Source organism: Oryza sativa, chromosome 5 (genome assembly GCF_034140825.1).
Source record: "Oryza sativa Japonica Group chromosome 5, ASM3414082v1".
In the NCBI taxonomy this organism is placed as follows: Eukaryota; Viridiplantae; Streptophyta; class Magnoliopsida; order Poales; family Poaceae; genus Oryza; species Oryza sativa.
The window spans coordinates 5,628,668-5,700,756 of NC_089039.1; the positions used below are offsets into that span (position 1 = coordinate 5,628,668).

At 42.5% G+C, this 72,089-nt stretch overlaps 1 protein-coding gene, 2 long non-coding RNA genes and 3 pseudogenes across 4 annotated transcripts; 3 read left to right on the plus strand and 3 right to left on the minus strand.

The window, feature by feature from the left end:
• Window positions 1-10,410: 10,410 nt before the first annotated feature.
• LOC136356715 (uncharacterized) lies at window positions 10,411-11,217 on the plus strand. The gene is made up of 2 exons (XR_010741641.1): window positions 10,411-10,984; window positions 11,059-11,217. It is a non-coding gene; the product is annotated as an uncharacterized lncRNA (long non-coding RNA).
• A 6,027-nt stretch (window positions 11,218-17,244) lies between these two features.
• Window positions 17,245-24,596, minus strand: LOC4338024 (acid phosphatase 1-like). 2 transcript variants are annotated; one of them, XM_066310490.1, is made up of 2 exons: window positions 23,921-24,455; window positions 17,245-17,679 (listed from the first exon to the last, which is right to left on the minus strand). In XM_066310490.1, the coding sequence occupies exons 1-2, from the start codon at window positions 24,376-24,378 to the stop codon at window positions 17,622-17,624; spliced, it is 516 nt and encodes a 171-aa protein (XP_066166587.1). In that variant the 5' UTR covers window positions 24,379-24,455; the 3' UTR covers window positions 17,245-17,621. The 2 variants fall into 2 exon arrangements, with proteins under 2 accessions (XP_066166587.1, XP_066166586.1); XM_066310489.1 differs by lacking the exon at window positions 17,245-17,679 and adding an exon at window positions 20,280-20,843 and having other exon boundaries at window positions 23,921-24,596.
• Window positions 24,597-30,331: 5,735 nt separating this feature from the next.
• LOC4338025 (acid phosphatase 1-like) lies at window positions 30,332-32,705 on the minus strand (annotated as a pseudogene).
• An 11,526-nt stretch (window positions 32,706-44,231) lies between these two features.
• On the minus strand, window positions 44,232-46,323 carry LOC4338026 (acid phosphatase 1-like; annotated as a pseudogene).
• Window positions 46,324-53,335: 7,012 nt separating this feature from the next.
• On the plus strand, window positions 53,336-56,666 carry LOC107281083 (uncharacterized; annotated as a pseudogene).
• A 5,662-nt stretch (window positions 56,667-62,328) lies between these two features.
• LOC136356493 (uncharacterized) lies at window positions 62,329-62,808 on the plus strand. Its single transcript, XR_010741354.1, has 3 exons — window positions 62,329-62,398; window positions 62,493-62,591; window positions 62,671-62,808. It is a non-coding gene; the product is annotated as an uncharacterized lncRNA (long non-coding RNA).
• The last annotated feature ends 9,281 nt before the right edge of the window (window positions 62,809-72,089 follow it).

Here is a 72,089-nt window from a genome sequence, read left to right on the forward strand (position 1 = left end):
GAAGTGATACATGTCGCACTAATTTCCCACTTTTGCTTTAGATTTTATATTTTGTATGATAATCCTGAAGTGGTAGGCGCAGCTGAATTTTGCATTAACAACCAAATGAAAGTTTATCACTTTTTGTTTAACACAACAAGGCATGCAAAGAAGGTGAAAAATCTATGACATTACAAATTATTTTTGCATTTTTTCATAATATGCATAACAAAGAGCTTGTGCTGACTATTCCAATTTTCTGAAATTAAGTAATCTGAACTTTTTTGTTTTGTACTCTTTCTGCCTTAAGAGTACTAAGCATTACTAAAAGAATTTATATTCTTTATTTCTGGTACAGTAAATTTGCAGTTCTAATGGATAATGTAAAAGTCACATGGTCATCATTGTCTAAATCTTTATCACCAAGGGGAGTGGTGGATACATATGTCCTCAACGCGTATGCCAAGAAGATTGCCAACGACCAGAATAACAAAGAAAATGAATACAGGAATTTTTACTTCTTCCATAGAATTAGTGTATGTGATTTTTTCATACTTTCTATCACATACATTTTTTTTCTCATCTCCAGTTGTATCACTTCAAAATTCTCTACCTTTTTTTCCATAGGTTTATTTCTTGAAGAATTGGGAAGGTGTTGGAAAAGAGGAAGACTATGAAAACTGCGCAAGACAAACTTTTACATTTGCTAGGAACAAGAAACCTCTGCACTACTATGACTTGGTTTGTACATTTTTCTTTTCAAACATAAAATTGATCGTTTTTTTGTGTGTGTGATTAACATAAAGTGATGCCCCTTTGGTTTTTATGTTATGTAGCTTATTTTCCCATGCCTGTATGACAATCATTGGTTTGTGTTTACTGTGGACATCAAGGGGCATCACTTTGTCTTCCTGGACTCCATTTATGATGAAAACAGCAAATATGATAAGAAAATTCAAGGTCTACTGGTGAGCTATACAAATTTTGTTCTTTTTTTCCATACAATTTATTTATAGACGCATCCACTGCCTTTTTTTTCTGGTTTTTTTTCATGCTCCTCTTGTTTATACACAGATACCAGGACTCATTGCAATGTGGGAAGAATTCTTAGATGTGGAGAAAGACTTTAGTAAATTTGATATCCAACATCCACCAATTACTCGCCAAAATAATGGGTAACTACCTATCAACCCCAACAAACATCCCCAAATTACATATCATTTTATTTTTGTGTCCAAAACTCCTCCTTTTTTACCCATGATTTTGTTTTTCTTAAATGATTTATTTTTGTTTTTGTCTCATCAAGGCATGATTGCGGAATCTACGCTATGAAGTGTATGGAATGGTGGAACCCAAGGATGCACTTGAAAGATATGATCAGACCAGAATATATCCCAAACATGAGGAAGCAAGTTGCAAATGACCTATTGTTCTCATAATACAATTCACAAGAAGAAGCAAAAATGCTAGCTAGAAGCTTCAATCCAACAAAGCATGGAAAATATGCAAGGCAACAGTGAAATAAACTCCTGTTTTTGTTTCTGTACCAACAGATTACACAATCCTGTTTTTTCTGTAAAGCCCATGAGATGGGGCCACACACTACCTGGTAGTAAGAGAGAGAGAGATGTCACATTTTCTGTTTTTTCAAGCCCATGCAGTTTTGGGTTTATATCACCCCTCAACCTGTTGAAAAAAAATACTATCCAGTAACATAGAGTTTCAATTTTGTTTTGGTGCACAAATGCAAGATACACTTATATATACAAACACTTTTGTGCTTGCTTGTGTTCTATGTGCTACAGCTGAGTTCTAAATTCTAGGACATGTTTAGCAAAATTGTGTGCTATGTGTTCTCTTATGTGGAGCTTAATTCCTGTACTAGATATGATAAATCCAATATCATAACACCCAAATATTAAAAAAGGACCTGGATTTTTTTAGGATTTTTCTTTATGTGTTTTACATGATACTGATCGTCTTACTGACGAGAGATATCTGATGAGAGATACTTTTTTCTCCTTTCAACTGTGTGCAGGTTCAATTGTTTTTTTGGGGTGGGGGGTAGGGAGTGGGGGGAGGACAGATATATGTTAAATACAACAGAAGGGAGTGAAGACAAACTACGGTATGCCATTTTTTACACAAGCAATTCTTTCTTTTTAATAATTAGTTATGCCTGCAAAGCCAACCATGTAACTGTATTTGCACCATCCAAAAAACACACAAACAAAAAGGGGGTAAAGACATAATGTGGAATGCCATTTTTTCTTGATGTTTCTACTCATAAGACATGGGCCAGTCATTTTTTTGCTACCCAAAAAGTTTTATGTCCCTAAAGTTCTCTAGATTTCCTCTCCTTCATCACTTCTGTTGCATTTGACTTCTCTTTTTTTTTGGGAGAAGTCCGAATGTTATGGTCATGGGATCCACAACCACTACATGTCACCGAACCCTTGCTTCTAATCACATCTATCAGCCTTTTTTTTCTTGGCTCACTCTTGTGCCTTTGCTATTAGAGCATTTTGGATCCAGCAAAACAGAAGTAGAAGCAATTCCAACCATATCTATTGTTTCAGTTTCATCAACCGCACCCTTTGTGCTCTCAGCATCAATACCAACACCACTAGGACCCATCAGTATACCAGTTTGAGCACCAACAGAAACTACACCACAAGTTGTCGTCGCCGCATCCTGAACATGAACAGTAACCTCATTAGGAGCCGTGTCACTCATTGCCTTTAACCCATCTTCAATCTTGTCACTTTCATTCATCACATATACAAACTTTTCTTTTGTTTTTGATGCATCTGAAGCCAACTTAATCATTTTCTGTGACAAGATGTTGAACCTGAGTAAAGGGTTGCTTTCAAGAACAGCAGCAGACATCTATGTGTTTGGTACAGATAATTCCTGGTTTTTGTCTTTCAGCCTCCATCTTTCAATAAAATATTTCTCAGGTAGTTTTGTTATGTTAAAGTGAATGAGTACTTTGAGCACATGAACACACAAAATACCATCCTTCTTAAATTTTGAACAGATACATTCATATTCTTCAGCTATAGTATCAACAACCACAATATACTTCCTTTTTCTGAAATCCTGCAGTGCATGAATCTCTGATTTGTACACCTCAAAAATAGAATCGCGCACTTTCACGGTCACATCATACTTGGTATAGCTTTACAAGATACGCTGAAATGCCCAAAATATCTTCCTAGTATACAGTTTTGCAGCTTGCTTCTCAAATTGACATTCTGACCAAGTATCTGGAACAGTATTCCTAGTCAGCGATTCCTGTTCTTTGAAGCACTCATAAATTGTTTCTGCAATCCTTTCATACTGTGCTAGGAATGCAGAAACACTATGAGATGAACAAATGTCAGCTTTGTGCCTTGAATTTGTCCCCTCACTCCTTGCTGTTGTCTGAATCAAAGGGCACCAATTGCTTTTGAAGTAAACTGGTGCCCATCTCTTTCTAGTGACCCACATAAGCTGAAAATACCTAACATTATACAGATTGTTTCTTCTTATGAAATCTTTCCACAAATATTCAAATTCAGCCTCTGTCTGGGATTTTGTAACAATATCATGGAAATCCTTGTAAACTTCTTCATCCTCTGAATTGAATGTCCTTCCTGTTTTGTCCCTTGCATTTGATAACATATGGAACATGCAATTCCTATGAACAGTGTCCGGAAAAACTATGACAATAGCAGCCTTCATTGCCAAGTCTTGATCAGTTATAATAGTAGCAGGAACCTTGCCACCCATACAATCAAGGACGTATTGAACAACCACTGAAAAGTCTTACTTGTTTCATCTTGTAGGAATGCATAACCAAATAGGCAATTGTCACCATGACTAGTTATCCCTACAAATGGAGCAAAGGGCAAATCATACCTATTTGTCTTGTACGTCGTGTCAAAACTAACTATGTCACCAAACATCTCATAAAATTTTCTGCTGTTCCTATCGGACCAAAACAGACTCTTCACAACATTATTCTCATCAGTTCTGAATCTGAAATAAAATAATGGATCCTCTGATATTTTCTTCTCAAAAAAATCCAAACACTGCATCATGTCATTTTTCCCACTTTCTCTTCTAACAAAATCTCTATAATTGCTCATAGCCTTTTTTGTGTAAGGAACTGCAAACAAGCCACCCCTAACATATGACAAAACAGACATAATCATTCTTGTGGGCACATTGATTTTGTTCAAAGTTCTTATCAAAAGTTTCTCCTGGTCTATCATATGTTTGTGAGACCATAGGAATTTTCTTTCTTCTGGTGGAGATAGTGGATGATTGTGCTCTAGATTAAGCCTTGTAATGTACCAAAAGCCCCTCTTCAATGTTATCACCATCTCAGCTTTGCAATTTGTATAAACCACTTTGTTCTGTTTTCTTCTTTTTACTAATGGACTTGTTGTGTTTGTTTGCAGACAACTCTCAACTTCATCAACCTCAGGTAGGCCCTTCTCCTTTGGATCACTTGGTTTCCTCCACCTGTTGCATTTGAACGTGTGCCTTGTCACAACATCGGTTTTTCTGCTATGGTAATTGCTAGCTTTGCATGTAGAGAAACCAACCATATAAGCATAACCATTGTAGAAGTCAAAAGCTTCATTCTCATCAGCAAAAACTTTGTTGATTGACGGCGCATGTGCACTGTTAGCTTCCTGACCACCTCTCTGAACAGCTGCTACACTTTCATTCTCCAGAAATATGTTTATATCTTCCTCACTAAAATTTTGATCTGGATTTTCTGCACTTTTATCTTGCTCTATTTCCTCAACTTGCTGAAATGTAACTATTGCATGATCAGACAATAAATCCTCTTCTGTTGCTTGCTCAAAGTGCCGGTCAAAACTGGCATCAGCCTCAATAGTTTGAGTCTGCATTTCATTATAAATCACTTCTACAGATGATGCCTTCAATTGTACTGTTGACCTGCACATCTCAGCTTGATTATCAACATCAGCGTTTGATTTCTGCATTTCATCATATAGCATGTCCAGTGATGCCACAGGAGGATGCACAGCTACACTTTGTGGCAAAGAGTTGCACATCTGAGAGGTGTCTGTTTGTGCATTTTGCAGGTCATTTTGTTGATAACCATTGTGAGGATCTAAACCCCAAAAGGTGTTGTCATACTCAAATCTATTGGATGTCAAATATAGAGCACTCTGCAATGGTAAAAAAACAATTCTAATAAAGAGATCTTTTTTATAATTCTATTTTGATTTGAACTTTTAACCTGATTAGCTATATCCACACCAATCATGAATATGTTTTTAATCAAATAATAGGATGGCACAGCACAAATCAAATAAACAAAAGGGAACACACCTCTGATTCAATAGGAGATTGCAATAGCTGCATGAAACTGCCATAAGTGCTTTGGAGCAGGGGAAGATTGCAATAGCTGCATGAAACTGCCATAAGTGCTTTGGAGCAGGGGAAGACCACCCTGTTTTGCAAAAAAAGACAGTGTGGGGTTATGACTGTGCACATAAAGTTTTAGTTAAATATTTCATTTAATATGTGTTTTATTTTCTACTCACTGCCACCTGAGCACCAGGAAGAATTGCATTAGGTGAGACAGAGACTTGCTGGATTAAATTTGTATAGGTGATGCCTCCCTCCTATGATAATCTGAATAACATCCCATAGTCTACATTTGATTCTGTCTCTGTGCCCTGCACATTTGGATAGATGACAAAAATGGCATTACATCCTTTCTGTATAATGTAATGGCATTGCATGAACTGAGAGATCCCATAATTCAAAGAATGACCACAAGAGAACAACTACTTGAACCAGAGTAGTTTTAACAGTTAGTGAATCAAGATATTTCTAAGTTGTGCACTGTTTAAAAATTCAGTCACCCTGTTGTGCATAAGGAAAAGCAGACACTCTGTATAAGATTTGCTATAGTTGAGTGCAGTTTTTTTTGCAGTATTGCATTACAACCACATGAAAAAATAGACCAGATTAATGTTGTGTTGCTTATGAGTTTTTATATAATAAAGTTTTGTGCAGGGAAGCAGCAGAAAATGCAGGGATAGTGGAAAGGGAAGAAAAGCAAAAAAAAAAGAGAGAAAGGAAGAAGAGGTTAAACTAGAGAGGGGGAACACAGAACAAAAAAAACCTCCATCAAGTAAATTTCCCCCAAGTTCTTCCTGTTCTTTCCTCAACACACGTTGTTCTTTAGAGGATGGGGGTGGTGGAAAGGGAAGAAAAGCAAAAAAAAAATCAAAAGATGGGAGGAAGAGGTGAAAAGGAGGGAGGTGGGAAAAAAGAGCAAAGAGAAAAACCTCCATTAAGTAAAAATTTCTCAGGTTCTTCCTGTCCCCCCAGCACACGTTCTATCTCCTTCTTCGTGTTCTTTCTCTCCTTTCTCCTATTTGCTTTTCCAATCTGAGTTTTGATCTCTCCTCTCATTTTTCTTTTGGATCTGAGTTTTGATCTGAGTTTCTATCTTGGAGCACAAGACATTTTTTTAAGGGACCCAGGGAGTGGACCATTTTTATGACAGAACCCAATTCGGAGCTAAAAAGCCCAAAACGGGTATCATGTGAGAGCTCATTTGTTTTGTTGAAAAAAGCCCAAATCACAGATAAAAAACTGAAAATCTAGACTCACTGAACTACAACCCAAAACAGACTCGGGCCCAACACCTTCGCTGGCCCATAACACAGCCCAAAAAACTGGGGCCCAAACATTGGGCTTTTGTTAGTTTTTTGGACCCAAAAGTGTGTTTTAACCAACTTTGGGCTTTGGGCTTTTTGTTAGTTTTTGGGCCCAAACATCTGCACCAGGTTGTGATTTTTTTTGCACGTCACATTTTGATTTCTTGAGCTTTACAGTTAGATACATATCTAATGGTGCATAAAGTTGACTGATCAAATGCAAAAATTGCAATCGAATAGGCGGTCCCAACAAAGTTTGTCGAGATTTTTCATAAACGGTGAATTGAACTGAATTGGGAAAGATACGGCCCGGTTTTTACGGAGTTAAGACACAAGTCCCGTTCACATGTGCACGTGACATATAAGGTTGCTAGGTTAGGTAGTAAAAGGAAAACAGGAAGCGAAAGTAAAGCTAATACTGCGTCACGCAATGCATCGCAATTAACTGATCGATTTATGGCCTATCTCCTACATCGTCGATATTGTTTTAGTTCTTTTCTGTTCTTTTTCACTAGTACGAAAACCATCTTTCGTGGTAGACATTTTAGGTTTTCGTTAGCAGTTTTTGGCACTGCCACAAAGCAAAGACCAGTGAAGATCAAGATCTTCGATAGCAGTTATCAGTCGCCAGCGATAATTGATTTTCGCCGGCGGTTGTGTTATACCGGCCGCCAGCGATAAACTATTTTCGCTCGCGGTTGTGTTATACCAGCCGCCTGTAAAAATAGTTGCCCAGGTTAAAAAAATGTCGGAGCAACTCCGCTCCGTTCGCCTCCGTCAACGCCAGTTCAAATTATTCCCAAATCCAATCCTCGATTCAAAAATTCACATAAATTTACAACAACAATTTACAATAAAAATATTTCCATTCACAGTCAAAAGTTTCCATTCACAATCCACATAAATCCACACAAATCAACATAAGTTTTCCATTTATAATCCACACAAATGCACACAAATCCACACAAATCCACAGAAATCCGAGCACCAGCTGAGCACCACCGCCCATGGCCCGGCGGAGTCGGCTTCACGCTCCCCGTGGCCTGGCGGCGTCGGTCGTGACGAGGTCAAGGGCGACGGTCGTGCTCCACCGCCCAAGGCCCCGCGGCTGTGCTCCCCGCGCCACCACCAGGGCGGATCCGTCCTCTCCACGCTCGTCCTCCCCGGCGGCGGCTTCCTCCCCTCAGACAGATCTGGGAGAGGGTAGAGGAGGGGATTCGTGGTCGCCATCGTCGCCGCTTCCATTGTGGTCACTGTCGTCGCTGTGCACATCCACGCCGTGCACCTCCCGCCCATCATGGTCGCCATCGTCGGCGTCGCGCCCATCCCGGCCACGCCCCTCCCAGATCTCGGTCGCCGACAGGAGGAGGCTGGGGGCGTAGGGAAGGAGGAGGGGAGAGAGGTGGGGGCAGAGGAGGAGAGGGAGGTGGGTGGGTGGAGAGGAGGAGAGAGAGACAGTGGGGTGGGTGGGTGAAGGGAAAATATCTCAGCGCGCGCGTGATTTTAAATGACGTCAATTTGTTTTTGCGGGCTCTGTTTTTTCGCTGGCAGAACTGTTTAGTAAACGCCAGCGAAAACGTCGGTTTTCGCAGGCGGACATTTAAAAGGTCCGCCTCGAAAAATAGAGTATTTTTTATGGCGGAGTCTTAATGTGGCCACCAGAGAAGATCGGTTTTCACTAGCGGTCCTATATTCCCCACCCCTCCTTATTTTTTTGTTGGTGGTTTTAGCATATGGTCAGTGAAAATTATAGTGTTGCCATGAAAAATTGTTTTTCTGTCAGTGTTTTCACTTTTGATCGATTGGGAACGGAGTATGTAAGGGGATCTGACGAGGAGACAGATAAATTGATTTCTCGGAGGGTTATGCTTCTCCGATATTTATTTTATTTAATTTGGGTTTTGCGTGTGATTCATGTTGTCTAATACTCCCTCTGTCTCATAATATAAGGGATTTTGAGTTTTTACTTGTAGTGTTTGACCACTTGTCTTATTAAAAAAAAAATTATGCAAATATAAAAACAAAAAGTTGTGCGTAAAGTACTTTGGATAATAAAGTAAGTCAAAAAAAGTAATAATAATTCCAAAATTTTTTTAATAAGACGAGTAGTCAAACCATGCAAGCAAAAACTCAAAATCCCTTATAATCCCTTATATTATAGAATGGAGGGAGTAGGTGAAAAGATTTCGTTGGCATTCAGACCTGTGTATGTGTTTCTTTTGATTTTTACTTATTTTTGGTTCGACTAGCAAAAGTGCCCGTGTGTTGCGCCGGGTGATTACGGTATGTGTACAGTGACAAAAAAAATTGCTGTTTGGTTTAGACAACTTATCAGCTCAAAAAAATTATTTGTTTTTAGATAAATAATCTGCTCTATATTTGTGAAATATATATGTTGTTTAGTTTGGATGATTTGTAGCATGGAAGAAAATGAATGGAAGAACAATGCGAATGTCTTTGTCCACAAGGCGACGGATGAAAAGTTATATGACGAACGGAAATATTTATTTTTTTATGTAGGTAAGTCTAATAAAATACGAGTGGAATTTTTGTACTCAATGTACTTTGAATTGTGAGAATATATATATTTTTTAGAAACACATAGTACAAACGCGCTCACAACACGAGCGTTGAGATTGACGAAGTCACCATGAATGCCTCGAGCACCCGTGTCAAATCAAATATTTGAATCCAGATTGACTGGTTCCACCACAAGAAGCTGTGGAAATATACATGTGTATTGTTACCTAAAGAAAATATGTGAAGTTTAACAAATCGTAAAAATCAAACTTAAAGCTAAGCGAGGCATAATTGAACGACATACCAAGAAAAGCAAAGAATACATAAGGAGTTGTATAAGAAATATTTTTAAAAATACTTGCATGCTAACTTGAGATGAAAGTTGGACTCCTAATTACAGATCATGAATTTCTTTAAAAAAAATATCCAAACGAATTTCTATAGTAATTTTCACCCTAACTAAACCGTATAACAATAATAGTAATAGTAAGATTAAAACTAGTAAGACTAAAATAGTTTTCACCCGTTGTAATGCACGAACATTTTTTCTAATCACCATCATTATGTGGGGTGTTGAGAAATGTTGGTACATTATCGAAAATATATGTTGGTACAATATTAGTTTTTTATAGCTGAATGGTTTGCACTTGACGAATCCTTCGCAGAGTGTCAGCCATCAAGTTTTGAGCGGAATCGTGGAGTTCACCGCCGGGAGCGTGACAGGGGCACGACCCATTTGATGTGGCACGGGCCATTTGATGTGTTGACACGTTTCGACCCACTAAGGAGGCATTGAGCTGATGCCGGAAGCCCAGATATTTGGGTCTGGACTTACCAGGCTATCCCGTTCCGGCCCAAATATATTGCGTCGTCCAAATGAGAGAACATCCGATACATTGGAGCGTCGCACAGAAGAGAAAAATTTCAGCATGGACCCCACCTCCTCTAGAACAGTGGAACCTTATCTCCTCGTGACTCTCCGCCTCTTGAATCCTCGACTTCCTTCCTGGCCCGCTTTTCTCTCCGTCGTTTCACCATCGCCATTCCTTCCTGGCTTCTCTCTTGTCACTTCGGGCCAGTTTTGGTTTGGTGTCATATCAAAATTTTAGTAGTATCAAAGTTTAGGCAACTTTTAGCACTACTAAATTTAGATGGCCAAAACTTTTCTATCTAAAGAGATGTGTTGTTAAAATTTAGCACCAATCCAAACAATTAGAAACACTATTGAAGATTGCCATTGAATTGATAGGGCATAATTTGGAACCAAACCAAACTAGCCCTTCGTCTATCTCGTGGCTCTATGGCTTCAATAGAAATCTCCGTTTCCCCATCTTTCCTTTGCCACACCCCATCGATAGCGGCACACCTTCTCCCACTCCACGGCTCACTACTCCCCGGCAGTGCCGGCGCACCTCTTCCAATACCCGACTCGCCACTCCCAGCGACGGCGGCGCACCATTAAGTCCCTCCTTCTTAGATCCGACCGGAGGAGGGGAGGGGAGGGCAGCGGCAGTGCCACAACAGCCGGCAACGCTCCCCTCCCCTTCCTTCCTTCCTCCCCGCTCCTAAATCAGGCCGGAAGAGAGGAGCAACAGCGGTGGCGGCCACCACAAGCAGCAGAGGTGGCGCACCTCCCTCCCTTGCTCCCAGATCCGGCCGGAGGAGGGAGCGACGGTGGCGGAGGCGGCACTCCCTGCCCTGCCTCCCTCCCTCCCAGATCTGGCCGGAGGAGGGGAGGGCGGTGGCAGCGTCGGCCCTAGCGACAGCGGCCGACACCGATGCCGAAGGTCAGTGTCCCCGTCGTTTTCTCCCTCCCCCAATCCTCTATCCCTCTGATCTCGTTGGCGGCGGTTGTCTGTAGGGCAGCAAGCGGCCGGAATTTTTCACTGGTGAACAACGAAAGCAAGTTGTCTTGATTTTCTAAATCCACGTGATAAATTCTGTAATATTGATTATGTGATGTGTGATTGATTGTTTATGTGTTTATTATCTGATTGGAATCATCGGCTTGATTTCTGAACTTGTGATTATTTTTCTCTTTTTGATTGGATTAGATGGATCCGGAATCCTGAAACATGGTAGAAAGAAAACCGGATGCGTAAATGTGGTAGAATCTGGCAAACTGGAGTACGAATCGGTGTGGGTTTTTTTTTTCGCGTGATACTTGTGCGCCGGATCAGATCGGATAACGCGGTGGTGACGGACGAAAAACGCACGGACGAAAAAACGTTGGTGAAAAGGATGTGACGAAAGGAAAAATCTAAATTTTTAATTAGTTAAGATTAAGATTTGTGTGTTGTTGTATTTTCTAATCCGTGAAAAGATGTTCGTCCGGCCATGCAATTTGTGGTGCCAATGCAAACGTTCTTTGCGGGCCTAGTGCGCTCATGGGCAAAGACACGCAGGGCACAACGTAGGATGAGAATCAGACTCACTGAGGACACGACGTGGTGAGTGGTGGAGCAGTGAGTTGGGTGGAAGTTTTGCTGAATTCCATTAAAAACGAGTTATTAGCTTTCAGATTTTTAAATTTGAAGTAAATCAAATTAATTGTGAAACCCTCTGTTCAGCCATTTTACCTTTTTGCCTCAATTATTTTTCCAAAGTGAAAACCTTTCTTTCACTGACAGGTTGGTCCCGCAGTATTTTATTTAGCAAGGCATTTATTTTTTTAAGCGAAAAGTCCTGAGACGTTCCCATGTGGGGCTGGGTCAAATCTTTTTTTTTCCGAGGGACAGGCAAGGAGCTCCTGCAATTTCACTATAGAAAAAGAGAGTTGATCCAGTTTATAAGGAAAACCGGACCCAAAAAGCTTACAACGGCAAGATTAATTTCAGGAAAATTGGCGAAAACCCGGCATTAACAAACGGAATACAAAGAACAACAGTCCAACACGGGAAGAAACTCCTAAAATGAAGCCTTCAAGAAGTTAACGCCGACAGAACGGCGACAACGCCCGATACTAGCCAATCTAAGGTTTTCACCCAGAGAATTCCCTTGAGGTGGAGTTGAAACGAGCGCTCCAAAAGCCACGCCACCTTCAAGAAGTTGAACGGCGCCCGAGGGCGTCGCCGTTGCTAGCACCGGAGCGGAACAAGGTTTTCACCTCGGAGACCCTGTAAACCAAAGCATCCACGGCGGAAGCTCCCAAATACCACCTGCACACCGAATGGTACCTGCATTATTCACACCACCTGCACGATGACTGGACTCCACACCACCAACCTCGACTGAGGATGCGCTAGATCTGGACCTAGGATCTCGATCCGGCCATCCTCCTTGCACCACCGTCGCCAGCCGACGCCACAAGGGCAACATCTGGCGATAGAGGCCGCCGGCGCTGCACGTTCCTTCCACCACCGGACGCGGCGCCATCGCCGGATCCGTGAACAACACCACCGACATCGCTATCCCCGCCGCCCTCACCATCCCCGCCGCCATCGGCTACCGCCGCCTAGAGCAGCGCGCCCCAATCATCACCAAACGCCGCGCCGTCAACTGGTCCGTGGAACTCCACCACCGCCGTCGCCATCCCCGCCGCCGTCGGCGTCGTTCTTATCCCCGCCAGATCCTGTCGGAGCGGCGCGGATCTTGCGGTTTTCAGTGCCACCTCCCTGGGTGACTCCCCAGGTCACCCGAGCGCGCGCGAGAGAGGGGCCCCGCCGCCGCCGTCCTTGTGGCTACGCGGCTTTGCCGGCGGCCACTCGGGCGGCCGCGAGGCGGAAGAGGGAGGTGAGGGAGAAGGGGCGGCCAGGTCGTCGCATCCTGTGCCGCCCCGGGAGAGGACGACACGAGAGCCGAGTAGTGTTTCAGATATGGTTAATTTTATGAGCGCCAGCTGGGTCAAATCTAGCTAGGTGAAACTCGACCAACAAATGGTTAGAGCCCACATGTCAGTGGCACATGCTTTAAACATGGCTTTAATTAGTTTTCATTAGCAGGGGTGGCCTATATGTCAGCTAGATTAACGTCTTAACCAAGTCATTAACTTAATTATTTAGAAAGAGCTACAAATCGGACGTCCGATGATGTAAAAAAAAATGAACGGTCAACATTTTCTATATGTTTAAGAGGTATAACTTAATGTTGCACCCAAAATCCTACAAAGAAACTACTGTCTATTATAGACTAGTGGTTCTATGTGATAGATCTCGATTTCAAAATAAATCTGAAAGTTGAACGGAGTCAAACGGAATATTACTAGAATATTTCTTTGTTGTGACGGCGAGAGAGAGATACAATGGACTTTATCTTGGGGTGAGCTTGGGCTTCAGCCCAGAGATGAAGGAGGCCGGTCAGGGATGTTAGTTACACTTTCTGGAGAGGAGCTTGGAATGTAGGGTGATGTCATCAAGACTTTTGATAGAGAGGGAGGCCTCTGGTGCACTTCGGCCCGAAAGAGAGAGACTATGGACTCATGAAGGGGATGGCTTCTTGGGCTAACAAGGAAGAGGGATATGATATGGACTTTGTTAAGATTTCAAGGTTGGGCTCTACATGTAAGTGACCGAGAATTGAAGTGGACATGGATCCCACTCCTTTTCTTTCTTTTCTTTTTCTTTTCTTTGGGCGTGGCTAATGGGCGTCACCCCCATCCCCCTAATACGCTCCTCTCCCCTTTCCTCCTTCCCTTCTTCTCAACCTACTACACCATAATTTTTTTAAAAAACTAGAGAAAATGCATGTGCGACGCAACGGGTGAAGGCTATTCTAATCTTTTTATTGTTATAAGGTTTAGTTCAGGTAAAACTCACCGTTAGAATTCGCTTGGATATATTTTTTTAGAAAATCATGAGTTATTATTAGGAGTCCGATCGTCTCGAGTTAGCATGCGAGTTTTTTTTAAGAGATTTCTATACGATTCCTCCGGTATTTCTAAAAGCAAACAAACTTAAAAACAAACTCAAATACGGATATGTATTTTCAAAAGCAAACGAACTTAAAAACCGACTCATACACAGATGACGTACCAAAGTTCTAGCAAAAACATTTTTAATTTTTATAATAGTAGGGATAAGATAACAAAGTTAGAAAAATTTATGTATAGAAATACTATATATAAAACATATTTGAATTCAAATTAAAATTTGAAACGGGTATGTAAACTTTTGACTTATAAACTTTGGGCCTATAAACTAATATTTGAATTCAAATTCAAATTTGAATCGGGTATGTAAATTTTTGACTTATAAATTTTGGGTCTGTAAACTTTAGGTGTATAAATTTTAGATGTATAGAAATACTATATATAAAAAATATTTGAATTCAAATTCAAATTTGAATCGGGTATATAAACTTTTGACTTATAAACTTTAGGTCTCTAAACTTTAGGTGTATAAACTTTAGATGTATATAAATACTATATATATATATATATATATATATATATATATATAAAATATTTGAATTCAAATTCAAATTTGAATCGGATATATAAACCTTTGACTTATAAACTTTGGGTCTCTAAACTTTAGGTGAATAAAATTTAGATGTGTAAACTTGACGCGTACAAACTTTAGGTGCATAAATTTACTAAAATAGGAAAGTAATGCGGTGCCATAAAAGAAAACCACATAGGAGGGGAGTAATCGCTGCCTCGCTTGGGGCGATCGATTGCCCGTTAGCCTTTTCGCTTTTCCTTTCCTCCTTTTTCTTTTCTCCCTTACGCCCTTCCTCTAGGTCTGTCCCTTTGTCCACTCGTGCGCGAGCCAGGGAATGAGGCGGCACGGCGCTTGACGTCGGCCGGCCTTGGGAGGCAGCGGGAGAGGAGCGAGATGCGGAGGATCCCGGCGAACCGGCGGTGTACACGGGGAGGCAGGTGGTAGGCATGGCGGTGGTTCCTTGCGCGGAACAGAGAGGGGATGAGAAGAAGTCGACGTTTTGGTGGTTTTTCGGGGAAGAAGAGGGCGCAGGGAGCATCACGTTGGCACGGCGAACCCGTTTTGGAGGTATTCTGGCGGCGTTTGAGCCCGGGTGTGCTTGGCCACGGTGGTCAGGGAGGGTGAGGAAGAAACGGGAGAGCCAGCAGTGGTCGAAGATGGCGAGATCAGTTGACGAGGTGGCATGGTAGGCGTCTAAGAACTCAGACGCCTCAGCTCCTCTCCGATGGCCGCCCCAACCGACCATCCTCCACGTACCCCTCTTCAATGCTAGGAAGAAAGCAACACAGAGAGGAACTGCCACCTCGTCAACCGATTTCGCCATCTTCGACCACTGCTGGCTCTCCCGTTTCTTCCTCACCCGGGTAGCCCTAATGGGCGATCGATCGCCCTGCAAATGGGGGTAGCAACCCGTTTCAAATTTGAATTTGAATTATATCTGATTCAAATTTGAATTTGAATTTGAATTCAAATATTTTCTATATATAGTATTTCTGTACACCTAAAGTTTATAGACCTAAAGTTTATAAGTCAAAAGTTTATATACCCGTTTCAAATTTGAATTTGAATTATATCCGATTCAAATTTGAATTTGAATTTGAATTCGAATATTTTCAATATATAGTATTTCTATGCATCTAAAGTTTATACATCTAAAGTTTATAAGTCAAAAGTTTACATATCCGATTCAAATTTGAATTCAAATTCAAATTTGAATCGGATATGTAAACTTTTGACTTATAAATTTTAGATGTATAAACTTTAGATGTGTAAACTTTACGTGTACTATATATAAAAAATATTTAAATTTAAATTCAAATTTGAATCGGGTATATAAACTTTTAACTTATAAACTTTGGGTCTATAAACTTTAGGTGTATAAACTTTATATGTGTAAACTTTAGATGTGTAAATTTAAGATGTACAAACTTTAGGTGCAAAAATTTACTAAAATAGGAAAGTAATGCGGTGCTAAAAAGGAAACCACGTGAAGAAACAGAAAAAAAAAGCGGTGGAAAAGACGAGAGCAGGTGCACGAACCTGGCAAAAAAAATGAACGAAAACTGATCGCCGCGCCGAGATTCCAGTGACCGATCGCTCATTAGAGATTTTGCCTACCATGTGCTCGATGGAATCCTTGTACCGGAATCACGGAGGTGAAGATGGGCGGGAGGCAGGGCTTTTGTAGGCGCGGTTGGCTCGGAGAGGAAGCCAAGGGCGAGAGAATTTGATGGGAAGAAAAAACCGAGACTGAGGACCGAGACCGAAAAAACCAAAACCGAACCTGAAGTACGTGAAGTTTCAGTCATCGGTCTATGCTTCGGTGTTCGGTCAGGTACTCAAGAAGATCGATTTTTTTTTTGGATAGTTCGGTCGTCCTCATCAGGTAACCGATCTGACCTAGATATATAAAAGGGTTGATTGGATCCATGCTATTGTAAGCGCATGGCCAGCAGATACTCTAACCGGCCATCCATCCTTCATTTGGCGTATAGAAGGGGAAAAACCAGCTCCAGATACGCTACCAGGCCCTCCAAAAGTGGAGGATGCGCCAAATTAGGAGAGAGAAGAGGCAAAAATGGAGTGTCTCTCTCCTCACGCCATTTTGCAACAGCCAACTCTCCTGCCCCCATCTGGACTTTCATGACCATCTCCCTCTGGCGCGACCTCCCCTCCATCGCCGTCGTCCCCAGCTAGCGAAGGAGAGCTCCCTTGCCGGTTTTTTCTTTTATTTTTTCAGCGAATCATGGAGTGAGGCATACCAGATCTGGACCGGCATCCGCCACGACGCCCCACGCGTGGCCGCCGCTTGCTGCCGGCGTGCGCGTGGTCCCTCGTCCGCCGCCGTCGCCCCGCGCGTGGCCGCCCTTCGCCTGCCGCTGCCGAGCCTCGCTTGCCGCCGTCGCCTGGTGCCCGCCGCCTTCCTCCTCGATCCGGCGTGTGCTTGGCCCCTCATCCACCGATTGCCGCCGCCCCGCATGTGGCCCATCATCTGGCGCCCCTCGCCAGCCGCCCCTCGCCAGCCGCCGCCACCCCTTGCCCGCTTCAACTTGCTTCCTCCCCGCTTCTCCTACGCTGCTTCGAGAGTTCGAGTGAATGGTGAAGGAGAAAGATAAAGCAAAGGTGAAAAAAGAAAAATATTATAAATGGATGGTAGTTGAAATATACTATTAAAATATAAGAGGATGAGATATAGAGGATGTAATATGGGTGATCTGTTGGAGTGGAGAGAAATATAAAGGAGGAATCCTTTTTGATGATAATCTAAATAGGCATATGGAGGATTGAATATGGATGAGCTGCTGGGATATGCTCTAAATACCCTATATAAAAACAGTGTTTGGCAGTCTGGCCGATCAGCCCATCTCTCATCTCATCAGCCTACTAGCCCAGGCGGTATCAAACGCCGCCACCATCAAGCGTTGCCCGTTTCTCTTCTATCTTCCCCCTGGCATGCTGCGCGCGCCGCCCGTGCCACCTTGTGTTGCTCGTCGCCGAGGCGTGCCGCCCCTCAGCACCGCACGTCGCCCCTCGCAGCCGCGGCCTACCGCCCGTCGCTGCCGCGGCTTGCCGCCTTGCGCCGCCCGTCATCGACGTCGACACTGCATCGAGGGAACAATCAATCGGCAGTCAACAAGAGATGAACGAAGGGGATCGGAGGGGTTGATGATGTACTCCCTCCGTATTTTATTTTAATGTATAACGCTGTTGACTTTTTAATCAATGTTTGACCATTCATCTTATTCAATTTTTTATGCAAATATAAAAATACTTATGTCATATTTAAAGAACATTTAATGAAAAAACAAGTCACACTAAAATAAATGATAATTACATAAATTTTTTTTAATACGACGAAAGGTCAAACGTCTATTAAAGAGTCAACGGCGTCCTATATTACAATACGCGGAGGGAGTACTACTATTCATTAGTGAGTTATTGCCTTATTGGGGCTTTTCTTTTGCAACGATAGTCTTTGATTGATTTTCTTGATTTTTTTTTCCCAATCGATGTTGGCTGCCTTCGGCACATAATACTTGGTCAGACCGAGACTGAACTTTCAGTTAACCGAACTGTCGCTTTGCAGACTTGTGAGGACAATTCGGTCGTCAACTCAGAAAGACTGAGGCCTTGTTTAGGTCTCAAAAAATTTTAGCTAAAAATATCACATCAAATATTTAGAAACACGTATAAAATACTAAATGTGGGAAAAAAAACCAATTACACAGTTTGCATGTAAATTGCGAGACAAATCTTTCGAGCCTAATTACGTCATGATTTGATAATGTGATGCTACAATAAACATTTGCTAATGACGGATTAATTAGGCTTAATAAATTCGTCTCGCAGTTTACAGGCGGAATCTATAATTTGTTTTATTATTAGTCTACATTTAATACTTTAATGTATGTCCGTATACTTTAAAAACTTTACACCCAAAAATAGTATTTGGCAAATGGGAAAGGAAAATAATTTCCCACCCATCTTTAAATCGTACCCATTTATTCTCCCTCTTCTATTTAATCCTAACCCTTTATTCATCTCTCGATCCCAATCCCACTCCCCATTTCCAATTATCCAAAACACACCCTAAGAACTAAACACATGGAGAAGACTCCGCGTCGGACGTCCGATATTCCACCAAATATCGGACACCGCGTGTCATCACACCACCTATGTATGCAGCATGCAAAAAAAAATCAGTCAGTCAAATGTTTCAGTTAACTAACAAGTGAAACATCAAGTTATTTAGCGTGAAACAAAAAAATCAGCAACTGAAACATTTAAAAAGTTTACCAAACATAATGAAGATACACGTTGAAACATATCGCTATCACATATGAAACAACCAATGTTAATGGATTGAAACATATGTTTTTCTTTTATCAAAATATAACCATGTGATATCTTGTTGTAAAGATTTAATTACAAAGAATACAACGGTGTGATCGGATCGTAGATTGGATAATTAGTTTAGGAGAAAAAACATTTTGAAACTTGTTAAAATGCATGCATGCATGTATGGATGAGGTGGAGAGAGAGTAGTGCACTTGGTTTTGGAAATTTTGTGAAACATGTTGAAGACAAACATTGAAACATATCACTATTACGTACGAAACAAAGAATGTTAACAGATTGAAACATATGACTATTTTTATTAGAATATAATCATGTGACATTTTGTTGTAAAGATTTAATCACAACGAATACAATGGTGTGATCGGATTGTAGATTGAAAAAGTAATTTAGGAGAACAATCGTTTTGAATATTATTAAATGAATACATGCAAGCATGGAGTGGAGAGAGAAAAGAGAGAGAGAGTAGCAATAGATATGCAGTAGCAAGTCACTGGCAAAGGTGGCATGCCGCGCATGTGCTGATGTGTGGTCACGAGTGTCAGAGAAGGCAGTCAAGAGCCATCCGATTTTTATGTTTGGATCGGACGACCAATTAGAAGTATTTTTGCTAAACACACCCTGAACTTTTTTAAAACCGAAAAATTCGGACCAAATTCTCCGTCAAGACCGAATGCCCACCCCTAGAAATCATCATCCTCGCGCTCCAGCGTTTGTCTCTAGCGAAGACAAGGGTGAGGCCGGGGAAGCTGAGTGATAGGGCACGTGGCAGCGGCGGATTTGGTGGACGGTGGTCCAACGCTGTGCAGGGGATAGCTGACGCACGCACGAGTACGGCCAGGGCGGGGCCGAGGGAGGACGGGCCGGTCACCAACTTGCGCGGGAATCCGGGCGAGGACGCTGTGAGGAGGGAGGAGCGCGACGCGGCACGGCATGCGACCGAGCGAACCGACGCCGCATGCGGTCGAATGCCCCGGCTCACACGTACTCCCTCGGTCAAAAAAACAAATGTAGAACAAGATGTGGTATATTGTATATCTTAGTACTACAAATCTATACATATAATATTAAAATATATCACATTTGGTATTAGGTTGGTTTTTATGGGAGGAGGGGTACTCCCTCAGTTAAAAAATTGGAGGTTGGGTTTTTGAGATGGAGGGAGTAAGCTAACAGCTAACAACACCGGACGAAAGAATAAAAATAAATCTAATTATTATTAGGGAACAAGCATATCCAATGCAAGAAATTGTATTAATTTAATAATTCCTTCATAAATTAAACGGAGATAAACAGAACAAGTTTGCTCACATAGATAAATTCTTGTACTGCTCTGGAACCATGATACTCCAACACACGTTTTATTAGAAATATCATCTACCAACAGCTAGTAGATGGCGATTATTAGAAGCAGTTCATCACAAGCAACATCATGAAGTGAACGTGACTAGATTTATGGCGCGCAAGCTTATTAGAACTAGCAATGGCCGCCGGCGCGAGCGCGGCAACCTATCCAATGTAGTATAAGGGGTCAGGCAGCTTGAAGGTGCGGGCGCCCTCCGGCGCGCCGAGGATGTCACTCCACTGGTCACCGATGTTCCCGACGATGATGAAGCCAGCGTCCTGCAGCTTCTGCCGCTCGCCGGACTTGTATTCAACGGCGGACCCTTGGAGCTCACCGGTGGCGTGCACCGCTGGCTTGAGCAGCAGTTTCTCCCACCCGGAGAATCCCTGTCGGTGGAGGTTCGTGACGGTGATGGTCCTTTGGTCTTCGGTGCGGCCTGTTAGGAACACCGGCTTGACGCCGAGCTCAAGCAGCCGGTAGTACAGTCACCTCGTCTCTGGCAGCGCCGGTGCGCTCCCCTCTGCCACGTACTCACGAAAGCTTGTCGCGTTGTATGGCGTTGCTCTGCGTGGGGTTGTAAAAATAGTTAATAAAAATGTTCATGCACTACTACAACTACTACAGAAAGCTGGATTGGTGCTAGTTAGAAAATCCCCTTAAATTCTGGTTTTCCCAACCGGCGCCAAGATAATTGCACTGATGATTTCGGCCATCGATACCGGCTTTTAGCTTAGAACCGGCGCCTATAATATCATATAGGTGCTGGTTCTAATCTAAAGAGCCACGTGGTTATTCTAATAAGTGTCGGTTCTTTAGAATAACCGGCACCTTTTAGTATCATATAGGTGTCAGTTATATCATTTTATATCATTTTTGACACCTATAGTGCCAATCTGAATGTCCATTTATGTAGTGGTGATATACATTCGAAATTAGTATAAAAGTTATAGGAGTTGCCACCAAAAAATTCCAAGTGTTCTGGAAATTTGACAGATTTAACGATTACTATAGTACTGAAGATCTGATGTGACCATCAAGTATATGCATACAACCAAGCATGAAAAATATGAAACATTGCCAAATAATACATCGGTTGAATGGAGGATCTACAATATATTAAAATCCAATGAGTTTCGGAATCCAGTTCAGCCTCCAGAGACAACGCTAGCTTTAAACGGACCTAGCGCCTTCATGCCAACTCCGATTGGGGTGTTTTTGGACTTAATGGAAATATTTTCTCCCTACCTTTCAAACGTATCCGGTCTCATATCTAAATTCATCTCGAGTCAATGGGAATCGTCAAAATAAAACAGTATTGTTGCTGAAACCAAACTTGGGTCTTGGACCTTATAATAGACTAGGTATATCTCGGAATTGTCTCCCTCCACCTCCACGAATTAGCACTTAACCCTAGTTGTATTTCCTCTATAAATATCTATGTACACCCTCTAAACAATTGAGTTTTGTTTAGTTGAATTTTGCCATGTGCGATTCACCTTGTCTCTAGTCCTCGCTTGATTAGTCAGCAACTATAGATTCAGAGTCCCTAATAGTTGGTGTGTTGATTTGCCAAGTCGATTAGATCTACCACTTCAATCACAACTATTTCTTTATGCATAATTAACTATTCGAAATATTTAGATTACATCTTATCTTGTTCTTCATGTGTTCTCTCGTTTGTATTGCAGTGATCAACAACCACGTGTCATGGGTTTGTGGTGTAGCGATTGCATGACATCTTGAATGTTCTGGTTGGTACCCACGTCGCAAACGTCGCACTCGATCAAAGCGAGATTTATCCCTCCACCAGAAGATCGGGCCACGAGAGATAGCATCATCAAAACCATGCAGTTGGTCCACATATAGCTCCATAATTGTGTACAATGTACTAAATTTTGGATATCAATATAGCTCCATAATTGTGTACAATGTACTAAATTTTGGATATGATATCGTAACCACTGCTACAATGACACTGCTGGACAATATGTATCCGACAAAATGTGTTATCTAACTGGACGTGAATGTTGCCAAAAAAATGCGTTGGGAGCCGTGCTCTCTCTCTTTACTAGTAAAATAGTAAAACTTTATCATGCATTTAAATACCAACTAGCAAAACTTTATTATACATTTAAACACCAACTAGCAAAACTTCAATACTAAATCTTTTGCCACCAACACTTTTACCAAAAAAAATTTGCCACAGCAAATTGATCTAAACAAGTCCTAACATGTATAACTTCATATTCACCGTTTAGTAACACGTATGATTTTTGTACTAACACCTATGCACATCCACCGTTCAATAAAACGTATAACTTGTGTATCTATCGTTTATTGTTTAGAGAGTTTATTAATGACATGTATAACTTATGTATCTATTAATGTTTTTTTATAAACTAGGTGCTACGTAACTATTATGTATCTATTAATGTTTTTTTATAAACTAGGTGCTATGTATCTATTAATGTGACAGTACGTGTGCCATGTGTATGCATGTCTCTTCCTTAATGATAAAACATATCACAAGAAAATAAATACTATTTATATATTTTTTTAACAATATGAATGGTTAAACTTCGTGACAAAAGTCAACATAGTTCATCATAATTTTGACATTTAATTAATTATCAGACATCAACTAGATTTGTAGATACTCCCTCCGTCCGACTCTGTAAGACGTACATGTATTTTAAGGTTCAACTCTTTAAATATTTGACGAATAAATAGTATATTACAAACTAAATTTGATTTGATGAAAGTAATATCATTGGATTGTCATTTAAATTTATTTTATATGATTATAATTTTGTTGCTACAAATATTATACTAGGATATGAGAAATTTAAAGTCAAAGATTAGTTTTAAAATCTATGTCAATTTTGATCGCGTCTTAGTAAGTACTCCATCCATCCAAAAGTTCCATTCTTTGGTTTTTTTTTCAAAAATCTAAGTACTATTTATAGTCACTATGTGCTATATTAAATTTTTGAGCGAAGCCCAAAAAGTCATTTTTAGTATTTATTAGTTACATGTTTATTGATTTTATCACATGATGAATGAATTAATTACTTATTAATCTTGGTAAAAAAGAAATAGGTTTTAAACTTTTGGATTTGGATGGAGAGAGTATTAATGGACTCTGTTGCCGTTCGTATATAGCAGTATTGTCTTGTGAGCCCGTTGTCGTATATACTTCCTCCGTATTGCCGTTCGTTATTATCTTGTCAGCCAGTTATCATATATACTTCTTCCGTATTGCCGTTTGTATAACCTCTGTTTTAGGTTATAAGACATTTTAACTTTGGTGAAAGTCAAACTGCTTCAAGTTTAACTAAGATTAACTAAGATTGTAGAAATAAATAATAACATTTTCGACCCAAGACAAATTCATTGTGAAAATATATTCAATTATTGATTTAATAAAACTAATTTGGTATTATAAATATTACTATATTTGTCTATGAATTTAGTCAAACTTAAGGGAGTTTGACTTTGACCAAAAATCAAAATATCTTATAACATGAAACGGCATGAAACGGAGGGAGTATATAGCAAGGTCAGCGGGAGCCCCGATGAAAATGAAGTGTATATACTGGTAGAAATACGTGTATATTATATAACTATATACGTATACGTACCCGAAGCCGTGCTTGGCGTAGTAGGGGAGGTTGGAGAGAGAGGTCTCGTCGATGTCGAACACCCAGATCTCCTTGCCATTGCCGGCGAGCTTGAGGGTCTCGGCGTAGGCGACGGCCTCGTCGACGACGACGGCGAAGTCGCGGCGGTAGTGTTCGCCTAGCATGTAGTGGCCGATGTAGCCCTCGCACTCGGCTGGCACCGTCCTCCAGTCGATCACGTTGTGCGCCTCCACGCCCAGCCTCCAGCTGTCGCAGGCCACGCCGGCGCGCGCCGCCAGCTGCCGGCCGGAGCCCAGCAGCGGCCGTAGCGCGTGTATGATCGGCGCCACCACAGCCTCGCCGCCGCCGTAGGCCAGTCTCTCCGTCGGCAACCGGATGTTCATCTCCCACGCGCTGCAGCCCACGGCCACCGCAGTGAGGAAGAGGATTAGGGGGAGTAGCCTCGCCGCCGTCACCATTGCTGCTGTTTGACTGTCCTAAGCTAAACGTGCCGCGTCCTTGAGCTGCGTAGGGGAGTGTGAGGAAGCAAGTGAAGTTTTATAGCGGAAACGCATGTATACGGACGTCCAGTGAGGATAAAAGTTTAATGGTATAGCCAACTATAAACTACAAATCATATATAATCAATTTAATAGTTAATTTATACAATAGGTAACTATAAATATATACTATATTGTTAATAATTGATCTTATATGTCATACGCATATAACATCTTATAGTCTGTGTAGTAGTTGGCTATAAATATATAGCCCGTTTCTCTTCCTCGTCGAGTGAGGATAAATGAATAAGACACCACACGCAACTAACCACTCATTTCTTATCCTCGTTTTTCACGCGAGGCGAAGGAGACAGGCAGCCACCCCGCACCCTACGAAGAAGACAGCCGCCGTCACCCTCACAGTACTTGATCCTTCCTCCTCATTGTTCCTCCGACTGCTAGCTACAGCGTGCTGGGCGAAGGCGGATGCTAGCTAAGGCCACCTGATCCCCTCATGTTTCCCATCTGTTCATGCATATCTGGTTTGTTTGGATAGGGTCCATATATCGATCTCGTCGGATCCATCCGTTAAGTTGGAGCGTGCTTCTTCATCTGCCCAAAATAACACAAGGTTCGATTCGATACGAGCAGGCCAGGGCAAACCCCTGCTGTGACAGATCACAGAAACAAAGAAAAACAAGGAATTACTATCAATGGGAACAACGCATGTACTAGATTAATTACTAGATTGGCGAAGAGATAAGCTAGCTTCTTCAGAATAACCGTATTCCCTAGCTTGCACCTTTGCATCAAGGAGATAGCACTATACACTGTTGGCGCTTTTTTAGGCCAACACAAGATCACCTAACGATTTACGGTATAATCAACAGAGTTGCCAAAATCGTTAGATCAAAACTAGCTAGCAAAGCCGATTTCAAGATTAATTCACTTTCACGGAATCAAGCGACTAATTTACAAGCAAATTAGCAAAGAGGATAAATATCGTACTTACGTGACGACGAACGACTAGTTTCCAAGCAAACTAGCAAAGGATAATCTTCTCGCTTTCGTGTAGAAGCACGACCGTTTTTCAGCGCAAAACGGTAAAGATCAACTAAATTCTAGAGTCGCTAGAACTCAGCCATAAAAACAAAATAGAAAAGAACTAAAAAAGTAAAATAGATGGATAGTAGATTGAAATTGAGTTCGGGGTTCTTCTCCTAACCGTACACTCGCATATATATACATGTGACATGGTCAAACACAAAAATAGTAAGGTTCAATCGAAAAGGAAATAAATTGATAAACTAGAAAATTATGTGTAGCCGCACGCGCTAATCACTCCAACTAAACCATCCCCCGCGTACGTCTGCCTCGGTCATGCATGCGGCTTAGCACCAGATCGATCAATCAGATCAGCGTCCATCCTGCAGAACCAAGGAGCAGCCAGCGGCACAGATGCATCAAGTCTCCATCTCAAATCAAGGCAAGTGAAGCACTGCAGCTTCCGATCGACAGCCTACACATATTTTATTTTCTCGTTGTACACTCCATGCACCATGCAATCATCGCCAGAGTGCCAACGTAAATGCAGTAGCCTAGCTCCCTTGAACCAAATAATCATCCACAACGGCTACAAGTGAATTAATCCATCGTCATCTTCATAATAGTATGACCTGCACTCAAATCCAGATTCTAGCTCGAATTATTAAATAACCCTGCTAGCTATCATCCGTAGTAATCTGGCCGATCACATTCATCACATGGCCAAATTACACAATAAACATACACCACTTGCAAGGGGGATTTAATCAAAATATTTTCAAAGAGCCAATAATTCCGCGAGCTAATTAACCAAGTGGCCCAGCACACAGCTGCACCGACGAAGCTGCCTTGGCCAGCACTAGCAGCTGCACGGTGTCGTTAATTGTTGTTCTCGCCGCTGAGTGAGGAGGTCAAACCGTCAAAGGGGTTTGCGGTTGAGGGCTGATACAGTGACGCACAGTACTTTCATCCCTGTAGCTACAGTAAATCATCACTGTAGCGGTACTGTTCCGTGCATTGGAATACTGTGCCCCTCACGTATCTCTGTAGCTACAGTACCTCTCTGCAGTAATGCAGACGATCCGAATCCATCGTCCGAGCTTGCCGCCGACGCCGAGCTGCTCCTGAGCACAACCACCGAGGTTGTCACCCCTTCCAATGATAGAAAAGAATTAGTAGTGAAGGAAGTAGACGGTCACATGACGGCGAAGGGGCGGCTCGCCGGCGCATGCATGGGAGGACAGGGCCTCGCCGGTGGATGGGAGGGATAGAGGAGAGCACCTCGTGTCGAGCTGGAAGAGGATAGAGGTGGAGAAAAGGCTGCTACCGTCGAGCTCGTCCTTGTGAGCCGCCCCACCGAGGTATTGTTCGTGACTTGAGCCACGCCATCCAAAGCAGTTGCCACCGCCAGAGAGGGGAAGAGGGGAAGATGAGAAGAGGGGCTCCTGCCATGGGAGGAGAGGAAGGTGCGGGAGGGAGGGCGAGTGGCGGCGAGCTCACGTGATGTGCATCCGCTGTTACTGCTCCCTATCACTAGCCTGTGTTGCTCACGGCCGCGGACAAACTCCACACTATCCCCATGCGGACTCAAGGGCAGTGTTTGAAATTTCGGTTTGAAATTTTGGTAATTTCAACCCCTGCTGGCCAGCACAAATCTCCCCGAAACTTTTGGTTTTTTCTCAAAAATTTATAAATTTGGTCAAAATTTATTCAAATTCAGTCAAAATATATTAAAAGTTCAAAAAATATTGGCTTAAAAGATACCGAAATTTCAGTGATTTCAGGTCTTTCGACCCCTATTAGCAAAAACCAAGGTTTCAAAATTGTAAACCCTACTTGAGGCCCACGAGCTCCTCCGCGACACCGACCACCTTCACGCCTCATTGTTGAGGTCCACGATCCACCTCCCTCGATCTGTGGGAAGTGGGGACGGTGGTAAGAGACATGACTGAGGAAGAGTGGGTGGCGGGAAGCGAGGATGGGGAAGCACCGGCGCATGGCAATCCCGCGCCGGAGTGGGGTGAGGGATGCTCAACGGTGGCACTTACACCCATTGTCCCCCTGGTCAGCAAGCCCACCGCTAGACTCCTCCCCTTGGAGCAGTTGCTGCTGGATCCAGACAGGGAAAAGGCAGCACCGATGTCCAGGACGAGGAGGTCGCAAGCTCCAGGGGTTGAGGGAGCGATGGCGGCTGGGGGAGACACAGCCGGATGGTGAATGTGAGGAAGGCGGAGGGGGGGGTGTTGCGCGTAGGGATGGGTACGGTAGACGCCAAATAGGAGGTGTGATAGGATTGATGTTGGATTTCGATGTATTTCTATGAGAAAATCGTCATATTTTTAATGTTTAGAGCAATATCCTTAGAAACGGAAATTCCGTTTCTTCCTATTATATTTCACTCATGGTCAAATGTTTTGAAATAAAAAAGCACAACGAGGTATCAGTGATAGGACTTTTTCGCTATTTTTCGAAGTATCAGTAGTCCAACAATCTACGTGCCTCGTATATACACAGGCCAACTGGACATAGTCGCTTAAACGCACCAACACAAGAGCAAGCGCGCACATAGCCACAACAGTGCTTTGACCGGAGCACAACGAAACGGGCTTCGCTAGCTCCACCGCACAAGGAGGGCAACTGCATATGAAAAATACATGTCGCCATCTCTGGAAGCCCAAAAAAAATTTAAAAAGAAGAGGGAAAAAGTGATTGATTCAACTGTTATTATCTGTCGATTTGTTTTACTTTGGTTTACGGTATCTGTAAGTTGAAAACTCATTGGATTTTGGGGACCTCTTTTGATAAACTGTCGATCCCAGTATTTGTTTTCTATTGGTTTTTAGTCTATGCTTTGTTTCTTTGTAAAAGACTCTGTTTCTTCTGTTTTTGGATCTCTCAAAAGCCAGGTAATAGCACTTACCTTTTTTTTTAAAAAAAAATCTTCATACACATTCGATAGTACAAGAGTCACAGGAATTCCACTATAAACTTCCAACTTTTTGTGGAAATTTGATCACGGATTCACTGGTGAAAGATCTAATGCCCCCTGATCATGCAGTGACCCATAGCTCCATAATTGTGTACGACTATTAAATTTTGGATCTGACTTGGTACATATGACAGCTGGACAACATATATCCACAAAATGCACCATCTGCGAGCATGTGAAATGTTTGCATCACTTATTGCCTGATGTGGTGCAATTGCAATGCGTTTTTTTTCTTTAAAAGGTATTTTAAAAGGTAGGTCTCACATCTGACAGGACACTTATAATGAAATCTTGATTAAATAAATCTAATAGAGGATGTTCTCAAAAAAAAAAAATTCTAATAGAGGATTGTAGTGATGTTTCTAAAAATGTACAGCACGTGCTCTCGATCGATCATATGATTGAACGTATGATCTTTTCCATCCTCATACTCCATGCATATGTGCTCTGTCCCAAAAAAAAAATTAACCTAAATTAAGTGAAGATATAAGAGAGTTGTTCAGATTTATTATAATATGATGGATCATATCACCACCTAGGTTAAATTTTTTTTAAAGAATGGAGTATGTTATATATATATATATATATTTAAAGTTAATTATCTCGTTCTTCGTAAGGTCTGGAATATCGGTGTGAATCTCACGGACTTTCTTGCATATATGTGTACACTTCATCATGTGTCGATAAAGTTTTACTATCTTAATATTCATTAATTGGATGACCTTTTCAAGTTAGACTCCACATTTTGTAATATCCGAGTACTTCTTGTATTATTTATATATATGCCCTGGGCCTGCCGGTTTCATTTTAAATTATACGTTCACATTGTATATTGTATGCACGTTCATCCTAGCTTTGGCATTAGTAATAATTAATTAATTATCACATCAGCTAGCTGTATTTTTAGATAATGTACTCATCGAGATCTGCCTTTCATATATATTGTCATGTGCCCGTATAAAAACTCATGGACGACTAATCGTGATCGTCACCCATATTTGCTAGGCTTGATTACACGTACGATAGTAGCATCCCCCACTTAGGGTGGCCAGTATGGAATTGGGCGACGGTAGTCACGAGTCTTCCGTGGCAGCTGGTTTTTCAACAAATTCAAATGAGAAAGATGACTTCAGTTTCAGTGCGACCCTGTTGTTTTGAGAAGATATGTTTGGGGTCATGTCTATCAAGAGACGTACTAAGTCATATATATAGCACTTGCAAAAGAAAGAAAAAAATAGGGCGTAAACTACATCTATTGGGGTCAAACTAAGGTAAATTAATAGGTAAAAGGACGGGTATTTAGAATAAATCGTCTTATGTATATAGGTGAATCATAAACTAAGGATGATATATATTTGGTGTGATATTTTGCAATTTTCCTTAATTATTAGACAAAGGTACGCACGACAAGCTTGCTCAATGGTATATTGCTAGATAGATTTACTGCTCCTACACGTACGTGCTATTATAAATCTCATCAACCTCATAAGGAAAAGTACAGATAGGCACGCGCCGAAAATTATTGTAACTTAGAAGCATTTCAAGACAAAACAAGATGAAACGCATGTGACGTGGAGTCCGGGCCTCCTCGGCCAAGCTTGTTACTTAGCAACCTAGCCGATGTAGTACAGGGGGTCAGGCAACTTGAAGGTGCGGGCGCCCTCCGGCGCACCGAGGATGTCGCTCCACTGGTCACCGATGTTACCGACGATGGTGAAACCGGCATCCTCCAGCTTCTGCCGCTCGCCGGACTTGAATGCAACGACAGACCCTAGGAGTTCGCCGGCGGTGTGCACTGCTGGCTTAAATCGTCTTATGTATATAGGCGAATCATAAACTAAGGATGATATATATTTGGTGTGATATTTTGCAATTTTCCTTAATTATTAGACAAAGGTATGCACGACAAGCTTGCTCAATGGTACATTGCTAGATAGATTTACTGCTCCTACACGTACGTGCTATTATAAATCTCATCAACCTCATAAGGAAAAGTACAGATAGGCACGCGCCAAAAATTATTGTAACTTAGAAGCATTTCAAGACAAAACAAGATGAAACGCATGTGACATGGAGTCCGGGCCTCCTCGGCCAAGCTTGTTACTTAGCAACCTAGCCGATGTAGTACAGGGGGTCAGGCAACTTGAAGGTGCGGGCGCCCTCCGGCGCACCGAGGATGTCGCTCCACTGGTCACCGATGTTACCGACAATGGTGAAACCGGCATCCTCCAGCTTCTGCCGCTCGCCGGACTTGAATGCAACGACAGACCCCAGGAGTTCGCCGGCGGTGTGCACTGCTGGCTTGAGCAACAGCTTCATCCACCCGGAGTATCCCTGCCGGCGAAGGTTTGTGACGGTGATGTTCCTTTCGTCCTCGGTGCGGCTTGTCAAGAACACCGGCTTGACGCCGAGCTGGAGCAGCCGCCGGTACAACCGCCTCGTCTCCGGCAGCGCCAGCCCGCTCCCCTCCACCACGTATTCACGGAAGCATGTGTCGTCGTACAGTGTAGTTCTGCCGGGGGTTAGTAAAAAAATCATTAATGAAACTCTCTTCATTTATTTAAGACTTATAGGAATATGAAATAGAGTTCCAACTTTTGAGGATATTTGAAAATTTTAACAATTAGTGAAAGATCTAACTAACGCCCTCATCATGCAGTGGTCCGTAGATCCATACATAATTGTATAACGATTGAATTTTGGATCTGACTTATTTGACAGCTGGACAATATAAGCACGACAAAATGTACTGTCTGCCAGCCTGTGCATGTTTTTGCATCGCACTCATTACCTGATCTACAGGTGCAATTGATCCCTTTTTTTCCAGTATGAAGGGTAGTTCTAACTTCCGACGTTAGTAATAGATTATTGATTGAAGAATCTAATAAAGGTTTTAGTGATTTGCCTAAAAATAGCCACATGGACAAGTGCAGAGTGTTCTTCTTATCCTCTCAATTACTCCCTCATTTCCTAAATGTTTGACGCCGTTGACTTTTTTAAACATGTTTAACCATTCGTCTTATTCAAAAACTTTTGTGAAATATATAAAACTATATGTATACACAAAAGTATATTTAACAATAAATCAAATGATAGAAAGATAATTAATAATTACTTAAATTTTTTAAATAAGATGAACGGTTAAACATATTTAAAAAAGTCAATGGCGTTAATATTTAGGGATGGAGGGAGTAATCAATATAATGCTTAAAGCTATCTCGTTCTTTGCGAGGTCTTGGACGAATGTCCGGTGGAATCTAGCTAAGCATATATAGATGCGCACATGTCCTCCATGCTATTTTTTACGATTTTGAGAATGTTTTACTGTGTTATATTCATTAATTGGATGATATATGTTTTTCATCTTTAACTTCACATTTTGTAATATCCCAATATTTACTCTATTTAAGAACTAGGCAGGCCGGTCACAATTTAATTATACGTTCACATACTGTATATTTGTATGCACATTAAATAGTTCATCATAATTTTGACACTTAATTAATTATGTCACATCAGCTAGATTTTTAGATAATTTTCCATATATATAGTAGTATACTAGTATTATCTTGCCAGCAAGTTGCCACAGTAGATAAATGTATAACCAAGTCAGCGCGCAGTGTAAGTCCCAACTGAAATGAAGCGTATATACCTGCAGCAATACACGTATAATACAAGATATATATGTATAAGTTATACATAAATAATGACTATACTATACTGCAAGGAAAGTGGTGTGTGTACGTGTACGTATAGTATACGTACCCGAATCCGTGCTTGGCGAAGTAGGGGAGGTTGGAGAGGGAGGTCTCGTCGATGTCGAACACCCAGATCTCCTTGCCGTTGCCGGCGAGCTTGAGGCTGTCCACGTAGGCGATGGCCTCGTCGACGACGACGGTGAGTCGCGGCGGTAGTGGCCGCCGAGCATGTAGTGGCCGACGTAGCCCTCGCAGCTGGCCGGCACCGTCTTCCACCGGATCACGTTGTGCGCCTCCACCGCCAGCCTCCAGCTGTCGCACGCCACGCCGGCGCGCGCCGCCAGCTGGCCGCCGGAGCCCAGCAGCGGCCGCAGCGCGTGGATGAGCGGCGCCACCACGGCCTCGCCGCCGCCGTAGGCCAGTCTCTCCATCGGCAACCGGATGTTCATCTCCCACGCGCTAGCCGCCGCCGTGAGGAAGAGGAGGAGGAGCAGCCTCGCCGCCGTCGCCATTATATTGCTGCTTTGTGAATGTGCTGCTGCTAATTAAGCTAAACAAGCTGCGGGGGGAAGTGTGAGGAGGCCGTGGGATTTTATAGCGGTGAAGATCGAAGAGGATAGCTGGGTAGTTGGTGGGACCCACTTGTCAGCACGTGGAACACGATTGTTTATTCTCTACTTTTATAAAAATTGAAGATACTTTTGCCAGTATTTTGATACGTCATTCGTGTATGAGTCGGTTTTAAGTTCACGCACTTTTGAAAATACGTATCCGTGTTTGAGTTGGTTTTTAAGTTTGTTTGCTTTTGAAAATAAAAAAAGAGTCATATAAGAAATCACATTAAAAAAACTCGTATGCTAGCTTAAAACGAACAGACTTCAAACTGCAGCTCATGATTTTCTAAAAATATATATATCCAAGCGAATACCCATAGTAAATTTCATCTTAACTAAGAAATAAAATAATAATAAGATTAAAATAGCCTTCACCCGTTGAGCGCACGGGTATTTTTGCCAGTTTATTACTAATTTATAAATAGTTTGATGAAGGGAATACACTGTGATGAACTGATCATAGAATTAGGTAGTGTTTACATATAGGACTAAATTTTAGTGCTTGTCATATCATATGTTTGGACACTAATTATAACTACTTATAATAAAACTAATTATATAAATGAGAGCTAATTCGTGAGACAAATTTTTCAAGCCTAATTAATCCATAATTAGCACCTGTTTAATGTGGCATCACATAGGCTAATCATGGATTAATTAGGCTCAATAGATTCGTCTCACGAATTAGTCCAGTGTTATGAAATATGTTTTGTCATTAGTCTATGTTTAGTATTTCTAATTAGTGTCAAATATCTGATGTGACAGGGTAAAATTTATTCTCTGTATCCAAAGAGGGCCTTAGCTAGACGACAAGCAAAAATGTCATCATGCATTCATGCAAGGAAAATCGGAGATGCTCCAATAATTCATGGCTAGTTTAGCTACATATAGCTATTTCCTACTCGGTCACCTATATAGTCATATACGGATCTTATCCGATTTATAATTCTCGTAGTTTTTAACAAGGTTGAGATCAAATGATTAAATCTTTAACTATCAATAATATTTAATATAGTTAGTTTGAAGATATTATTTTAGACCACAATGTATAGATAAGCCTTAAAGAATATTTAATAAACTTGAATATTTACTTATTTATTTTGTATATTATAATTTAAAATCACATTCTAATATTTGTTTTGGAGAGCGTATCATTGTTCGGAACTGGGATGTACTTATATATTTACTAGAAAAAATACCCGCGTTACAACGGGTAAAGGCTATTTCATTCTTCTTATTATTATTATACGGTTTAGTTAATTCGAAATTTACTGTGATAATTCATTTGGATATACACTTTTCAAGAAAATCATATGCTGCAATTAGACTTGAGTCTAGTTATCTCAAGTTGCATACGAGTTTTTTTTAAAGGGATTTCTTATACGATTTCTTTTGTACTTTTCCAAAAGCAAATTAACTTAAAACCCAACTCAAATACGGATACATATTTCTAAAAGCAAACGAATTTAAAAACTGATTCATATACGGGTGACGTACCAAAGTACCGATAAAAATATCTTCAAATTTTATAATAGTGGAGATAGAGATTGCACCATATGGTTGACCTTTTGGCAGTAGTACAGGCCTGAAGAGAACAACGAAACTATCATATTGAATGAAAAATAGAAAAGTATTGTGCAGATGCATGACATGCAAGATGCAACCACTAATTGCAACGGCCGATTTGCATGCATCACGACATTTTTTTAAGAGGTAATTGTGTTGTTACTCTTACTTTTAATTGCAATTGTGATTTCCCTCCTACAGGAATGATTTTCCTGAACGCCAGTCCCGTTTGTTTCTATGCAGGCCGTAAGTGGCGCCGCCTGGAAAAATCGGCGGACAGGCGCCAGGCTGTCGCCTGCATGGGAAGATGCATTATCCCGTGCGGGCGTCTTATGCCAACCTTCACGGGATAATGAGACTATCCCATGCGGTTGGGTTAACACGATCGCATGGGATAATGCATCTTCTTGTGCAGGCGTCTTAATACGACCACACGCGATGATGCGTGCCTATATACAACTCAGCTCGACTGTTGCCCATTTATTCCGGCGTTTTCTCTCTCCTAAACTTACAAAAATTATGGGGATAAGGTTTTCGACCTCAAATCTTTGATTTTCATCCTTATAAAAGGTGTAATGCTCGTTGTCCTCCTTTATTTGCTTCTATTTTTATCAGTTTTTATTAGTGCAATGCGAAGATATTTGCACTTTTATAAATGTAGTGTAGGCACCTTTTCTTTTTTCTTTTTCATTTTTTGTTATTTCTTGTGATTTTTGAGCTAATATTTGTTGTTTGTATTACATGATTTACAAAGTATTTAGTAGTCTGATTTCTTTTTAATTTTCCCTCCATTAATTTAATTTGTTTCTGGATAAAAATAAGAATATTTACATTTTTGGAAATGGACAATTTTGTATTGATGATTAAAAATTTTGTATGATTGTTTAAATTTTCCGTAGAACTTTAATTTATTTTTTTGCTTAGTTACCTCCGTTTATTTCAAATTTTTTCAGCGGAATTCGACGAATATATAATAGGTTTGAAAGTCTAGTAATTCTAATTTAATTTTAAGTTATTAATTTAATATTATTGGAACCACTAGACCATGAATACTAATATAATTTCCATTTTCGGTAGAGTGGCTACCGGCGTTCTTGAAGAAAGCATCCAATTTTGTTGATCTGGCAAAGGCATGTGTTTGAGGGAGAACAGAAGGGAGATTTTTTATCCATGCCTTGATTGCAGGAATGAAAAGATGATGCACGAACCGAATGATATTTTGGGGCACATTGTAGAGCGTGGATTTATGGATGATTACAAGATATGGACTTTTCATGGGGAAGTCATAGGTCGTAATGAAGAGGATGATGATTTTTGCTTTGATGAGGCAGAAAATTTTGTAATTGAAGACATGTCACAAGGAACGATCCCGGAATGTGGTGGCTCTGGTATAGATGATGCAGAATTTTTGATCTGGAGGATATGTTGCGGCACGTTGAATCAGAGGTTCTCACTAGTACGAGACAAGGGTTCAACAATTGGGAAGCGTTGGAAAAAGCATCGAAGGAACCTCTTTACGACGAATCGAAAGGATGTGACAAGGAATATACGGTGTTGCGCTATGTGCTTGAACTTCTCAGGTTGAAGGCCAGACATGGATGGTCGGACACTAGATTCAATGATTTGATGGATCTTCTGAGAGTTATGCTTCCTAAGCCTAACCTCCTGCCGAGGAACACATATCAAGCGAAGAAATTGATATGTCCATTATCTCTAGGTGTTCAAAAGATTCATGCATGTGAAAATCATTGCATACTGTACCACAAGGAATACGCGGATTTAGACTGTTGCCCAACATGTGGGATGAGTCGGTACAAGACTGGGAACTTAGCCTCCGACGAAGAGGTGGTCGACCAGGATGCATCGGTGGATGAAAAGGAAAAGATTCCTAGAATGGTGATGTGGTACCTGCCAGTGAAAGATCGCCTGAAGCGGCTATTTTCAAACCATAACGTACGATGCCGAGTTGATGAGATGGCATCAGGAGGGTCAGAAAATTGATGGTGTGATTTGACACCCCACCGATGCTCAACAGTGGAAAAATTTTGATGCACTAAACCTGGAATTTGCAAAGGACCCGAGAAATGTAAGGTTTGCCTTGAGCATAGACGGAATGAACCCGTTCGGTGATCTAAACAGCAAACACAGCATGTGGCCAATGCTGCTCACCATATATAACTTGCCTACATGGATTTGCTAGAAGCGAAAATACATTTTGTTGTCTATCCTTATACAAGGGCCAAAACAACATGGGATTGACATAGATGTGTTTCTGGAACCATTGATGGAGGACATGGAAGAAATGTGGAAAGAAGGGTTACAAGTGTGGGACGAGTACTGTCGGGAATATTTTACTCCGCGTGCCATCATATTCGTTACCATCAACGACCTGTCGATGAACTTTTCGTTATCAGGTCAACTTAAGGGGAAGTTCGGATGTCTTATATGTATCGACAACACATCGTCCAGGTACCTTGCCTCCTCGAGGAAGACAGTGTACATGCGTCACCGTCGATTCTTGCCATAGAGGCACAACTGGTGTAAGATTTGGTGTAAGATGGCCAGCCTATTTGACAAGTCAATAGAGAACGATCTTCCTCCAGAAGCACGAACTGGTGCACAAGTCTTCGACATGACAAAGAAGATTAAGGTCGTGTTCGGGAAGGTAAAGAAGAAGGCAGTCAAGATGAAGAAAGCAAAGGATAAGGATGATACAGATGCGACGGATCAGGAAAATACATTGCCTTTCAAGAAGCACTCAATATTTTTTAGGTATCTGGATTGCTGGAAAGACCTGGAGGTTCTTCATGCCATTGACGTGATGAATCTTGAGAAGAATGTGTTCGATAGCACCATTGGCACTTTACTAGACATCCCAAGTAAGACAAAAGATGGGCTCAACTCATGTACAGACCTAGTCAATATGGACATAAGGCATGATCTTCACCCAAAAGAGCTGGCCAATGGGAAGATTGATATTCCTCCGGCATGCTACTCACTGACACCAAAAGAGAAAAAAGCTTTCTGTACATGCTTGCGTAGTTTGAAAGTCTCGACTGGTTTCTCATCGAACATTAGAAAACTTGTATCTATGAAAGATTTGACCATCTCTGGGTACAATGCTCACGACTGTCACAAGATGTTAACTGTCTTCCTACCTATTGCTATAAGAGCGGTCAAGCCAGTTCACACTAAGTTGGTGATAACAAAGTTGTGCTATTTTTTCAATCGAGTATCACATAAGGTTTTTGATCCTGAAGAGTTAGGCCCCCTTCATAAATTCGCAATCGAGACAGCTTGCCAGCTTGAGATGTTTTTCCCTCCATCTTACTTCAATATGATAGAGCATCTGATTGTCCACATCGTCCCTCAGATTATCGAAATTGGTCCCCTATATCTACATCATATGTGGGCGTATGAGAGGTACATGTCAGTTCTGAAATGGTATGTCTGTAACCAAGCTCATCTGGGGGGATCAATGATAGACGGGTACATAACTGAGGAGGTGGTTGAATGCTGTATAGATTATATGAAGGACGCCACACTCATTGGTATGCCCCCTCCTGTACACGAGGGCCGGTTAGCTGGGAAGGGGACCGTAAGCAAGAAATGGTTCTATGATGAGGCCTATAAAGTTGTAGCGGAAGCACATAGCAGCATGCTGCAACAGCGCGCCATCCTCGAGCCGTACATTGAGGAACACATGAACGAGATCAGAGCTTGCAACCCAAGAAGACCGGCATCTTGGGTCTCGAAGGAACAGAAGCACAAATTTCCTGAATGGTTGAAGGAAAAAGATCTACCGTTCGGTGAAACGATCGAGGAAAAAACATTAAATAGGCTGGCAACTGGCCCAAGTAGCCTTGTGACCTCATGGCAAGGGTACGGCATCGGCAGATATACGTTTTACACGATAGGCAAGGTGGACTAAAACTTTTTAGTCCCTGCCACATTGAATGTTTGGACACTAATTAGAAGTATTAAACGTAGACTATTGACAAAACCCATTCCATAACCCTGGACTAATTCGGGAGACGAATCTATTGAGCCTAATTAATCCATGACTAGCCTATGTGATGCTATAGTAAATATGTGAGGCTATGTGACGCTACAGTAAACATGTGACTTCTAGCTATAGCATGCTGGGCCACCTGATCCCCTCATGTTTCCCATATGTTCATGCATATCTGGTTTGTTTGGATAGGGTCCATCGATCTCGTCACATCCATCCTTAAGTTCGAGCGCGTACTTGTTCATACGCCCAATATAACATGGTTTGATATGTGCATGCTAGGGAAACCCCCTGCTGTGAAGGAATTTAAAAAAAAGAAAGAGGAAAACAACCGCATCACACATGGTACACTAGGGTGTTGCAGTTCTCCAAGACAGTTCGGCTACATCCAAACCCATAAGAAAAATTACTAGATATATATGCGAATGTTGGAGTGCAGGCTAGTTAGGTCGCATATAGAATTATCTGGCAGGAACATGATATATCTGGGACTTGACAAGAGGTTGGGATATATGGAGTTAGTCCATAACTGAAGAAAAGTCTCGGGAAACAGTGGGTGAAAATCGTTGAGGACATAAACAGGTTGTTTGGCAATACAGGATATATCTAGGATTTGCGGGTTTGCATGATGGGGATATATGAAATCTGCGTCACTGAAGAGGAAGAGCGAAGGCTGTCATGATAATTCTTCAAGTGATTCAGGCGTACGGTGAATTTTCTTAGGTTATCATGGAGCGCAGTCAAAGGATGCGAAAAGCGTGGATGTTGGATTTATTAGCTCGGTTCATAAGACTACAATGAAGAAATGGTTTCTTCATTAGTCTAGTGAGTTTGATTTATCTATTTGGTGATGACGCGGGTTATAAACCATGGATTAGATTAAATAAAATCAAAGATGGAAGATGAGGTGAACATGGTCTTCAAGGAGTCTATGATAAGAAAGCTAAGGAGGAGTTCAATTTCGCTTGGTAAGACGACTGTGATGATAAGAGAGAAGGTGGAGCACTGTTATAGGTGAAGTCCAGAGGAAGAAGTTGCAGGGATAGCGGAGTCTCTTGATGGCAGTGAGTCTGGTGCAGACTTGTCGGGTGGCTTGTGATGAAGCTACGAAAAGGAAACAACTCAAGTCTAGAAGACAGGTGGGTCGGCATGGTGATTCTACTACTTCTAGGTGGAGTTTGTTAGAATAGACGTCAAATATACTAGTTCTATTTGGTTACAGTTCGACTTGGAATTGTGATATAGGTGTTAGGGGTGGAATTAGAGTCAAACTCTGTAACCCGGCAACTCTCTTAAATAGAGAAGGGGGCACCCACAATGTAACCATGGCGACTACAATGCAGTGTAGACACGTAGGGAGAGGATGGCGGTGAGGCCATGGACTCGTAGCGGCTAGGAGCTATATTGGTTGGGGAGGAGCGCCCATAATCAGAGCCCCGAGGATGTAGGCTTCGGCTGAACCTCGTTAACAAATATTGTGTGTTCTTGTGTCGTCATCTGGCATGTCTTGGGTGATCAATGACTGAAGCGATCAGGAAGGTTAGTCGTCGTTCCGCTATATCGACTAACTTTTATATCAACGAAGATAAGGTAAGGTTCTTCAAAATAGAAATAACCCTTTGCACCTTTGCATCAAGGAGAAAGCACTATACTGTACACCACCTAGGATTTATTCAAAACATTTTTAAAGAGCCAATAATTCCGCGAGTTAACCAAATGGCCCAGCACACAGCCGCACCCACGAAAGCCGCCTTGGCCAGCAGCTCCAGCTGCACTGGGTCGTCGTTGTTGTCGCCGCTGAGGAGTGGGGAGGTCAAAAGGGTTTGCAGTCGCCACACTCGCCGCTGAGCTTGATGGAAACAGGCCGCCGAGTTGCTCCCCAATTCCCGCGCACTACCACTGAGGTTCTCACCCCACCCAATGATAGGAAAGAAGTACATGGTCACACAACGGTGAAGGGTGCGGCTCGCCAGCGGATGGGAGGGATAGAGGAGAGCGCCTCATGTCGAGCTAGAGGAGGATAGCGGTGGAGAAAAGGATGTTGCCTTCAAGCTCGTCCTTGTGAGCCGCCCCATTGAGGTCTGAGGTATTGTTATCGTCTCTAGCCACGCCATCCAAAGCAGTTGCCTCCGCTAGAAAGTGGAAGAGGAGAAGAGGAGACGAAGGTGCTGGAGGGAGGACGAGTGGCGGCGCCAGAGCCCACGCATGGTGCATCCACTGTTCCTGCTCCCCTCCGATGGCCTTGCTCGTCATCACCGACAAACTCCACATTGTCCCCATGCCGACTCGAGGGCCACGAGGTCCTCCGCGACGCTGACGTCCACCTCCACGCCTCCTTGCTGAGGTCTACCGTCCACCTTCCTCGATTTGCAGGAGGCGGGGACGGTGGTAGGAGGCGTGACCGAGGAAGAGTGGGTGGCGGGAGGCGAGGATCTGGGAGCACCGGTGTAGGATAATCCCGCGCCAGCGTGGGGTGAGGGTGGCTCAGCGGTAATGCTTACACCCATCGTCTCCCTTGTCAGCAAGTCCACCGCTAGACTCCTCCCCTTAGAATAGCCATGGCTGGATCAAGAAGGGGAAAAGGCAGCATGGATGCCAGGACGAGGAGGGCGTGAGCTTAAGGGGTTGAGAGAGCAACAATGGCTGGTCAGCTAGGGGAGGCATAGGCGGATGGTGTATGGGAGGAAGGCAGGGAGGTGTTGGGTGTAGGGATGGGTACGGTAGGCGCTAAACAAGAGGTGGGATAGGATTGATGTTGGATTTTGATGTATTTTTATGAGAATGTCCTGATACTTTTAAGATTTAGTGCGATATAATTAGAAACGGAACTTCCGTTTCTTCGCATTATATTTCACTCAAGGTCAAAATGTTTTACCATAAAAAAGCACAACGAGGTATTGGTGATAGGAGGATTTCTTCGCAATTTTCTAGAGTATCAGTAGTCTTTATGTAAAAATATGAACATCTACTTGCCCCTTATATACGGGCAAACCGGGCATGGTCGCTTAAATGCATTAACACGAGAGCAAGCGCGCACACAACCACAATAGCGCTTTGACCAGAGCACTGCGAATCGCCCGTTTCGCTCTGCCATACAAGGAGGCAACTGCATATGAAAATAATACATGCCGCTGTAAAAGAAAAGAGAAAAAGGGATAGATTCAGCTGTAATTATCTGACGATTTGTTTTGCTTTGGCTTAGGGTATCTATAAGTTGCTAACTCATATGAATTTTGGGGACCTCTTTTGATAATTAAGTTGTCGATCCTAGTATTGGAATTCCCCCAGTATTTGTTTTGGAAAAAGTATTTTGACTCCCTCAACTATCGCCTGAGTATGATTCATCTCCTCCAACCACAAAACCGGGTATCGACTCCTCCAACTATCAAAACCGGTGCAAACAATGTCCCTAGGTGGTTTTAGAGGTGGTTTTGGCTGACGTGACGCCTACGTGGCGGTCTTGACCGAGTCTTTGTCCAACGTGGCACTTACGTGGCGCTAGAATAAAAAAAAAGTAATGTGGGACCCACATGTCATCCTCCCTCTCCTCCCCTTCTTCCTCCCCCTCTCTCTCCCTTATCTCTCTCTTATCCGCGACTGACATGGGGACGATGGCGGCGGGGAGTGACGGCGGCGGTGGCGGTGGCGGTGGGGACGAGGCGGCCGAGATGTAGATGGTGGCCGAGATGCCCATCGAGTCGGCGACGGCGAACACCGTGGTGCTCCCTGTCGCGGAGCCAGATCCTAACTCGAGTGACGATGCCGCTGTCGCGGCCGCTGAGGAGCCGGTCCATGGCGAGGCCGAGGAGGAAGACGAGGATGAGATGGCGAGGTTCCACCACGGCCGCCGCTCCCACCACCACCATCGCCACCATCATCAACAGGACGAGCACGAGGAGGACGACCACGAGTAGGCCAACGAGGCTTCGCCCGCCATGGAGCGGTTCAGCTCCCGACTGCCGCTACCGCCGCTCCCCACCGCCACAGCCGCCACCGCTCCCCGCCGCCATCGTCCCCACCGCCACCGCTCCCCACCGCCGCCGCCGCCACTCTGGTGAAGAGAAAGGCCAGGGGGAGAGAGTGGGATAAGGGAGAAAGAAGGGGAGGAAGAAGGAAAGGAGAGGGAGGATGACATGTGGGTCCCATATGTTAGTGGGTCCCACAATACTTTTTTTTTTGTGTGAATGACATATGGGTTCTACATATTTTTTTTATTCTAATGCCATGCAAGTCCACGTATAGGACAAAGACTCAGTCAAAACCGCCACGTAGGCGCCACATCAGTCAAAACCACCTAGGGATATTGTTTGCACCAGTTTTAATAGTTAAAGGAGTCGATATACCCGGTTTTATGGTTGGAGGATATGAATCATACTTGAGCGATAGTTCAGGGAGTCAAAGTATACTTTTTCCATTTGTTTTCTATCGGTTGTTAGTATATGCTCTGTTTCTTTGTAAAAGACTCTGTTTCTTCTGTTTTTTTTTCTCAAGACCACGATTATTAAATTTTGGATATGACTTGCTACATATGACAGCTGGACAACATCTAGCCTACAAAATGTACCATCTGCGAGCATGTGAAATGTTTGCATCACTTATTGCCTGATGTGGTGCAATGCGTTTTTTCTTTAAAAGGTATTTTAAAAGGTAGGTCTGACATCTGACAGGCCACTTATAATTAAATCTTGATTATTACTCCCTCCGTCCCATTTTAAGTGCAATCATAAGTTTCTGTGTCTAACTTTAATCGTCCATCTTATTTAATTTTTTTTTATAATTAGCATTTTTATTGTTATGGGATGATAAAACATAAATAGTACTTCGTGCTTGACTTATGTTTTTAAATTTTTTTTAATAAGACGAACGATCCAAATTAGACACGGAACATTATGACTGCACTTAAAATGGGACGGAGGGAGCAGTGATCTTTCTAAAAATGTACTGCACGTGCTCTCGATCGATAATATGAATGAACCTATGATCTTTTCCTTCCTCATACACCATGCATTTGTGATCCCCCTCAAAAAAAAAAACTTAACCTAAATTAAGTGAAGATATGAGAGATTAGTTCACATTTATTGTAATAGGATGGATCATATTACCATCTAGGTTATTTTTTTTTAAGAATGGAGTATGTTTTATCAATATATTTAAAGTTAATTATCTCGTTCTTCGTGAGGTCCTGGAATTATCTCGTTCTTAATAATATTCATTAATTGGACGACCTTTTCAAGTTAGACTCCACATTTTGCAATATCAGAGTACTTCTTGTATTATTTCTATATATGCACTGGGCCTGCCGGTTTCATTTTAATTATACGTTCACATATATTGTATATTGTATGCACGTTCATCCTAGCTAGCTTTGGCAATAATTAATTAATTATCACATCAGCTGTATTTTTAGATAATGTATACTCCTCGATCTGCCCGTTCCCTTTCATATATATTATCATGTGCCCGTATAAATACTCATAGACGATGAACCATGATCGTCACCCATATTTGCTAGGCTTATTACACGATCGTAGCATCCCCACTTAGGGTGGCCAGTATGCCATTGGGCGACGGTAGTCACGAGTACTCTTCCGTGGCAGCTGGTTTTTCGACAAATTCAAAATGAGAAAGATGAGTTCAATGCGACTGTTGTTTTGAAAAGAATGTTTGGGGTCATGTCTATCAAGAGATGTGCTAAGTCATATAACACTTGCAAAAGAAAGAAAAAAAAATAGGGCGTGAACTACATCTAATGGGCCGGGGTCAATCTAAGGTAAATAAGTAGGAAAAAGGACAGGTATTCGGAATAAATCGTTTTATATATATAGGAAAATCTTAAACTAAGGATGATATTTGGTGAGATATCTTGCAATTTTTCTTAATTATTAGACAAAGATACGCACGCGACAAGCTTGCTCAATAGTACATAGCTAGATAGATTTACCGCTCTTACACGTACATGCTATTACAAATCTCATCAATCTCACAAGGAAAAGTACAGATAGACGCGCGTCGAAAATTATTGTAACTTAGAAGCATTTCAAGACAAAACAAAGATGAAACGCACGTGACACGGAGTCTGGGCCTCATTGGACTTGTTACTCAGCAACCTAGCCGATGTAGTACATGGGGTCCGGCAGCTTGAAGGTGCGGGCGCCCTCCGGTGTACCGAGGATGTCACTCCATTGGTCACCAATGTTACCGAGGATGGTGAAACCGGCATCCTCCAGCTTTTGCCGCTCGCCGGACTTGTATGCAACGGCGGACCCCTGGAGCTCGCCGGCGGCGTGCACTGCTGGCTTGAGCAACAACTCCATCCACCCGGAGTATCCCTGCCGGCGGAGGTTTGTGACGGTGATGTTCCTTTGGTCCTCGGTGCGGCCCGTCAGGAACACCGGCTTGACGCCGAGCTGGAGCAGCCGCCGGTACAACCGCCTCGTCTCCGGCAGCGCCGGCGCGCTCCCTTCCGCCACGTATTCGCGGAAGCTCGTATCATTGTACAGTGTAGCTCTGCCGGGTGTTAGTAAAAAATCATTAATGAAACTCTTCATTAATTTAGAACTTACAGGAATTCAAAATAAAGTTCCAACTTTTGTGCATATTTGAAAAAATTAACAATTAGTGAAAGATCTAACTAACGCCCTCATCATGCAGTGGTCCATAAATCCACCCATAATTTGTATAACGATTAAATTTTGGATCTTTTTTTTGAAAGAACGAATTTTGGATCTGACTTATATGACTGCTGGACAATATAAGCCCGACAAAATGTACTGTCTGCCAGCCTGTGCATGTTTGCATCACTCATTACCTGATCTGCTGGTCCAATCTGTTTTTTTAGGGTTCTGACTTCCTACAGGCTAGTAATAAATTATTGATTGAAGAATCTAATAAAGGTTTCAGTGGTTTGCCTAAAAATAGCCACATGGACAAGTGCATAGTGTTCTTTTTATCCTCTTAATCAATATAATGCTTAAAGTTATCTAGTTCTTTGCGAGGTCTTGGAATGTCCGGTGGAATCTTGCTAAGCATATATAGATGCGCATCTCCTTGCTATTTTTTACTATTTTGAGAATGTTTTACTGTGTTATATTCATTAATTGGATGATATATACTTTTCATCTTTGACTTCACATTTTGTAATACCCCAGTATTTCCTATATTAATTTGTGAACTAGGCAGGCCGGTCTCAATTTAATAATACGTTCACATACTGTATATTTGTATGCACATTAAATAGTTCATCATAATTTTGACACTTAATTAATTATGTCACATCAGCTAGATTTTTAGATATTTTTTTCATATATAGTAGTATTATCTTGCCAGCAAGTTGCCAGTAGATAAATGTATAACCAAGTCAGCGCGCGGTGTAAGTCCCAACTGAAATGAGGCGTATATACCTGCAGCAATACACGTATAATACAAGATATATATGTATAGGTAATACTGCAAGGAAAGTGGTGTGTACGTGTACGTGTACGTATAGTATACGTACCCGAATCCGTGCTTGGCGTAGTAGGGGAGGTTGGAGAGGGAGGTCTCGTCGATGTCGAACACCCAGATCTCCTTGCCGTTGCCGGAGAGCTGGAGGCTCTCGGCGTAGGCGATGGCCTCGTCGATGACGACGGCGGAGTCACGGCGGTAGTGGCCACCCGAGCATGTAGTGGCCGACGTAGCCCTCGCACCTGGCCGGCACCGTCTTCCACCCGATCACGTTGTGTGCCTCCACGCCTAGCCTCCAGCTGTCGCACGCCACGCCGGCGCGCGCCGCCAGCTGCCCGCCGGAGCCCAGCAGCGGCCGCAGCGCGTGGATGATCGGCGCCACCACGGCCTCGCCGCCGTTCAGCATCTCCGTCGGCAACCGGATGTTCATCTCCCACGCGCTGGCTGCCGCCGTGAGGAAGAGGAGGAGGAGCAGCCTCGCCGCCGTCGCCATTATATTGCTGCTTTGTGCTACTGCTAATTAAGCTAAACAAGCTGCGGGGGGAAGTGTGAGGAGGCCATGGGGTTTTATAGCGGTGAAGAAGAGGATAACTGGGTGGTTGGTGCGACCTACTTGTCAGCACGTGGATCACGATTGTTTAATTTAATAATTTATTATAAATAGTTTGATGAAGGGAATACACTGGTGATGATAGAATTAGGGGCTGTTTAGATTCAGGGGTGTAAAGTTTTGACGTGTCACATCGGTTATTACATAGGGTGTCGCATGGAGTGTTCGGGCATTTATAAGAAAACTAATTACAGAATCCGTTGGTAAACCGCGAGACGAATTTATTAAGCCTAATTAATATTTGCTGTAGCACGACATTGTCAAATCATGGAGCAATTAGGCTTAAAAGATTCGTCTCGCAAATTAGTCGCAATTTATACAATTAGTTTTTTTAGTCTATATTTAATACTTCATGTAGATGTTCAAATGTTCGATGTGATAGGATGAAAAATTTTAGGGTGGGAACTAAAATTATTTTTAGCTAGAGGACAAGCAAGAATGTCGTCATGCATTCATGCATGGAAAATCGGAGATGCTCCAATAATTCAGGGTTTTTTTTATCTATAGCTAGTACTTCCTAATCCTACGTAAACAAATTAATGCTCCAACAAATTAAATTTGGTACACGGCCGTAATTTATTACTCCCTCTGTTTCACATATAAGTCATTTTAGTATTTTTCATATTTATATTAATGTTAATAAATCTAGAAAGCATGTTATTGTAAGGTTTATTCGGCAGATATTGCTGCTACAGCACAGTACCAGTTTACAAGAGAAAACATGACCATGCTGCAGCGACTCTACTGTACATGCCCATAGAGGCAATTGTTTTCTAACTTTTCTATTGTGCACATGTTAACGTTAAAATTTGGTAAACCCGAAGTCGTTATCGACCTAGACAGTATCGACCACAGAGTTCTAAAATTGACCTATGAAAAATATCATCTGCCAGCAATCGAATTATTAGTGTATTCAGTTAAGAAAATTAATTAATTAAAGGAAGTTTATCCAGAAGAGGTCGAGTTTAAGAAGGACGAGGCATGGTAATTTATCTATTAATTTGGCAACGTCTGTTAGTTTTCTTTTTATTTTTAGGAGAGATTGTTTAGAGTCCGATCAAGGCTCGTGTCTTTTACTTTATCTTTAGGAATGTTTGTGTTGTGTCTAAGAAGGACTCCCTCCGTCCCTAAATATTTGACGCTATTGATTTTTCTAAACAAGTTTGACCGTTCGTCTTATTAAAAACTTTTGTGAAATATGTAAAACTATATGTATACATAAAAGTATATTTAATGAATCAAATGATAAGAAAAGAATTAATAATTACTTTAATTTTTTTAAAAAAGACGAACGGTCAAACATGTTTAAAAAATCAACGGCGTCAAATATTTAGGGACGGAGAGAGTACTAGTGTCTACCTATGGCTATAATTACATACACTCGTGGTTATTATAAATTATCTCTCGATCAATAAGATTTATAGAACATTGCCGCCCTCTTTTTTGAGGTTTTATCACCGACGAAACTGGCACCTGACGCGGGGCTGCATTGCTTCGATCTCCCATGAAGGCGTAAGCCCTAAGTTCGGTTGGCCCTAGCAATTGTATAAGCTATTTTAGTGTTGTTCAAGGCTACATCACTTCAATTTCTTAGATTAATCTGGTTTGATTGGTATATTTGTCTACGTGATGTTTCAATTACATATTTAATTGCACTGTGTTGTTTAGAGACATACCGGTTTAGTTAGGATTGTCTCGATTAGGTCCGATCTTCAGCCTTAGTCGATTTGTTTTAAATAGATTTGTTATATCTATCACGTTAGCATAGATGATCTATCAACTTACCAAGATTGTTTGATCAGACGCAATTTAGAACTGTCTCGCGGTTAGGTCACTACTAACAATCTAAGTCTTGCTAAGTTTATATATTATTTGTGCTGCGTTTTATCGGAGTATTAACCGATAACTTATTTTTACATCGGACTTCCAACTGATTTATGCTTTAACCATAGAGCTTACATTTAATATTATATATCAATATCGGTCGATTGGTTCATAAGACATCTACTTCATCATATTATCATCGGCCGATTGAATTGTTTGTTCAAGTGCTTCCATTGTCTTTATCAAAGTGTCAGAATCTATATTGGATATATAGCCGTTTGTTCAAAACCCTATCAACATCGACTAGTATCACTACATCGGCTTATTGGTCGGTCGGTTTTTTTATCATCAATTTATCTATCTTGTCAGTTGTAGTATCAAACTAACTGTCTAGCACGCTCTAATCCCAATTGATAGGATCTACACTGAAACTAAGTAGATCTCTCGTGTCTTCATGTGTCACGATATAATTTACATTAACAACACCGCACTTTTGTACCGATCACAACTGCCTTTATTTTAATTGTGGTAAAGTATGGCGCATCCAAACATCGCATACACACATTGTTGAGGTTTTTCCCTGTGTGCCATTAAAAAAGATGGTGCCTGCCTCTGTGCCACTAAAAAGTTCGAACCTCCCTTTATGCCATCGTCGAACTTTATCGCGCCCTTCACACCATTCCGTCACTATTCTGTTTGGTTTTAACTGTTTAGTAGCTCTGGCATGTGGGCTCGAGCAGGAAAAATGTCGCTCTTGCCCTTTCACTCTCTCTTCTCTCTCGATTCCCCTATCTCCGCGGCATCCGTGTCCGCGTCACTCCCAGCCAACACCCAGCCGAGCGTGGCCGAGTTGCTGGACGCCCGCGCCGCCACGCCGCCCTCCCCTTCCCTCGTCACCGCCGTCTCCGCCGAGCCGAGCGGACAGCGCCACCGGCCACCCCTCCAACTGGCGCCCGACCACCTCCTTTGCCCGGCGGCGGCGGCGGCGAGGTGGAACGGTGCGCCGGCGGTCGTCAGCGCGGCCTTCTCCGTGTCGTTTCCGCCGCTCCTGCATCTCACCCATGTTTGCGTGCCAATGGCAGCTTGTGAGCTTCACACAGACACACACCATGGTTAGGAGCTACGATACCTCGGCCATGGCCGCCCGGGTCTCATCTGGATTCACTATCTGGTTCACGGCGAGTAATCCCTGCACCTCTCAGTGAACACAAGAAATGTTAATCAGTTCACTAATCTAATCACTCCTGCTAATTGCTGTAGCTAATTATTTCTTGATCTTAGTTGCAGATAGATCGAGAGAGCGAGAGAGAGATTGCCTCAAGAGTGTTGCAGAGGTTGGCGACCTCTCCGGAGCCGCGGAGCCGCAGCACGGTGCTGACGAGCTCATGCACGGCGAGGGGGGAGCTCGCGTCGTCGGGGTCAAGGATAGGGAGGAAGAGGCTGCCCTGGATGTCGTAGATGAGCGCGTAGCTAATGCGGGCGTACTCGCCGCTGCCGTAGCACTGCACGTTGGGCGTCCACTCCGGCGTCCCCGTGTCGAACGCCCTGGCGGGAAGCCCCTGCTTGTCGGCGGCGGCGGCGCCACCGACGGGGAAGACGCGCGTGAGGGAGACGGTCCTGTACTGGAACAGGCGGTGGCACTGCGACGCCAGGACGAACGGCTGCCCCCGCGTGGCGAGCACGCGCCGGGCGCCGTCCCTCACCGGCGCCCACACCTGGACCATCCACCCGCCACCGCTGCCGCCACCGCCCGCCGCCTCCTTGTACAGCCGCAAGGCCCGTGCAATGCGCTCCTTCACCATGACGGCCGCGCGATCTGCTCCTTCACCGCGACGGCCGCACCTAGCCTCGCCGCTGCACCGGCCGCGCCCCTGAGCCCGAATGGCTGCCCTCCGAATGGCACAGAAGAAAACAAACTTCACCAAATGGGCTCTCAAGTCTAAGGGCAACAAAGTCATTTGGTTGCGCTGTTTGACACCGTTAGGACTAAAAAGGACTGAATGGTGTGGAGGGCGCGATAAAGTTTGACGATGGCATAGAGAGAGGCTCGAACTTTTTAGTGGCACAGAGGCAGGCATCATGTTTTTTAATGGCACACGGGTAAAAATCTCCACATTGTTTGCACCAGCACCATACGGTTGACCTTTTTGGTAGTTGTAGTACCGGCCTGAAAAGAACAATACAAAAATTTGTTATAAACATAAAAATATTGGGTACAAGCATGGCGGACAGCCACTGTAGTCAGCTGTACAAGTGTGCAACGGCCGATCACTAATTTTTTTTAAGACTACTTCCTCCGTCTCAAACGTAAATATTTTTAACTATAAATTTAGATATATAGCTAAAAATTACTATATTTTAGTACGGATGTAGTACAAGAGAGACCCGCAGGTCTGTGAATTAATTGTGATACACATGCATTCAATTCGCACCAGCATTCGTGAACAAATGTACAGGGTGGATAATTCGCTGCATCAAATTCCGAGGGCGTATATAACTAAGCGTTTGGTTCGATGCAATAGTTTTCTGACACATGCGTATACCCACGTGAAATACATACTGTATGCATGTACCTGCACGTGATCGATCTGATCTCATCCATGCATTCAACGACATTATTTGTTGCGTTCCCTGTACTCCATGCGTCTAAAATAAACGTAGCCCGTCTTATTTAAAATTTTTCTATAATTAGCATATTATTATTATTAGATTATAAAACATGAATAGTTATGTTTTTATTTTTTAAAAAAATTTAAATAAGATGGAATATTAAAGTTGTGCACGGAAATTCATGACTGCGTTTATTTTGGGACGGAGAGAGTAGTAGTTAGTATTCCCTCCGTCCTATAATATAAGGGATTTTGGATGGATGTGACACATCCTAATATAATAAATTTGGACATAAAATCCCTTATATTATAGGACGGAGGGAGCAGTACATCGCTAGACTGTTCTTTAATTTCCAATCAACTTATTTTTGAGACAACAGAATAATTTCACCCTTCACCTTAAAATTTTATTAAATAACCTAAAATACTTTATATTTATGGACAAATATATATTGAGTATAATTACGTGCAAGGTCCGTGATGTGCCATTTAATAAAAGAATTTGTCTCAATATCTGTTTATAATACATCAAGGTGGAGAGGCGGTTTAGAGGTATTATGAACTCACCTTGATGCAATATTGTTGATCATCTTGTAAAGAGTTATGTTTGTCCATTTTTTCCAATTAGACCAAAGATCTATCAGCGGTCAGAACAGAGGCACACCAGCAGACATGGTATACGTCCGGTTAAACCGGACTTAATTACAACGTTCGTTAGACTCAATTTTATCAGGTTAGTTCTATTTGTGTTATATTTATTTCAAAAAAATAATTTGGTTTTTGTGTTCCTAATGACTTCCTACCACCCCATTCTGATGTGTTTGTTTCTTGTATTTAAATCCCCTACACAGTCAGATATATACCTCACATTAGCAATAGTTAATTGTTTAGACCAAATCGTAATCAGAAATATAGCGCTAATTAACAAAATATACTAGTACAGAACACCCAATGAGTGTCAATTCGAAACCTCGTATAGGTGCCGGATTACCAAGCCACCCCATTCCAGCCTGATGGGAAGAATCATCGATGACACGGTTCATAAACTGGCACCTTTTAGGTCACGAATCAGAAAAATCTGACTCGATGCATCATCGTGACTACAACTATATCGAGAGGAGAGGGAGGTTGAGCTCCAGGCCAGGCTCTAGTTGGCTGGATCTCGTGGTCACTATGCGCTATGTGGACGGATCCAGTGACCGTCACACTAGGGAGAAAGTGGCCATTGCCCGTGGCCTAGTGTCAGCTTGAGTGGTGCGAAGAGGAGGGAAGAGGGAGAGTTGCATAAGGGAGATGTAGTGGATGAGGAGAAACGGAGTGAACAGGGTGAATAAAGGAGGCAGTCCTGCCGCTCGCCGGCTGGGGGAAGAGGAGGCGAACGCACCCTTGCCTTGCTGGGAGAGACGGCCGGCCGGGATCGGGTTGGGAGATGAGAGATGATGAGATGTGAGATTATAAGGCCGAGAGCAATGAGAATTACGATACTTGAAGGATTTTTGTCCTCAATCTCCCACTCCACGCTCAACTGCATGCTGGTACGGCTCAGCAAATGTGCTGATTTATTAGAAAAACCAGCACTTTTCTTGTATAAAAGTATCGATTATTAGAAAATCTTGTAATTATATTATTAGTGTTGGTTTTGTAATACACCTATACTTATATGATATCATAGGACTGGTGGAGAAACCATCTTTCGTCGGTCGGCCGATTTCCACAATAGTCCCGGATGCAATAAAAACCGGGGCTAAAGATGATCTTTAGTCCCGGTTCAAAAGGGTAACGGACATATTTGATCTTTAGTCCCGGTTTGTGTTACCAACCGATCTTTAGTCCCGGTTCGAATGCTGTCAGGGCCTATCAGGCCCCCCCGGGATCTTTAGTCCCGGTTGGTAACACCAACCGGGACTAAAGATCTCGGTGATCTTTAGCCCTGGTTGGTGCTACCAACCGGGACTAAAGTCCCACCCCTATATATATGTCTTTTTCCTCCTCCAGCTGCCCGAGCAAGCTTCAAAATTTCTTCAAAAAAGAGGGGAGGTCATGCCAAAATTTCTATTGAATTTATTTTGGTGATTACATACAAATCGGAGGTGCCTAAAAGGTTTGCAACTTCATCCTCCAATGTTTTTTTTGTCATACTACATTTGCACCTATGTTTTGCACACTTTTTTTTGTCTCCAAAATTTAGTTGTAAGTTGATGAGAGAGAAAATGTGTGTGGGGAAGAAAGAATATATAGAAATTTAGTTCATTTGCTAAACAAGGTTTTATAAAATAGTTGAGAAGGAAAACTCTAGTGAAAGTTAATCTTAAATAATAGAAAACAAACTAAAATGAAAATTAAAAGAAGTAAAACACATTAAAATTAGTTTAAAACTTTACAAATAGTTTTTAAGAATTATTTGGTGTAATATTTTATGATTTTTGTATGAATAAAGATATCTTATAATTATTGTATGACTGTCATTATTGTAAGAATAATTATTTGTGTACGGTTTTTTTGACTCATGTAGATGGATCGGCAATGGATGTACGCTGACCGGCGGTCCAAAGAGTTTATTGACGGCGTGCACTATTTTTTGAGAGTGGCCGAAGCTAACAGGCAAAGGGGTTTTATTTGTTGTCCATGCAATAAGTGTAAGAATCAGAAGGAGTATTCTGCATCCAGGACTATTCATTTCCACTTGTTTGAGTCGGGGTTCATGCCAAGCTATAATTGTTGGACATCCCACGGAGAGCAAGGTGTTGAAATGGAAGAAGATGAAGTGGAAGACGACAATATTCCGGACTTTGCTCAGTATGTTGGATTTGAAGGAAATCAAACGGGCGAGGAGGAAATAGCTGCTGATGGTAACGACGTTGCGGATGATCTTGGTCAGATGTTGCAGGACGCCAGGGAGGACTGCGAAAGTGAAAAGGAGGCCCATAAATTGGACAAGATGTTGGAGGACCACAGAACTTCGTTGTACCCAGGTTGCGAGCAGGGGCACAAAAAGTTGGATACCACTCTGGAGTTGTTGCAATGGAAGGCAAAAAATGGGGTTAGTGACAAGGCATTTGGCGATTTATTGAAACTCGTCAAGAACATTCTTCCGGGGGAAAACAAATTGTCCGAGACAACGTACGAGGCTAAGAAGATAGTCTGCCCATTAGGACTGGAAGTTCATAAGATTCACGCATGTCCGAACGATTGTATCCTATATCGCGGTGAGGAGTATGAGAACCTAGAAGCATGCCCTGTTTGCAAAGCACTACGATACAAGATTAGACGGGACAATCCAGAAGAAGTTGACGGGCAGCTAACAAAGAAGAGAATTCCTGCTAAGGTGATGTGGTATTTCCCTATAATACCACGGCTAAAGCGTTTGTTCAGGAACAAGGGGAATGCTAGAATGTTGCGATGGCACGCTGAAGAGCGTCAACAGGACGGGATGCTGAGACACCCCGCCGATGGTTCGCAGTGGCGAAACATCGACAGAAAATTTAAAGAATTTGGAAAGGACGCACGAAACATACGGTTTGGTTTGAGTACGGATGGCATGAATCCTTTTGGAGAGATGAGCAGCGGCCATAGCACTTGGCCCGTTACGATGTGTATCTACAACCTCCCCCCCTGGCTATGCATGAAGAGGAAGTACATAATGATGCCGATTATTATTCAAGGCCCCAAGCAACCTGGTAACGACATCGACGTGTACCTAAGACCACTGGTCGAAGATCTTAAACAGTTGTGGAAGAAGGAAGGTGTCCCCGTGTGGGACGAGGACAAACAGGAGGAGTTTAACCTACGAGCGCTGCTGTTCGTAACCATCAACGATTGGCCTGCACTTAGCAACCTATTCGGACAGTCCAACAAGGGGTACAAGGCTTGCACTCACTGTATGGATGAAACAGAAAGTACGTATCTTAAGCACTGTAGGAAGGTTGTATACATGGGTCATCGTCGATTCCTTGCAGCAAACCACCCGGTACGGAAGAAAGGCAAGCACTTCGAACATAAGGCCGACCACCGTACGAAGCCTAAACATCGCAGCGGGAAAACAGTGTTTGCTATGGTTAAAGATCTTAAAGTAGTGTTCGGAAAGGGGCCTGGAAGCCAGCATATAGAGAGCGAAGATGGTCACGCGGCGATGTGGAAAAAGAACTCTATATTTTGGGAGTTACCATATTAGGAATTCTTGGACGTACGCCACGCAATCGACGTGATGCACCTCACTAAGAACCTTTACGTAAACCTTCTTGGCTTCCTAGGTGTATACGGAAAGTCGAAAGATACACTGGAAGCACGTAATGATCTGAAGCATATGGAACCAAAGGAGAAAGGAAGCCATTACTTGAGTCCAGCCAGCTACACTCTTAGCAAGGCAGAGAAGGAAAGTATGTTTGAATGCTTGGAGAGCATAAAGGTACCGTCTGGATATTCCACGAATATCAAGCGAATAATAAGCACGAAGGAGAAGAAGTTCACAAACCTAAAGTCTCATGACTGTCACGTGTTGATGACACAACTGCTACCAGTTGTAATAAGGGGTATCCTTCCAGACAATGTCCGGGCAACAATAACAAAGCTATGGGCATTCATGAACGCAATTTCGCAGAAGGTCATCGATCCGGATAGATTAGAAGCCCTTCAGAATGAAGTGGTGCAATGTCTCGTCAGTTTTGAGTTGATATTTCCACCTTCATTTTTTAATATAATGACGCATCTGCTTTGTCACCTTGTGAAAGAGATCCGTATTCTCGGGCCTATGTACCTACACAACATGTTTTCTTTCGAGAGGTACATGGGCGTTCTGAACAAGTATGTTCGTAACCGTGCTCGTCCAGAGGCAAGCATCGCCAAGGGTTATGGAACAGAGGAGGTCATCGAATTTTGCGTAGAATTTATCGAAGACCTTCGCCCAATCGGGATACCTGAATCACGCCATGAAGGGAGACTACGGGGAAAGGGAACTCTCGGAAGGAAAGCAATAACGACGGTAGACAACAATTTATTCCGTAAAGCCCATTTCACTGTTCTGCAACACTCTTCATTGGTAGCTCCTTACATCGAGGAGCACTTGGCTCTAGTTCGCGCCAGGAACATCGGTAAGTCCGATGCATGGATTACACGGCATCACATTGATACTTTCCCCGCGTGGCTACGACAACATCTCATGGGTAACGAGTCGATCAACCAACAACTTGCCTTCCTGGCGAGGGGACCATCTGGGTCGATCGCGACATTCCAGGGATATGAGATCAATGGGTACACATTCTACACGAGAGCCCAAGACATGAAGAGCACGAACCAAAACAGCGCTATTCGTGTCGATGCCATGGGACACGATGGAACAACTGCCACGTATTACGGTGCCATCGAGGACATATGGGAACTTGACTATGGTCCTCTCAAGGTTCCTCTGTTCCGGTGCCAATGGGTTAGGTTGACTGGTGGAGGCGTAATGATTTATGACAGTGGGATGACAACTGTTGACCTTAACAAGGTTGGATACTCGGACGAACCTTTTGTCCTTGCCAATGATGTAACGCAAGTCTTTTTCGTGAAGGACATGTCTAGCAAAGGAAAGAAGGGCAGAGGGCCTGATGAGCCTAAGCGTCAAGTGGTTCTCCCAGGCAAAAGAAAAATCGTCGGAGTTGAGGACAAGACTGACGAGGATTACGATCAGTTGGATGGGCAACCCCCTTTCACGGTGACGATTGACCCTAGCATCCTCCTATCAAATGAAGACACCCCTTACTCACGCAGCGATCACAAGGAGGGAACAATAGTGAGGAGAAAGTACGTGCCGTAATTATTGTGTACACGATGTAAACTATTTTGGATGTATTGATTATCCATATAAATCAATTGATGTATGGCATATGTTAATTACGCACGATTATTAGAGGTTTCAACAAGTTTAAATCATGTATATGCTAGTTATATGTGATACTTACAATTTTTAAAAGTTTTAAATCACACAGGTGGCAATTTCATATGTATGTTAATTAGAGTTTTTAACATTTAATTTACTAGCATTCATATGCTAATTATAATTGACTAGAGGATTTTTAAAAGTTTTAAATCACGCAAGTGGCAATTTCATATGTTAATTAGAGTTTTTAACATTTAATTTACTATCATTCATATGCTAATTATAATTGACTGGAGAATTTTTAAAAGTATTAAATTTAATATATTTTTAAAACTATCATTCATATATTAGAGTTTTTCACAATTTAATTTACTATCTTTCATATGCTACTTATATATGACTATTCGAATTTTTAAAAGGTTTAAATCATGCATGTGGCATTTACATATGTTAATTAGAGTTTTTAGCATTTAATTTAATATAATTCCTACGCTAAGTACATATGATGATTACAATTTTTATTAATTTTAAATCATGCAGTATGTACATACATATCTTAATTAGAGTTTTTACCAATATAATAATATCATTCATATATATGCTAAGTATATATGATTATTGGAATTTTTATTAATTATATTTGCTTATTACGATTTATCCACTTAATTTATCACAGACAAAAATAATTTTTCGAGGTAATTGTCATTAATCTTTGTACTTTAAATAATGTTAATGCATTAACTTCTATTTTATAAACACATATGTAAGTGAAAATCATATGCAGTGCTATAATCTTTAGTCCCGGTTCTTAACCCTAACCGGGTTTAAAAAGAATTTCGAAATAGCAGGAAAAGATCTTTACTCCCGGTTGTTGAGAACAACCGGGACTAAAGATATTTTTAGTCCCGGTTGTTCTCAACAACTGGGAGTAAAGATCCGGGGGTATATATATTCCCGGTGCGCCCTCGTCTTCTTCACCAACACTTAGACGTTTTCGGCCGATCGATCTCTCTCGGCCTCTCTCCTTCGCCGCCACTGCGTAGGGCAAATCCCCGCGCCGACGCCGCCGTATCTCGCCGTCGTCTCGAGCTCGTCGTCCTCGCCGCCGCCTCCGCCTCCTCCGCTGCCGCCGCATCTCTGGGGTGAGAGCCGCCGCCGCCAGATCTCCCTTCATGCATCTCGATCTCTCCGATCTCGATCTCTCTCCGTCGCGCCGCCCGCCATGAGACGCCGCGCCACGACGACGACGCGCCACGCCGCCGCCTTCGCCGCCGCGCAACGCCGCCGCCGCATGCCAACGCCACGCCGCCGCCGCCGTCGACACGCCGCCGCCGCCTTCGCCGCCGCGCGCGCAATGCCTCCGCCGCCACGCCACGCCGCCGCCGCCACGGCCCCGCAACGCCACGCTGCCGCCGCCGTCGCCACGCCGCCGCCGCCGCCGCCGCCACGCCGCCGCGCCAACCGCCGCCCCGATGCCACCACACCGCCGTTAACGAACGAGAACGAGAACGATCGAACGAACGAGAGCGAGAACGAACACGTCAACGTACGTTGCCGCGAGAACGTGAACGAGAACGAGAACGATCGAACGAACGAGAGCGAGAACGAACACGTCAACGTACGTTGCCGCGAGAACGTGAACGAGAACGAGAACGATCGAACGAACGAGAGCGAGAACGAGAACGATCGAACGAAGACAAGCGAGAACGAGGGAACGAACGTGAACGAGCTAGGGAACGTGAACGAGCGAACGAACGAGGACGAGCGAACGAACGAGGACGAACGTTAACGTGAAATGCAATATATATATATATATATATATATATATATATATATATATATATATATATATATATATGTTACTTCGCATTTATCCTAATACATCTTTTTGTATCTTGCAGAAAAGACGTGTTGTCGGAGTCGTCCGTCAAGCCTGAGTGGAAGAGCTAGCCCTAGAAGGAATTGGAGCAGGCAAGTGACGTAATAATATAAATGATTGTTATATTTGTAATGCAATTAATTAAGATTATTAGACCTGTAATTAGACTTATCATATAAGATTTTGTAGTGTTCTAATATTATTTGAGTTTTAATATAAGATTATTTTATTGTAAATTAGACTTAATATGACATTATTGACTACGGAATTGGTGCGACTCCTAGCAATTGACTATTGTAGTCTTAATTAGACTTAGCATATACGCACGAAACACTTAGCATATACATGACTATTTTAGTCTTAGCATGTAATATTATTTGAGTTTTAATATAAGATTATTTTATTTGTAATTAGACTTAGTATATAATTATTTACTAGCTAGGGTTGTATAATATACGTCACCTAGACTTAGCTTATATCACGATTTGTAATTAGACTTAGCACGTAAGGTTGTGTAGGGTTCTAATGTACGACATTTACACTTAGCATACATGACTTAGATTGTTAAAACATAAATGTCTCGTGACTTAGCAGATGTTTCTTGTATCAACAGATGGCTGACCGCGATGAGGAACAGATATTGTACGATACAATCGCGGAGGGAAGCAGCCAGTACTGGAATGAAGAAGAGGGGAACGAGGATCCAAACCAGTACTTGAACGAGGAAGGGAACGTGGAGAGGGATGCGGAGGGGAACCAGCAGGGGCACGTGGAAAGGGATGTGGAGGGGAACCAGGAGGAGGAGGCTAGTGGTAGTCAACCCTCCGTTGGACAGAAGAGGGCACGCGGGCAACGAGGTGCAGCGAAGAAGCTTGAGGGTCGGCACATCATAACGGAAGTGGAAGAAGATGGACGTCCTAGTGCCCCGGCCGAAGCCGCCAAGAACTATGTACGTCACAGCGGTTGGGCTGTGCGGGATAACGTGCCTGTCAGTACGGTGTACTGGCGAAGAACAAGGGCACGCGGAGATCATAAGAGCTTTGTCCCAGATTCGGAGAAAGAGATGCTGTGGACCACAATGCTCGAGACATTCACCCTTCCTGCGGGTACAGAGGACAAAGTGAAAAGGTGGACTCTGAAGAAAATGGCAGAACAGTTTCAGAGCTTCAAGGGAGATCTGTACCAGAAGTATATACTGAAGGGGCAGACACCGAACTTCGACACATTCCCAAAGCTAAGGGATCACTGGGACGAGTTCGTTGCATATAAGACAGGTGAACAAGGGCAGGCGATGATGGAAAGAAACAAAGAAAATGCCGCCAAGAAGAAGTACCATCACCACTTGGGGTCAGGAGGCTATAGCGTCGCGATGCCGAAGTGGGAGCAGATGGAGGCTAGCTTGATTGAGAGGGGTATCGAACCAGCAACAGCCAATTGGCCGGAACGATCGAAGTTCTGGTACTATGCTCACGGTGGAACGCTCAACCCAGCTGATGGCTCACTAGTCTTCGGCGATCAGATACGAGAGGCTGCGCGACGACTAACAGATGCAGTGGAAGCCTCCTCTCAGGGCACGTTCCGACCAGACAGAGATAGGGACGAGCTGACACTCGCCCTGCAAACTCCAGAGCATCCAGGACGAACACGAGGGAAAGGGGTGATTCCTTGGAAGATTGGTTTCAAGGAGGACATCCACACGTACAGGAGTCGGATGAGGAGCAAGAGAGATACCGAGGCGAAGATTGCAGACCTAGAGTTCCGGGTATCGAGCTACGAACTCAACATGCAAGAGGAGGTGGCAAGGAAGGTTGATGAACGCATGGCCGCACATCGGTCCCATGATCCCTAGCCGACCATTCCTCCTGCAATGGTGAGCCCGTCAGGAAACCGTAGCAGCTGCGCCTCAACGGGGCAGGTAGGATCACAGAGCATGGACGCCATGCAAACACAGGACGAATCGACCTGTCCCATTGATGACATCACTCAGCGGACACCATGTGAGCTGCATATTCCTTTCAAGAACTTATCAATAAAGGTAAGATTTAGCCATTCCGCTAGTTGCTGCTTATATATGTTGATTACTAATAAATAATCTCTCACAACATGAAGGTGGCGTCGGGCATGGCCATCCCAACGGACCCTTCAGGTACTTACCACTGCAGGCCGATTCCAGCAGGATACTCGAAGGTCGAAGTTGAGTTGGTCGAAGGCGCGTACGAGGACCTCGAGCTGGATTACCCTGGAGGAGACGGTGAGACGCATCTACGAGACACATGCCATGCCATTATTCTATGGCGCAGGCGGTACATCATCCTCCCTGGGCGACAAGCGGCGTCTCGTGCACCATCTCCTCCGGCTCCGCCATCTCCTCCTCAGGATCCTGCACCGTCTCCTCCTCATGCTCCGCCAGCACCGTCTCCACCTCAAGCTCCAGCATCGACTCCTCCTCAGGATCCTGCACCAACTCCTCCTCGTGCTCCTACACCTACTCCCCCACAAGCTCCTCTTCCGGCACCTTCAAAGTCAGGGGCCCCCCAGCTCCACCGCCTGCCCACACAAGGGCAACGAAGAAGGCGAAAGTTGACGCCGCCAAGAACAAGGACCCGGGGTACGATTGCACGCAAGAGGAGCTTGACGCTTACGTTGCATCAGAAGTCAAGAGACAATTCAAGCCTCGAAGTCCAGAAAAGAAGATTCCTATAGACCCCAGTGTCAGGAACTTCTTTAGGGGTATGCCTGCATCTGTCAAGGAGGCCATCAAGCTATCGGACTATGAGCGAACGCTGAAGAAAGCATCTTCTGGAAAGTCCAAACCAGTCCCTCAGCTTGGAGAGCAACCAAACCAGGAGATCGAGCCGTTGGTGACCGGTAAAGAAATGACGATAGAACAATTTATTACTGACACCGGTCTAACTACGGATCAATTGCTAGGAGTCGCACCAATCGAAAAGGCGGAAGTGAAATACATGTACGAACTCAGTAAACCGCTTGTCAAGCCTGAGCTGCTGCAGTCCCTACCCACACAAATGTACAAGTTCCATCAGCTGTACATGGAGATGAGCACCACCGGTAGAGAGATGATCGGAGCGACGATCAGGGACACGGACTTCTTGCAAGGAGATGACATTCTCTGGATCAATTTCAGGGGAATCTACGAACTATACCAGCTGGACGCCCTGACGTCTCTATTATGAGTTGCTGGATTTTGTAAGTATATCGTTCAGTTAGATTTCTTACTATACGTCTCCTTTAATTAATTAGGTCCTTCTATATAAGTAGACTATAGAAAATAATATACTCCCTTTTATCGTTGTAGAATGGAGATTCAAAGGGCCCGACGGCGAAGGGTTTTCGATACTGGATTCATCGACCCTCGGAAAGTAAACGTCGCAATGCTCGACCAATATCCACAAGAAACAGAGGACAATCTCGTCCATCTCCTGAAGGCGCAGCATTACAAGACGTTCATACTGTTGCCATACAACACAGAGTTAGTTTAATTTTACTCTCTTCCTACATACCAAATTTCATTCCCGTACGAACTTGCTAAGTGTTTCATATGTAATGCATCCCACGCACATTGCAGATTCCACTGGGTGCTTTTACTCTTCGACCTGGAGGCCTGCACCGTCAACGTATATGACTCAATGGATAAAAAAGAGTCTACGTTTGACAAGGTTTTCGAACTTATAGACAGGTACCGTCATAAGTTCCTTTGTTAATTAAGAAAATCTTGTTATGTTAATTGCTACTACGAATCATAGCTTTAAACTCCATGTAGGGCTTGGTATCGGTTCCGTCATTTGGTCCGCGACAAATGGAGAGAAAGACTTAGGCGGAAGTTCAAATTTCCTGTGAGTACACATCCTCTACATTTATATTTCTCCGATTCAAATACATACAAGTGTATATTAATTAGATCTCTCGTTGTTTGTCATTTATTTGTAGTGCGCAAAGCAAAAGCAGGGAACTAACTTGTGCGGCTATTACGTGTGCGAGTATTGCCACTGCCTTGCAGACCAAATCATCACCACAAGAGAGCTCGATGTACGTACAAATAAATTCAAAATTTCATTACGTAGCGATTTCTTGTTTAATTACTAATCAATTTCATACATTCATATAGTTTATTCGCATGAGGGATAACCTGACCACACACAAGGAATTTATCGCGGCGGTTCAAGAACAACTCATGGGATTCATCAACGAAGAAATCCTTGATCCCAAGGGTGAATTCTACTACGACGGAAACACAATTCACCGGTCCTTAGCTTCTGAGCTAGCAGTGAGTACTACTACGTCGAAATCGTAGCTAGCTAGGACATATAATGGATTGTAATTAATACATGACTACATATGTTTCTATATGCATGTGTACACATTTTCTATAATGTAAATATATTTTGGTCATATATATATCTATATACATATGCATTTGCATAACATATATGTATAAATACATATATATTATGCATGTATATACATATAATATAATATAATATATATATATACATATATATATGTATGCATATATATGTATTGAAACATATATATGCATGGTTTATATATATATATATATATATATATATATATATATATATATATATATATATATATATATATATATATATATATATATATATATATATATATATATATATATATATATATATATATATATATATATATATATATATATATATATATATATATATATATATATATATATATATAAACCATGCAGCAACAGGGCCATGAAAAAAAAAAAGTCAGCTCGATCTTTAGTCCCGGTTGGTAACACCAACCGGGACTAAAAGATCGATCTTTACTCCCGGTTATTTCACCCGGGACTAAAGATAGCGATCTTTAGTCCCGGATTGGTACTCCCGGTTTGGAAACCGGGACTAAAGGGGGGTTACGAACCGGGACTACAAAGGGTTTCTCCACCAGTGAGTTTAAAATTTATACCCATGCGATTAGTTGTGATAGCAGGAAAAGTCTCATATGATTTGGATGAACCGGTACATATGAGGTTGTCCCCTATTATTGGTTTTTTAGTAGTGCTAGCGAAAGTCTGAATCAAACAGTCCTATTGCAATCGGTAGAGATTAGAGGAATTGAACTAGAATTGATGTTACTGTGTATGACTGTCAGTTCGTAGCTTAAACTGATAGTGATGCTGATTCTGGTTGAACCAGTACTACCGAAGCCGGTGGACGCGCCTGTTCATCTTTGGATAGTAGGAATACAAAAATAGAGGACTAGAAAAAATATAATATAGGATTCTAATAAAATGATGTGTAAAATAGAGAATTGCAAAACACAGAAAAAACACAGAAATGATCGTTTGATTGGGCCACAGTAAAAATGCAAGAATCAGATGAGAAAGCTAAACTCAAAAGAACTTTCGAAGAAGTTGGACATCTTGCTAAATTTCCTCCAAAACCTATATACAATGAGCCATTTCATATGAATTGTTTATTATTTGGAAAACTCCAATCCTTTGAATCAAAAGGGCCAAATAAGAAAAATTCCTATAGGATTTCAATCCTATGAAATTCTTCTACAAATTCTTTGATTCAAAGGGCCCTAAATAGTTTAGTAAATGTTGTAGAAATAGTTATCTTATCATCATTCAATGAACCAAATTCAGTACCTATATATATTGTGTTAGACAATCAGCACATTATTTTACAGGGTCCACGTGAGGCACACTCACCCTTATTTTTAGGCACATATTGCCAGTATTATATATATCCAGGTTCAACGTGCACCCCAACGCTAATCGATCATTGCACGAAATCAAATTAATATATTATGCCAAGTTGATCTGCAAATTGGACTCCAATCGATCTGATTGCCAAGTCTTCAGCATTATCAACCAATCAATTGAAGCCCAAGATTTTTGGCCAGAGAAAGAAATTTATATATGTCTATCTATCGATAAACGCCAAAAGCTTGCGACAAGATATGTAAACGTATCAATATTAATCGTTGTTAATTGTCTCGTGCATGTGATCCATGTATGCGCCAACTTTTGATGACTGTATGTTGCTTGCCCCGAGCGGTAAATCAGTTTCCACAGTATATAAAGTATCACAGTCTCGTATTTGTATCGATCATTAAGTATCACTTGGCATTATTAACTAGCTGCAGCGTCACATATTTCACTACTAGAAAAAGCATTTTCGCCAACGTTGGATCTTTATTTTCGCAGGTGGATATGACACCCAGAGCCAAATATCCGCCTACGAAAATATAAACCGAGGTGAATTTTCATCATCCGCCTGCGGAAATTAATTTTTCCAGGCGGACCACTTAAGAGGTCCGCCTACGAAAATACCTTTATTTTTATATGCGGACCTCTTAAGTGGTCCGTCTGAAAAAAATATGATTTTTGAATTTTTGCAGAAGGTAGCTTATGTGGTCCGCCTGCAAAAATCATACCTACATAAAATAAACTAAGTCCCCTATCATATCTTCTCTTCCATCTTATCCTCTCCCCACCACTCATTCCCCTCCCCCTCTCTCTCTCTTCATCTGGCCTCCCTCCCCTCCCCTCCCCTTCCTTCCCTCCCCTCCCCTCCTTCCGGCGGAGGGCGTCGGCGGCGGCGCCGGCGGAGGGCTTCGGCAGAGGCTTGGGCGGAGGGGGTCGGCGGAGGGGGCCTGCGGTGGCGCGGGCGAAGTGGGATGGCGGCGGCGCGGGCTGAGGGCGTTGGTGACGGCGCGGGCGGAGGGGGCCAGCGGCGGCGCGGGCGGAGGGCGTTGGTGATGGCACGGGCGGAGAGGGTCGGCAGCGGCGCGGGCAGAGGGCGTCGGCGACGGCGCCTACGACGACTACCACGCGACGACGATGACAACCACTGGCCACGTCGCTGCCCCTCCCCTCGACCCCTCCCCTCTCAGATCTGGCGGAGGGGAGGGGTACGTGTCGGCGGCGGCTGTGTGGGCTTGCTACCCCAACCCACCCCTCCCAGATCCGGACGGAGGGGGGAGGAGGCTGTGGCGGCGGCGGCCACCCCATGCAACGGAGGAGTTCACCGGCGACGATGTCTTCTTTTAAGTTTACATATTGTTCATTGTTGTTAACTTGCTGTGGATTTGAATCCAATACTTTTGTGTTGCAACTTTACACTATCTGTGATTGGATTTTGTTTCTTGGATGAGATTTGTGAGGATTTGTGATTTGTGATTTGAAACCCTAGGGACCGACAATATTTTTGCAGGCGGGGCTACTGTAGCACCTACAGCGCCTGCGAAGATTCGAACTGCCGCCTACGAAAATCGTTGGTCCGCTTGCAAAATTTGGGGATTTTTAGCGTCATTTGGATACAGGCGGAAGGTTTTGCCTCTGCGAAAACATGTTTTGACCGCTGGACAAATATTTTTTGTGTTTAATAACCAGGAGGAATATACGGGCTATTTGGTTTCAGAATCAAATTAAACCACTAAAAACTGGGTGATCTCTTCCAATAGGATTATATATTCCTCCATATATTGTATTTTACTACTACTTCACTTAGAGCATGGCCAACAAACATCCAAAATTTGATCCCCTAAACCCTGTTATGGAAATCTCTAATGAGTATTTAAGGCATGAAAATATCAATCTCTCGAAAAAAAAGCCCATATATATTGATATTTCTAAATAAAAAGGTGGGCCGCTTTAAAAAACTACCAACAGAATCATTCTCTCGTCCGCTCCTCCCGGTTATTCGATCAACACCCAATGTACATGATACCTTGTGCTGGCGCCACTATAAGAATCTGCAATTTTTTTGGCGGTCAAAAACTACCAAGTATAGCATCCGTCAAGTAAATACTACCAAATTTAGAAAGTTAGGAATATTACGATTTCCTTGGGCTAATCGTTAAGATTAATTATTCTGTCAACCGATTGCCAAGGAAAACCCACCAAGTCTTAAAATTACGGATTCTTGTGGTGCGCGGGAGTTCGCCTAGATGTGGATGAACGAAAAAACCGAAGTTGGCATTCCAAGTATCGAGAATCTAGCAGGGAACTGATGGATTTGTTTTTTTTTTTTGACGAAAATCCTCAATTTCTTCACAGTAGATCTTTCCTGTGTACAGTGCCCTCATTGATCAGTTAATTACTACAGTAGATTCATCAAATGAATGAATCATAAGTAGTGCCATCTACTTTATCTATGTTGGATCGGTAGATTAAATACTCCCTCCTTCCCTAAATGTTTAACGCCGTTGATTTTTTAAACATGTTTGACTGTTCGTCTTATTCAAAAACTTTTGTGAAATATATAAAACTATATGTATACATAAAAGTATATTTAACAATAAATCAAATGATAGGAAAAGAATTAATAATTACTTAATTTTTTAAATAAGACGAACGGTCAAACATTTTTAAAAAAATCAATGGCGTCAAACATTTTGGGATGGAGGAAGTACTATCACCCAACTTTTCTGATCCCTCTTACGGGCAGGCCCAGCCTAATTTTTGCCAAAATTATCACCATGATGAAAATTAATTCAACCCTTGGAGACTGGCCCAAGGCCTACAGGAGATCGTCTCTAATCCGTGAACTATCATGATGTATCACCACAATAATAATATTCATAATATTCAGTACAATCGACCAAAGTTTTGCAACAACATAACAATGTTGGAAGTAACTCAGGAAATTAGTTCTCGCAGACAAAACTATCGACACCCAAGATCTACATTGCTCCACGAGAACTTTCTTTTTAAGTTGTCCAACCAATCTATAGGAGTCTAATGTTTAGGTTTAATTAAATTTGGGGTAGGATTCGAGCAAATTAAAGCTAGGTATTCAGCTTCCTCTAATGAAATTATAAAACCTCTAATGTCTGATTTTATTGATTCGTACAAATGAGAACAGGAAAAAGAACACTTTACAGTCACTCCCAGTAAGAAGCAAATATTCTCAAAGGGGTATGTATATTTAGGGCTACCATTTATCAGAGTTAATTATATTTATCTACTGGAGATCTGGGATGGTATCCTTGTGAGTTTGTTTATTAGGAGGCCAGAGTTTGGTGAGGCAAATCTGCCTTCTGTCGCTGATGAATTTGTAAAAATGGATGAGTCAAAATGTTAATTAGGAGGCTGTGTTCGGATGCCCCTTTTCTCAACCCCTCTCCCTCATTTTTAGCGCGCACGCTTTTAAACTGCTATACGGTGTGTGTTTTGCAAAAAGTTACTATACGAAATTTGCTAAAAAAATCAAATTAATCTATTTTTGAAAAAAGATAGCAAATACTTAATTAACCATGCGCTAATGGACCACTCCATTTTCCGTGATTACTGTTCCGGATGGGAATTTGTTCTAACAAACACAGCCTAAAGGTAAAACAACATGAATGGAAACAGAGAACCGGCTGGAAAAAGAAAAAACAGAGCAATGGTGTACTGAGTGTTCACAAGAACATGATGCAGTCTTAAGAGTTCAAGTAACTTAAAATGCAATGAACTTGCTCCTATATAGCTCGGAGCAGAATGCCTTTTGCAAAGTCAAGTAACTATCATTTCCTAACTTTGTACATCTCTGGATGAAGAATAAGATATCAAAAAGGTTATCTCCAATCATAACTAATTTTTTCTTTTGTTAAGAAACATGGAATGGAAGCCAAATAGTATCAAATTTTCCAAGAAAAGTAACTCTTCCAACCAAAGTTACCATCAGCAAAGCTTAATGACCACAGGGCTGTTAAAGTAGACAAACCATCTTCTGCCCTGAGACAAAAATGGAGCTCCTCATCGTTAGTGGGATTCGGACGTGAGATTCAGAGATTTTCAGATTTGCAGCAGTGTCAGGCAGAAATATAGATATAATTCGCAGAATTAATTTGCATACGTCTGTTGCCAAGGTTTGGGCGGTGCAAATCTAATCCATGTATTTATGAAGTACGGGAGGTTCACTTTCAGTTTATGTTATCTCCATATATAATCCTCATGCTTTAGAGCTTTAGCAACAAGAAAAATTAGCACTAGATCTTTGTACTAAGAATTTCTCACTTTTGTCAATGATCAAGCCAAGACACATATATAGAGGTAAGTCTTAACTCGACAAGATGAGATAAACAAAGCAATGGATAGAGAATGCTAAGTCGTCATTGTCAGACCGCTCATTTCCTGAAGATGACATACACAATATCAATATAGACTCGATGTTGTTGTGCAAGTTTCTAGTACGATGTTCATGTACCTAATGCAAACATTGCATATTAATGAAAAACGGTTCTCAGCTATTATGGCAATGCAAAAGGTGATTCTGTATATAATTCTGATCCTCCATATACATTTTGTTAATGCAGTATCTTCTTGGCGACAACAACAGATAGATTTTCAGCAACCACACACACAAACAAAAATGTCTCCAAAAATCAATATTCGGAAAACTTCAGAAACACATGCAGTCTTTAAAATTGGCCGACGCATATCTGCTGCACTAAACGAATATACATCAGCCCGGAATTGCCATTGATAGAAAGAATCCGAAGCACAAAAATTTTGAGCCCCAAAATCTCATCTATACACCCAGGTCCTGCTCTCCTCTTGATAAGCTTCCAATCTTCGTCATCCTCGCAGTGAGAAGAAAAATGCAAAAAATACTGTGCAGATAAACGGGTCCAAATTTAGGATACAAACAGAGAGTTTTTATTTTTGTCAGAAATCATATATACAAAACCAAATGACTCCTAATTCTCCTGTCAATGCAGTTATATCTATCACATCATAAGCACATAAATACAGAGGATTCTTGCTATACGGAAGCAAGAGGCAAGTAATTTGAGATTTAATTCAAAGATTGGCTGGGTAGCATGTACAGAAGGCAAAAATAAATTTTGTTCATCTGTTACCGCAAGAAAACCATTCATGATGCAATCGCTAACAGCTGAAGACACTACTGAATATATCTGCTCGGTGACATATTCAGCTCGCTCTGCTTACAAAATTCAGGTTGAAGAACAGCACAATTTGGAAAAAATGCTTAATCCCATCAGTCCTAATCCCATTCACAGCCTTAACAACGATTAGTCAAAGATTGGACTTTTGCTTTTACATAGCTCTGAATTGTACGAGGCTTCTAGCAACAAAAGGAAAAAAAGGCTGAACACCAACAACAGAGCGCACAAGCGTGTAAACCAATAACTAACAATCAAAAAATGATGTCGATCAGCACAACACACTTAAATTTCTGTGAATAGATATCATACAGAGGTAAACTGTTGCATCCGTACATTGAATTGTTCTTACAATACAAATAATAAGATTAGAGAAACTGTGATGATGGGTTTGAGATTCGATTCAGACGAAGGTCCTCCTAATTGCCCTAATGAAAAGCTTCCAGTCTTCGTCGTCATCGTCGCTATCTGAAGGATGATCCCAGTGTCCCATCACCTCCTCCCGTGCTTCATCGTAGAGCCTGAACACCTCTGCCCTCTCACCGAAGTAGTCGTAGTCCACCTCCACGAATCCTTTTCGAGCGTACTCGTCGCAGACCCAAGCCTGGAACTTGGCGAACTTGGCATCATCCTCGTAGGCGTTGCGGGCGCAGGTGTAGAGGAGCATGGTGGACTCGTCCTTCTCCTCCTCCGGCGAGGGCACCAGCGACGGGTTGGCGCGCTTCAGCTCCCGGTACACGGTGCAGACGGTCTCGTTGGACTCGGCGAGGATCCGGTCCACCTCCTCCTGCGGCAACAGCCACATCTTCTTCGCCGGAGGATGCTGCTCGTCTAGTCCTCCGTCGACGTGGAAGACTCCTCCTCCGCCATATTGAATATATAGCTTAATTACTCATCGCCGGATAGGAGTCGGAGTCGGAGTCGGGGGTGGTGCGCGACCGAGGCAGTGTCGGAATCGGAGGTGCGAGCGCTGGCTTGCTACTTTGCAGGTCTGCCTGCTTAATTTGTTCTGCCTTATCACTCGTCGTATTAATAGCCTAGTTGGTAACTCCTGAATGGGATCAACACATCGAGTAGTAACGGAGAAATTTTACTACTCTTTCTTTGTTTCGTATTACTAGTCTTTTTTTTTTACTGGACGTATTACTAGTCGTTTGATTTGTTTTCAAACTTTATTGAGTTTGATTAAATTTATAAAAAAATTTAGCAACATCTAAAATATTAAATTGTTTTCATTAAATCTAACATTGAATATATTTTTAATGATATGTGTCAGGGTTATGGATACCACATACCTAATAATAGTTGACTAAATCTCGGCAGGACCCACCACATACCATGTTTTATACGGAAACAACCTTGTGGTACAGAAGGAGTTCCGATAAGGAAAGATAAATAGAGTTATATATGGAAACGACAAGGATTACTCGGATTGTATCTATATTGGTTTCCCTAATCTACTTGGAAAAGGGAACACTATGGGTATAAATACAAGACCCCCTAGGAGGAGAGGGGGGACGGAACAATAGATGAAGACACAAGATCAACATACAAGCCAACATACGCCAAGACAGGACGTCGGATATCGACTTCAGAGATAAGCATGGCTAGTCCCCTATGGTGTCTACGGATACTGATAGGAGAGACATAGCGCTATCTTTGATTTTGCCGGATGCGGAATCGAGGAGGAAGGCTACCCTGTTGTTGACTACGAGTCAACACTTCAGACCGCCAAGTCGACAACAGTTAGATAGGCTACTCCAAATATTATACTGGTGTGATTATGGTGAATAAGAGCAACGACCGGCTTCGGCCAACAGGAGTAGGGTTATTAATTACCTGACAATTCAGGGAACCGAACCTGTATAAAAATCATCGTCCCCATCTCTTTTACCTCAATCTCACATATATCCTAGTACCAACGATCCCCATATTATACAAATACCGTAGACGTGACATCAAACGTCGACAGTGGCGTGCCAGGTAGGGGATTTTGGTGCTTCAGGATTTCGACGAGATGGGTTCAAGAGATGGATTCTTCAACAATAAACTACTCAGCGACTTCGTATGTTGGGTGATATGACCCGAACGAAGTATGTTCTCCGACGGATCGGGATCTTCGTCAAGCTTCACCAAGTCATCGTCACTATAGATTTTTTGACGAGGGCTACTTCAACTACTTTGGATCTGGGAAGTTTAATCTAACCAGAGTACGTGCCTCGACAAGATCGGAACCATCATTGTCAACAATTTGGTTTATCGAGATCATCCAAGCCTCAAGATACGCGTCGTACCAAAAGACGTCAGATCATATGATATCAAACGAGTACGCAGTAAGGTAATTGGTGGATTGGTTTTTTAAATTAATCTACTAATTTCGTAGATACATCTGACATGTATCTACAAATGTATGCAATATTTTATATGCAATTTATCGTACCTATTCAGATCATACAGCATTGTCAGATCTATAATTTATTATGTTTACCTAGAGCATGTTATTTATACAATATCTATTGTGCGAGTGTTTCCGATGTTAGGCCAACTACGGTCTAACGCTGGGGACTCGCTCTGTTCTCTTCTGTATGAATCATGCTTGTTTACGGTTTACATAATGCCTGATATTTACATCTGCTCGTT

Coding starts and splice junctions, on each gene's coding strand:
- LOC4338024 (XM_066310489.1), bottom strand. CDS start 24,378: ATGGTGACGGCGGCGAGGCTACTCCCCCTAATCCTCTTCCTCACTGCG. Junction 20,844..23,920: donor TACGCCAAGCACGGCTTCGG/GTACGTATACGT, acceptor AACCCCACGCAG/AGCAACGCCATACAACGCGA.